This window comes from Pipra filicauda, unplaced genomic scaffold, assembly GCF_003945595.2.
Source record: "Pipra filicauda isolate LSUMZ 115617 unplaced genomic scaffold, ASM394559v2 scaffold524_size386432_pilon, whole genome shotgun sequence".
NCBI classification, from domain to species: Eukaryota; Metazoa; Chordata; class Aves; order Passeriformes; family Pipridae; genus Pipra; species Pipra filicauda.
The window spans coordinates 156,728-214,226 of NW_024104670.1; the positions used below are offsets into that span (position 1 = coordinate 156,728).

The 57,499-nt window shown below is 53.9% G+C and overlaps 5 protein-coding genes and 1 long non-coding RNA gene across 6 annotated transcripts in view; 3 read left to right on the plus strand and 3 right to left on the minus strand.

Moving 5' to 3' along the window:
• Positions 1 to 17,518: 17,518 nt before the first annotated feature.
• On the minus strand, positions 17,519 to 29,892 carry CALCOCO2 (calcium binding and coiled-coil domain 2). Its single transcript, XM_027737650.2, has 13 exons — positions 29,847 to 29,892; positions 28,894 to 29,013; positions 26,026 to 26,214; positions 25,296 to 25,398; positions 24,825 to 24,958; positions 23,808 to 23,933; positions 23,212 to 23,339; positions 23,028 to 23,118; positions 22,348 to 22,470; positions 20,800 to 20,889; positions 19,817 to 19,958; positions 19,403 to 19,434; positions 17,519 to 18,869 (listed from the first exon to the last, which is right to left on the minus strand). Exons 3-13 carry the CDS (start codon positions 26,203 to 26,205, stop codon positions 18,699 to 18,701), a joined length of 1,320 nt encoding a protein of 439 aa, XP_027593451.2. The 5' UTR covers positions 26,206 to 26,214; positions 28,894 to 29,013; positions 29,847 to 29,892; the 3' UTR covers positions 17,519 to 18,698.
• On the plus strand, positions 20,428 to 22,584 carry LOC120324419. Its single transcript, XR_005565718.1, has 3 exons — positions 20,428 to 20,628; positions 21,088 to 21,359; positions 22,394 to 22,584. It is a non-coding gene; the product is annotated as an uncharacterized LOC120324419 (long non-coding RNA).
• A 1,245-nt stretch (positions 29,893 to 31,137) lies between the features above and the next one.
• ATP5MC1 (ATP synthase membrane subunit c locus 1) lies at positions 31,138 to 34,842 on the plus strand. Its single transcript, XM_027737629.2, has 5 exons — positions 31,138 to 31,211; positions 32,224 to 32,271; positions 33,082 to 33,159; positions 33,307 to 33,482; positions 34,610 to 34,842. The coding sequence occupies exons 2-5, from the start codon at positions 32,233 to 32,235 to the stop codon at positions 34,722 to 34,724; spliced, it is 408 nt and encodes a 135-aa protein (XP_027593430.1). The 5' UTR covers positions 31,138 to 31,211; positions 32,224 to 32,232; the 3' UTR covers positions 34,725 to 34,842.
• Positions 34,843 to 37,293: 2,451 nt separating this feature from the next.
• UBE2Z (ubiquitin conjugating enzyme E2 Z) lies at positions 37,294 to 47,315 on the plus strand. The gene is made up of 7 exons (XM_027737625.2): positions 37,294 to 37,628; positions 39,458 to 39,530; positions 42,009 to 42,196; positions 44,012 to 44,123; positions 44,654 to 44,766; positions 45,214 to 45,304; positions 46,826 to 47,315. The coding sequence occupies exons 1-7, from the start codon at positions 37,294 to 37,296 to the stop codon at positions 46,994 to 46,996; spliced, it is 1,083 nt and encodes a 360-aa protein (XP_027593426.1). The 3' UTR covers positions 46,997 to 47,315.
• Positions 47,316 to 49,365: 2,050 nt separating this feature from the next.
• SNF8 (SNF8 subunit of ESCRT-II) lies at positions 49,366 to 52,978 on the minus strand. The gene is made up of 8 exons (XM_027737627.2): positions 52,911 to 52,978; positions 52,209 to 52,259; positions 51,916 to 52,054; positions 51,555 to 51,659; positions 50,871 to 50,943; positions 50,455 to 50,596; positions 50,232 to 50,306; positions 49,366 to 49,607 (listed from the first exon to the last, which is right to left on the minus strand). The coding sequence occupies exons 1-8, from the start codon at positions 52,962 to 52,964 to the stop codon at positions 49,470 to 49,472; spliced, it is 777 nt and encodes a 258-aa protein (XP_027593428.1). The 5' UTR covers positions 52,965 to 52,978; the 3' UTR covers positions 49,366 to 49,469.
• Positions 52,979 to 54,948: 1,970 nt separating this feature from the next.
• LOC113996520 (gastric inhibitory polypeptide) overlaps positions 54,949 to 57,499 on the minus strand; it is a 4,334-nt gene continuing 1,783 nt past the window's right edge. Inside the window, exons 3-4 of the mRNA XM_027737628.2 lie at positions 57,195 to 57,326; positions 54,949 to 55,045 (exon numbers count right to left, since the gene is read on the minus strand). Coding sequence (XP_027593429.2) covers positions 54,949 to 55,045; positions 57,195 to 57,326 — 229 coding nt within the window. The remainder of the gene's footprint in view (positions 55,046 to 57,194; positions 57,327 to 57,499) is intronic.

Below are 57,499 nucleotides of genomic sequence, written 5' to 3' on the forward strand. Positions count from 1 at the left end.
TTTTCCCTTAGCCCCTGCGATGCCCGAATTCCCGAAGGGAGAGGAGATTTTTCCTTCCTCCCTGTAATAACCCAGCGTTACCTGGTTTTTTTTTAGCTGTCCCGGGAAAAGGGATGATTTTTCCTCTCCCGTTTTGCTGTCACCGATTTCGAGGCTCCCCTCGGCAGCCCCCGCGGGGCTCTGGGGGTGCCCCGGCCCCCCAAAAAGCCTCCCCGGGGCGGGAAGGTGCCGCCGATAACCGGCTCCTCTCCTCCCCCCCGCGCTGACAAAGGCATCGAGTTCCCACCCGCGGAGGAACTGCTCCTTTTTACCTCCATTATCCCATTTATTAATGTCGAGCCAAGGCTGGAGGAGCCCCCAAAATGCCCCAGATCGGTTGTAGCCGCCGATTTAAGAGGAGGTTTGTCGGCGAACACCTCCACGGCTGAATCGTGTCTTATTTCGCTTTCGTTTTCTTCTCTTTTTCTTCTTCCCGGCAGATTTATCCCGTGGGGTCCGGGGGGTCCTTGAGATCCCGGCGAGGAACGGGACAGACCCTCGGCTCTGCTTGGAAAAACGCCAAATTTTCCCTCTGGAATCCCTCCTGAAAGGGAATAACGCGGCTTTCAGCAACCTCTCCCAAACCCATTTACACCTTTTCACACCCCGATTTCCAGGCGACCTCCGCGGCTTCTTGTCCTCCAGCGAGGAGAATCCATTTTCTTCCTTAATAATCAAATGATAGGGAGGGAAAAAAATGACTCAGGTTCCAACACAATCACCAACTGGAAATTAAATCACACCTGCAGAGAGCTGGGAAAGTTATACACAAACCAGGTATTTGTTTTCCTAGCGTTTATCCCTGTCTGCACCGGGGTTATTTTTCCTTGTTCCCACTGTCAGGAATATTTCTCCTGCCCAGAATTCCACCAGAGGCAGCTCCCTGCGCCTTCACACCGGGTGGTTTTGCTCTGTTTGGGGTCTGCAGACCGTTATTTCCACTCGAAAAATGTCCATTTTCAGAATTCTGATTTTTTTTTTAAGTTTTAAGGCGTTCTCAGAAGTCCGGATATTGAACCCCCGGTGCCAACGTTTCCAGAGGAGCCGCAGGTTTGGTGTGTCCGGGCACAACCCCCCCGAGCTGGTCCCATCTCCCCGCAGGGACATCGCTCGGGGGAGCCCGAGGAACCCCTCCGGAGCGTTTGGGTGCTCTCAGACTGTATTTTGCCTTCTTATTTTAGTCCAATCCTTGCTGCTGATTGGGGAATAACTCAGATTTCCAAAGCCTGATCCAGGGAAAGGAAAGATTCCCCGTGCCAGGGTTCCTCACTGCCCCAGTGGGAAGCCCTCCAGGAGTCCCCCTCGGTCATTCCCGGTGACAAATGTCCTTCCAGCGGTGACAAATGTCCTTCCAGCGTCGCCCGCCCCGCTTTGCTTGGGGCACAAACAGACTCCTGCCCACCCCCCCAGCAGGAGGCCGTACCTGGCTGGCCCTTCCCTTCCCATTTCCCAGATAATCCACGTTTCCCAACTGCCTTCACACCCCCCGGCAGAGGCAGACGCGGGTTCTCCCCCCTCGTGCAGCGTCGTGGTGGTTTGAGACCCCTAAAAATCCAATTTCCGAGTCCAAGCCCCCCTCCCACAACCCCAGTGTGAGAGGGGTTTTCCAAACACAACACAAGACTCAATGTGGGGGGGAAGGGAATTATATTACAATTATTACAGAAATAAATATTGCAATACATTATATACACAATCTTAACTATCTCTCCTATGATAAAGCAATATTTACATTGGATCAAATCTCTTCTCCCTCCAATAAAAGTCCAGAAGGGAAGAAGGAAAGGTCCTTTCCACTCTCAGGGCAGCAGTGTCTCTGTTTCCATGCAGCAATCGTGGTTGGATTGTTGGAGCTGGAATCTCTCTCTCTGTTACACACAAGGGGGTCTCCTCTCACCCCTCTTTCCCCCCCCCCAGCGTGTTCCCCACACCAGAGCCCTCTCCAGGCACGGCTGGTTCCCAAGGAACGTTCCCTTCCCTCCCTCGTCCTGTACAACCCTCCTGCTGCCTCTGCTGTCCCACAGCCCCCGGGCAGGGCTGGAGCCCCTGAGCAGTGCCAGGGCCCACAAACGCTGTTGGGAGCAGTGGTTCCAGCCGTGGGATTTCCTGGAATCCCCTGTTTCTGCCCCCCTGTTCACACAGGGGGTGTGACTCTGCCATCAGCACCTTCATGTCTTCCATTCCTCACCCAGCACGGGGCAGAAATGCCACCAGTTGTTGTTTAAGGGGAGAGATGAAGAAGTAAATATTGCTTCCTCCTGGCTGGCTTTATTTCCTTTATATATATATATATATACTTTAATTATCTCTTTGCTTGAGTTCCTTCTTTTTCACTCAGATGTTTTCCTCAGACCGTCTCCTGAAGGTAAAGGGATTTTATCTTGGATGTTCTAAAAAACATCTCTACTGTCTCCTCCTCATCCCTACACCTCTTGGATTTAACAGCCCGGGATTTCAGCCCCAGGGGCTCTCCTGGCTCTGCTGTGTGGAGGGAAATGCAGAATAATTCCAGCAGAAAGGAGTCAGAGCACTGCACCAGCTCCAGCCCTCCCCGGCTCTGCCAGGACATAAATCTTCAGATATATGTTGTAGTGAAAGATGCTGCCCCAGAGGCACTGGAACTAATTAAGATCCCAATCCCACGTTCCCAACGGAGGGGATGTGCCCTGGGAGCAGCACCAGCTCCTCCACACAGCCCAGCAGGGACTTGCACCTTTATCCCAGTTGGAATTACAGCCCCTGAAAGGTGCTGAGCGAATGTTTTGGCTCCCGAGCCGTGTCCAGCCACTGTTATCCTGGCTTTGTTCCTGCTGTTCCCTGTCCCGAGCTGGGGGTGGGAGTGGGGGGGTGTTTCCTGCTGCCACACTCGTGTTTTCATTTGTTCTGTGGGTGTTTATCCCGAGAATTCCACCCTGATCCTGCAGCAGGTGACCCACAAGCTTGTGCTGGCCCACAGCTGCTCCTGGCTGTGACAGAACTGTGTGAAAATGGTGTTAATTCACGACTATTTGGAGGATGGAGGAGGACTGACCACCAGCAGCTCTGCCCTGGCAGCTCAGCTGGGTCAGAAGGGCTTCTCTGCACCCCCAAGGCACCAAAACTCTCCCGTTTCTTCCAGGGAAGCAGCAAAAATGGAAGCTGAGGCTCGCTGTCCCACCAGCCCTTGAAATGAAGCTTTCAGAGGGTGAATATTATCCACAGCAGCTGGAGAGCAGTCTGAGTGGGAAGTGATGCAGTTTTCACCTGCAGACAAACCCTTTAATCTCATTTTGCACAATTGTGTTGTCGCAGAGGGGATTGGGCACCTCTGAAACCCCAAATACCCCCCAGCCTGCCCCTTTCTCAGGCCCTTCAGCCGACTGTGCTGCTGCACAGACCAGTTCTGGCTCGGGATCCCCTGGCTCTGCCCAGCTGGTATTGATAGAACTCGTCAGCCAGATGTTGTTCTAAAAACACCCCAGCAATAAATGCCAGCGGGAGCTGCGAGAGCACGAAATACGAGGAGGGAACAATAATAATAAACCTGCTCCAGAGAGGAGCAGAACAAAGCAACACTCAGACCTGAGAGCCTTCCAGGCAGAGGCATTTGCTGCAACTGCTTCCAAAACATTCCAGTTAGAAGTGGGTGGAATGAAGGAGGTTTGGGGGTTTCTCCTCCAGGAGGTAATTTAGGAGATGATCAGGGGAATCAAGGTGTTTGGTGTTTGGACACAAAGGAGGTTTGGGGGTTCTTCTCCAGGAGGTAATTTAGGAGATGATCAGAGGAATCAAGGTGATGGTGTTTGGTGTTTGGACACAAAGGAGGTTTGGGGGTTTGTCCTCCAGGAGGTAATTTAGGAGATGATCAGGGGAATCAGGTGTTGGTGTTTGGTGTTTGGACACAAAGGAGGTTTGGGTTTTCTCCTCCAGGAGATAATTTAGGAGATGATCAGGGGAATCAAGGTGATGGTGTTTGGTGTTTGGACACAAAGGTGTCTCTGAGCTGTTTGCAGCTCCTCAACTCCCGGGCTTGAGCAGCACCGAGGTGGGGGAGGATGTCTCAGTGCTTTATAATAGATGAATTAATATAATAATTAATAATAATGAGTGATTGAACGTCCTGTTCTTCAGGACCTCCTCCATGGAAACACCCTTTCCCCTCCCTTTCCTGCAGCTCCTCTTTCCCAGCTCCTGTTTCACAATGAAAAAACGGGTTCAGCCTCCTCCTGCCAGTTGGATTTTGAAGTGGGAAGGGCTGGAAAAGCTCTGCCCGCCCTGCTCTGCCCCCCGGGGTGAGCAGCAGGGACAGGAGCAGAGCCTGTCAAACATTCCTGCCCGGCCCAGGGAAGGGAGGACACACGAACCTGGGCCTGCCCTCAGCTGAAGGGCAGCGCCAAAACTTCATTTTCTTTTTGATTAACTCCCAGACGAAGTAATTTAAAAAGGGAAGGCGAGTGATTCTGCTGAGTGACACTAATTTCAGTCGGATTCATTTTACGGTGCTGTAAAAACAATTACGTGCCTGGCACCCTCCAGACCCCTCACGCTGCTCAGTGACCAGCACAGCCACTGAGACGAGGCTGAGCCAGCTTGTTAGAGCAGAAACTCATCGAAAATGGGCTTTGCAGCCAGGCCAGGAGGACAGCAGCTTTTTTTTTATTAATTTAATGTAAGCTTGGCTGCTTTCCCTCGGCTCAAAGAAGAAGGTGAGGTCGCTCTAATCATTTTTTTCGCAGCTTTTTCAGGAGTCTGATTCTCATCCGGGCACTTCATGGCATTAATCTGGTTTTTCAGAGGTATTAACAGTCTCTAGGATTATGTTTTAGGGGCTTTTGAAGAGCTAAACTTTTGGAACAGCTCGGGGGGGGGGGGGGGGTTTTTAAGCGTAATTATGGGGCAGTCAGAAATGTCCGGCTTTGTTTTGAGATGTTAAATAAAAGTGAATTCCCGGTGCAGTTACTCCCAGGGATTCCCCTCCTGTCCTTACTCACCGGTCAGGGCTGCACAGGCCACGCTGAAGAACTTCCAAAAATCCAGTTATTTGGAAAGCAGCCGCTCTGATTTGCTGTTTCCTGCCCACATTTACAAATCCAACCATTTTAACACCTGCTCTGATCTCGCTGTTCAACACCCAAATACATCAATTCTTTAGTTTAATATCCTTTCCCTTATCCCACGGTGACACAGGACAAGGGAGAACTGCCCAGCTCAGCAACTTCCCTTTGCAGCCACAGATCCTCCTTTACTGAGGTTTCCCTTTGCAGCCACAGATCCTCCTTTGTCGAGGTTCTGCTCTTGGAACAAACGACTCAGGAAAATAATGGCTCTGTGGAAATCACTTTTCCAGAGTGGGGAGGTGAGAGGTGATGGATTCACCCCCACAGCACCACGAAGGTTCCCCATCCACGCTGGGATAAGCAGGGAAAGGCTGGAGAAACGAATATTCCGGGATGTCCCCCTTGATGCAGAGCCAGGAGGAGCTATATACATTTATTATTTTTATTATGTTATTACTATTAATAACATTTATAATATATATTTGTTATAAAAGCAGCATTTTTAAACTGTGATTCCCCAGAAGGAATTCCAAGTGCTGGACTCCCAGCTGGCACAACCAGCACCCAAACCCGAGGGGGGAGTCGGGCAGGACGAGGCCCTGGGTTCTGTTGCTTCTGTTTGAGAGCAGCTGCTTCTTCCACCACCCTCAGGCTGCAGAACAGACTCTTTGGAAGAGGCTGAAACCACGGGATGAAGGAAAGCAGGACCTTCCCCGGGACTCTCCTCCCATCAAACCTGTGCTGGGACCACGGAACAACTCCCAAAACAACTCCCAGAACATCCTGACCATCCTCTGCCTGGCAGGAGATTTGTCCTGCAGTGCCCCCAGGTAAGGACACGATGGTCACAGCAAAGGCAGCCCAAGGCAGGGCCCTCCTTGCCAAGGCTCTCCCTGACAAACGTGGCTCTTCTTCAGCCCATAAATCACCCGGGAGGCAGATTTCATACGCTGGATATTGCTGATGGATCGTCTCACCCGCCAGCAAATCGATTCCCCTCTGGGCAGCCTTCAATCCCTCGCTCCTAAATCACCTCCGAGTGAAAATGAGGAGCATTTGGATGCCTTTCCTTCACATCTGTGACCAGCCCACAGTGCTGAGTCAGAAAATCAGCTGCTGAGGAACTCCCATCGCTGCTTCCTGCGGGGTGGAGTCAGCCCTGGCAATGCCCCATTTTTCATGGAGTGCAGGCCACTGTTCCCAGGGGAATTGTGGAAGGTGAGAGTTCTTGGGCAGATGGATGTTTCCTCCCAGTTTTGCCTCCTCCTCTTACTTTGTCTGCAGATTTATTTGCAGCTTCAGCTGTTTGTGACCAAGGCCACGCTGGGCTGTTTGTATTTGATATTCAGCCACTGCTGCCACCAGCCAGTTCACACTTCCACGAGGAGATTGAGGTTTTAGAGGACAGGAATTAGGAAACAGGAAAATAAAATACTATAAATACAGTCCTCTGAGTGTTTTTCACTTGCTGACCTGCTGCAGGGGATGACCAAGTGCTCACAATGTCCTGGGCCTGGATTAGAGTTGTAGCCCCTCCTGAGAGATCCCTCCCTGTTTGCCTTAAACTGCTCAGAAACCGAATTTCGGGGCAATTTGGCTGCCCAGAAGGGTGTGTGTCGTTTATTAGGGTGTTAAATCCCTCTTACAGGAGGCAGAGGGGTGTGGAGCCGGGTCAGGGGGTGCACTGAGCTTGATCCCAGCACCTGAGGTCGGAGGGAACGGGAAACCTGGAGTTTTGCTGCTGGTTCCAACGAGGATCTGTGAGCGAGTCCCTCAAGCTGGAAAAAACACCTTCTTACCCAGCCTGTCGTTGGGAGAGCGACGCCAGATGGCTTTTATGTTTATTGTAAATAAAGACACAAATAGCTAACACAGTCTGGAATCACAGCCTGAGGCTGAACACGGAGTCAACCCCAACCTCGGATGTGCTGGGAGCGGGGAAAGAAGTGGAATTTGTGCCCTGAGAACCACCCAAAACCTCCCCCGGGGCGTAAGGGATGAGCCTGAAACCTTCTGTGAGCAGGGAAGCGGCCGCAGGGGTGCGGGTTCCTGCGGGCAGGCGGTGCCGGGAGCAGCATTCCCGTTTTCCCACCGATTCCGTGTGGTTCGATCCCCCTCTGCCGGCCGCCAGCCCGCCTCCGGCTCCGGGAACACCGGGAAAAAACTGTCCCCGTGGGTCGGGAGAGAGAGGGGGATGGCAGCCGGCAGGCTGAAAATCAAAGAAAATAAATAATTAAAAAAATTAAACATTCAGTAGTATATTAATACAATAATATTAATGGTATCAATAATGATAATGATAATAATTATGATAATAATAATAATGATAACAACAATGCTTACAAAACCCCCAGTTAATACGTGATCATGTGGCAGGATCAAGGAGAGACTTTTATCAGGGTCCTCAAGCAGCTGGGGCTTGGATTTGTGAGTCGAGATAACCTAAAATCCGTGTATTTTAAGGAGAGCTCTCCCTGGTGTGATGGGGGAGCAGAGCTGGTGGTTGTGTTGGATAAAAACGTGGGATGCAATCCCTATTTTAGCAGCAACAGCTGATTTATGCAGCCACATCTGGCTGCTGTCAGAGCTGCCTTTCTCCGGGCTGTCATTAAAAGGGGAAAGGGTGGAATATTGGAAATTTTGGTGACGAACCCGGGCTGAACAGGTGTGTTTCTGCACTATTTCCTTACATCATCGTTGTGTTCATGCCTGGAGACTTCCATTGCTCAAACTATTCCAAATCCGTAGGAAAGGGTTTAGGAAGCAAAACGTAAAAGCAGAAACTTATAGAACTGTGGAATCATTGAGGCTGGAAAAGATCTTTAAGGCCACCGAGTCCCTCGTTCCCCCGGCACTGCCAAGGCCCCCCCCGGCCCCAAGTGCCACATCCACGTGGCTTTTAAACCCCTCCAGGGATGGGACCCCACTGCTTCCCCGGGCAGCCCCTTCCAATTTAACTCCTGGATCTCGTCAGGGCTGTGCTGCACAATCCCAGCACTGCAGCTGATTTATTCCCAAAGACAGGACACGAGGAAAATGGCAAGAGAAGTGCTTGGAATGGGGAGAAAATATCCAAAGTGAGCTGAAATAAAGCTGCCTGTGCCAGGGGGTGGGGATAACAAACACTGGGAAGGTGGAGAGTTGTTCTGTCAGGATTATATAAGATTACAAGGAAAATTTGGAGAATGGGAGCATCTTATCAGACAAAATTATATGTGGGAAAAGCAGACAAGGTCTTCATCTGGAGACAGAAAGTGAAACAAATACAATGTCAAAGGAAATAATCCAGCTGTCCAGCTGGAGAACAAACTCCCCTCTCTGGAGTTTTCTTCCCAGTTTTGGTGTCTGTTACTCACCTGAGTCCCTTCCCTTGATTTTTCCAACAGCAAAACACGCAGGGAATTGTGGAACCACAGAGGGATGTTTGAGAACTTAGTCAAGCAAATGAAGATGCCCAGGGACAGGCAAACACCACCCCCTCTGGGAGCACCTCAGGGATGTTCTTTCTTTTTTCCCCTCTCCCCTCCCAGAGTCTTTTTGCCTGGCAGAATGAACTCTGGTCTTGGCTAATGGAATAATTTGTCAGCTGCAGGAATACATTACCCTGCAGATGAAGGAACAAGCTGCAGGGCTGGGAAGGTATCACCCCCCTCCCCTCCTGCCCCCACCACCCCGGTCACACTGCACCATGTACAGAGCATCTTAATTAAGCACAGGAGATTTAATGGCACTAAATATGATCAGCCCTGTACTGATCCCATTACTCTAAAGAACCCAATAAATGAGGCTCAACAGTTTCAATCTCACTCGGCTGCAATCTCATCAGCATTCCAATTCCATCACTGCGGAGGAATCAGCACTTTCAATGGAAGATAACCCTCTTTCCAAGGCGGGTCCCATTCTCCAACCACTTATTAGTTGACTTAATTCTGTGCTGGAATGATCCAGAACTGCCCGGCAGAACCTTTCCCAGCCAGCAGCTGAGCCACGACTGCTTTTCACAAAGAAGTAAAACAGATTATCTCACCATTTAGGACCTTTTCTTTCTTTTTTCTCCCTCCTTCCAAAATTTCTTTTTCTTGTAACTGTCTGTGTGTACTTCACGATAATGCTTCGTGAAAAACAGAACCAGAATAAAATAGAGATTTAGTTAAGTGTGTGTGTGTATATATCTATATATCTATATATGGGGGGGGGAATTCTCCCCTGTGAGGGTGGGGAGGGGCTGGAGTGGATTTCCCAGGGAAGCTGTGCCTGCCTCATCCCTGGAAGTGTCCAAGGCCAGGCTGGAGCAACCTGGGATAGTGGGAGGTGTCCCTGCCCATGGCAGGGGGTGGCACTGGATGGGCTTTAAGGTCCTTTCCATCTCAGTGCAAACAAATTTAGCCCATAAAATACAGCGTGTCCAACAATAAATCAAAGTAACTTAAGGTTTTGCCCCTCAATATATAGAATTATAACTTAAAGCTGGGCCAGGGGAGGGTCAGGTTGGACATCAGGAGGGATTTCTCCATGGAAAGGGCTGTCAGGCACTGGAAGGGGCTGCCCAGGGAGGTGGGGGAGTCACATCCCTGGGGGTGTCCCAGGAAGGCCTGGATGTGTCACTCAGAGCTCTGGGCTGGGGCACAGGGGGGGCATCGGGCACAGGGGGGGCTCCATGATCCTGGAGGGCTTTTCCAACACAAATGATCCCTGGATTCCGTGATTTGCAATCTGCTTTCCATGATCATCTGGGCAGCTACTGGCAAGGCCAAGCACACCCAGCCCCAGCCCCTCTCTGCTCGGGGAGCTCTGCAGCACAACCATCCCGTCGATATTTCCAACGAGCGGCGAAGAACGAGGATTCCTGGAACAGAGCTCTGAATAATGCTTTGTTTGGGTTGGGAACAGAGCCACTCACACTGGTTCTGCATGTTCTTCTCTCAAGGCACGGCTCCAGAAAACACTGGCAAGAGCTCACAGGCATTAAATTTTGACTCCTTGCCTGACTTCAGTCATTATGAGAGAAATGTGTGTAATGAGCACGAGCCGGCGCTTCAGCAGGATTGAACTTCGGGGAGAGTGGAGACTCTCAAGGAGCAAGTGTTAGAACAACAGGGGCCACTCCGGGGCCAATAAAGGCTCTGATTGATGGCTGGTGGCACGTCCCAGCTCCACGGGATCCGTGGGGGAATTCCAGGACCAGGATCCGTGGGGGAACTCCAGGAGCAGCTGCCAAACTCTGCAGAAGGAGCCCCACGGACACCAAAGCTTTTGTTTGCCAAGCGATGGGTTAAGATAATGCTGTGACCCCCCCGTGCAAGTGGGAGTCCGGTGGTTCTTTAGGAGGGTCAGGGTGGGTGCCAGGGAGGAATTCCTGGCTCTGAGGGTGCTGGCACAGGGTGCCCAGAGAAGCTGGGGCTGCCCCTGGATCCCTGTAAGTGTCCAAGGCCAGGTTGGACGGGGCTTGGAGCACCCTGGGCTGGTGGAAGGTGCCCCTGCCCTTGGCAGGGGTGGCACTGATTGATCTCTAAGGTCCCTTCCCACCCAGCCCAGCCTGAGGTGCCATAAATTCGTCCACACCCCAATCATTTTGCCTCCCCCATCCAAGAGGGAACAGAAACTCCTTCCCAGCGCTCCATCCCTGTGCCAGGAGCAGATCCCACACCCTCCCAGCCCCACCTGGAGCTGCAGCTCAGCTCCCGAGGGGCTTTTCCCCAAGGTTTCGTCCCCGCACTTCACCCCCGGGACTCGCCACCGACCCCAAAACCGCCGGACCAGCGACCCCCACCCCCTCAGCCCCGCCCCCTCATTAACATACCGCGGCCTCATTGGGCCGCGCGCGGGGCGGGGACGTGTTGTCATGGCAACCAGAGGATGCTCTGACGTCACGTAGGACCACCCATAGCCCGGGGAGGCGTGGCCTCGTTTGAACGCCGCAGCCAATCACAGAGCGGAGATTTGAATATTCATGAGGAGCTCCCCGGGGGTTCTGATCGGGATCTGTGTCGGGAGGAACCTTTCCCAAAATCCGCCTTAAACCCGCCCTGGCACAGCTCCAGCCGTTCCCTGGCTCCTGGCACCGAGGAGGAGAGATCAGTGCCTGCCCCTTCACTTCCCCTCACCTTATTATATATATTATATATATACAATATATTATAGATATAATATATATAATATATATAATATATAATATATATACTATATATAATATTTATATAATATGTATTATATATATTATATATTATATGTATTATATATATTATATATGTTATATATATTATATATATTATATATATTCCTTCCTTGTTTGTGAGCCCCCACACACCTACTTGGATGGGATTTCTGGGCTTGGTTTTAATGAGTTTTAAGCATCCCAAAGTCTGCAGGTTGCTCTGCACTGGATCTGCCCACACTGCCTAACTCTGGGTGATGGCAGGGCACAGACCCCAGAGCCACCTTGTCTTCAGTCGTTAAAAAGGCACAAAAGTCACCCCAATTAAATAATAACGCACCAAAACTCCCGGGTCTGATACTCCGACACCACGGGCGGCACCACCCACATCCAGGGTTTGCAACAGCTGTAGGAATTCAGATCCTGCTGCCATGGAAACAGCCTGGGATGGCTGAAAACGAGCAGGTTGTTGTGAGCTAATTGTTGTGAGCTAATTGTTGTGAGCTAATTGTTGTGAGCTGACTGTTGTGAGCTAACTGTTGTGAGCTAATTGTTGTGAGCTAATTGTTGTGAGCTGACTGTTGTGAGCTGACTGTTGTGAGCTGACTGTTGTGAGCTAATTGTTGTGAGCTGACTGTTGTGAGCTAATTGCTGTGAGCTGACTGTTGTGAGCTGACTGTTGTGAGTCAATTGTTGTGAGCTGACTGTTGTGAGCTGACTGTTGTGAGCTGACTGTTGTGAGCTGACTGTCCCACACGGACACAGCAAAGCTTTGGAGTCCCTGGGTGTGGGGCTGGTTCCTCCAACCCAACCTGCTCCGTTTTCCCCCAGCCCAACCCACTCCATCTCCGCGGCAGCAGCGCCGGATTTCACAGAACTCATTTCCAGTTTTACAACCCCGATGTGTGTCGTAAGGTTGAGGCTTTTCCAACGTTTTCTGCGGAATTAAATTAAAGATCCAGAGAACTGCTCAGATTTGTCTGTAGCACGATGCATTCGAGTGATCTCTACGTGTATATAAATTTTATATTAAACCACAATGTTTTCCTTTCCTGCTGCTTGTAAATACAAGGATTGGAGCCTTTTCTGGGACTAAAGAAAATTTCCATGCAGGATCCTGCAGGGATGAATCTTGTGTCTCCTTGTTTTAGGATAAAGCTCAACAATCTCATGTTTAGGGGTTGTCTTAGAAGAATTCACTGAGAAATATGCTTTAATATCTCTTTCAGAGTTATTGTCTCTTCCCAAATGTGTGTTGAGATCGTGACTCTGAGTATTTTTATAGGATTTCTTCATTTAAGAGCAGGGGAAAATTTGTGTCCCCATTTTGTCTGATTTGGTAAAAATCCCACTGGTGTAAAGCAACAATAATACCTCAAAACATATTTTCTTCTTATAGTTCTGAAAGGACAGAAAACGGGTAATTAAAATTAACTTATACTAACAGAGGATGAACTTCCTGAAGGTGTAAAAACCCCCTGAGCTGCCTAAAAAAAAATAATTAAAAAATGGAACATCTATTCTCTGTTTCATATAATGAAGTGTCCAGCCTGTTTCCCAGACCTTCCCTGGGTTTGGGATCAGATCTCTCCCAACAATGGCCCTCTTTAAGGAAGGCTTGTCAAGCCTAATGACTCCATTAAGGCAGGCTTGGGTTCGCACACGCGGCTCCCACCAAGTAATAACTCCCAGGAATTAAAAATCCATATGGCCCTCTCAGCTGTGCAGCAGAACCTGTGCAGCAGCTGCTCTCAAAACCACCATAACTGTCATCAAAAAACGGAATTAGGATCACTGCACGGCTTAGAAATCAGCGAATTGTTATCAAACAGAAGCAAATTTAGTGTAAAAACGCCTCCAAACCTCCACGTCCTTTGTCTGCCCGTTCCCATGTTTGGTTCAGGTTGCATTCAGACGCCGTAATCAGGGCCAGGGCCCCTCGGGAACGGCCTCAGGAGAGCCCAGGCAACATTCCAGGCTCAGCCCGGGAAGCAGGGAAGGGACCGGGGGACGGGAGGTGCAGATGCAGGAGCCTCAGGGCCCGAGTTCTCCGAGTTCCCCGAGTTATCAGCTCCCCCCGAGCAGCTGCTCCCGCTGGCCAGTCCCTCCCGGCTCAGCAGAGCACAGGCACAGCCCCATGAACCCCCTCTCAGCCTCTGCAGGCTGGGAAACCTTTGGGAAGGGTTAAAAACCCCCCGGGGTCCCGAGGCATCAATCCCTTCTGGCAGCCGGCCCTTCGCTCTCCATCCTGGCTCTCTGGCTTCTCCCAAAACGAAGGTTAAACCCGGCGAGGGGGGATTGGATCACAGCACAGATTTTCTGAGTGGCTTTGGCTGAATTCCTCCATGTCTGTTCATAAGTGTTTCCCTGCAATATTTAATTAGGGCAGAACCTCGCGAGGCCAAGTTCTTCAGAGCCGGTCATGTGAGGCTGTGGTGTGAAGGGAGCTATATTTAATGTCATTAATTTGGGATCTGTGTGGCTGTGGTGTGAAGGGAGCTATATTTAATGCCATTAATTTGGGATCTGTGTGGCTGATGGCTTTGCTGTAGTTCAGACTCTCAGTGCCAGACTGGTAATTATACAAAACCCTGAGCCCCGGGCACTCTGCAGCAGGAAGAAGCTTTGTCACTGATGTAATTTTTAATTCATATTGACATACGTACAAATACATAAATGTATGTGCTAAGGCAGGGTGCAAGCCTATGTTTAAGCCTAAACTGACTCTGCACACGAATTTTAATGGGCTCTGGTGCCTCAGAAGGCAGAGGGTCCACACGGCCTCTGACACGGCCCCATCTGCTTCGGGAGCGGGGTGGGCACAAGCTGGGCTGTGCCAGTCATCCCCTATCCCAAAATATCATTTAGCTGATGGAGAACTGGTGGGTGAGAGAGCTCCAGCTCATTCCTAGAAGGCCTTAGCGCTGTTGGCAGCCCGATCCCAGCAGGCTGCAGATATCTGGGAGATGACTAAGGAGTGTGCTTTGTAATGACCCAATTTCTGGCCGGATTCGGTGGAGAACAGAATCGCTGCTGTTTGCATCGGGACACGGCGTCACATTTTCCCCGGAGGTGGTTTGGGTTGGCTGGGAAGGTTAAAAAATGCAGCTTGCAGAGGAAAGCCCCCTTCCCTGTGCAGGGCCACTCTGCCACTTAAAACCTAAGGAAGCCCCTCCACTTGGCGACATTTACGGCTGCCCAGCCCGGGATGGCAACCGCAGCACCCCCCTCTTTATTCCACGGGCATCCCCGGCTCTGTTCTCCCCCCCTGGATGGGCAGAGCAGGTGACTCCCAAATCCCAGCACCCGGCAGATGCTTCCGCAGCACCAACTGTTCCGAGCCCCCCCGGCCCGTCCCCGGCTTTCTTCTCCCCCCTCCTTCCCCCGCGTCCCACCAATCTCGGCTGCCTGGCACATGCTGCCAGCCCCGCTCCCACCGGAGCGATATTGTGATGGAAATGAGGGAGGGGACGCGGGGAGAGCCGCGCAGATTTACGGCACTCCCAGGGTTTCCATTAAAATCCTTGACAACTCCTTATTTACGAGCGGCCCGACAGCTCCTCCAATATCCAGGGCCCGGACCCCATTCACTCCAATAATGCCGCTGCGGAATAAATGAGGCAGAGGATGGAAACCAGCCCTGTTAGGATAATGGAGGGGGGTAATGGCTGTTTAGAGAAAACAACTGCTGTAATTCTGGGACCCGATCCTGCCGCCGCCGGAACAACAACGCTTCGATTCTTCGCTGGGATTTAATTCAGCGCTAAGAGGGTGATAAACGGCAGCGATCGGGTTTCGGGCCGTTCTAGCCCACCAAGCACCCTCTGGCTGCACAAGGGCAGGGAGAGAAAGGCACTCCCGGACTCCTGGGCCGGCAGGAATGGGTCAGGCTGGATCTCCAGAAACAGTGTGCTCATAAAATAATCCAAAAGACCAGCCCTCCCCTCGTGCTTGAGTGCAATATCTGCATTTTCAGACCAAACCTCCCCCCTGCACAACTGGAATATCCCCGTTTTTAAGTTTCCTGTCAGTGTGTCCTTCCCCGGGTTTTCCTGAGCTGCCCCACCAAACCAGGCTGGAATTCTGTCCAACTGCAGTTTTGGAACGTTTTCTCCACCATTCCCTTCTCTGCTCTCTCCCCCCTCCCATCATTCCCCTGCCAAACAGGAGCACCTCCACTTGGTAAACACAGGACTGATCCCCAAAATGAGGATTCGGATGATTTTAAACCCCAGATGTGTGTTGTGCTGCCCTGTAGGATTATTGATTCTGCTGTGCCTTAAAATCCAACTGACCCATTGAGTGTTGAGGACAACCACCCCACCTGTGTTCTCCTGTCCCTCCTTTGTTCACCTCAGGGTGGTTTATTCCCTGGGAATCACTCCTGAAGGAAGCTGAGCCACCACAGGCTGTTCCAGCATCCCTTCAGACCCTCTGGCTGTCAGGGCTGAAACAGTTTGTGTTTTACACCCACAGAAACGGATTCATTGGGAGTGACGTGCCCTGGACAGGGACAGATGGATTTAAAATATCCTCTGGGTGACTGGGAGAGAAAACCCAAGGGAAGAACCAACTTCTTGGAAAGGGAAGGAGGAGCAGAAGGAGCTCTCTCAGGCCCAGTGTGTTTTCCTGGATCATAAAATCCCTGAATCATGGAATGGTTTGGCTTGGAAGGGGCTTTAAAATCATCCAGTTCCACCCCCTGCCACGGGCAGGGACACCTTCCACTAGCCCAGGTTGCTCCAAGTCCCTTCCAACCTGGGATATTCCATGAAAATGATGTACATTCCAGGGATTTTGCCCACAGAGTGTGAGATCTTCCTTTGAGATCCATTCCTGATGAATTCACTGCTCAGATGTTCCCTGGCTTGGGGTATAAATGGTGCCAAACCCCCACTGCCCCTCCTGAAAATTTATCTCCAGGTCCTTGTCCAGCACATACCAATGTAATCCTGGATCTCATCCAAAATATAACTATATCTAATTATCAGCCATTCCAGCTACTTCTGTATTAAGCCATAAAACCGAGAGAGGATTGAAACCTCTCCTGATTCCAAAGGCTAAATGCAGTGGTAACATAAATAATGCCGTAAATCGCAGGCAAAATGAAAACTTGCTCAGGAAATATATGATGTAATTTGTGCTCGGGGGTAAACTGGTCCCTGGCTGCCCGGGGTGGGGAAGGTGTGACCCGGCTCAGGCCAGAGGGGATGGCTGGGAGTGGGAAATCTGGGTCATTATTGCAGAAAAATTAATGGTAGGGCTTAAAATGCTTCAAAACCCGGCGTCTCTGTGAGATTTATGGCGGTCTGACCCCCTCTGCCGGTCACCGGCCTCTGTCCCAGCGCCGGCAGCTCAGCCCGGGCACCGGAATCCGCATAAATGACGGGAAAAGGCCGCTGGGAAACCCAGGGAGCGGCGGGAAAGGGCTGGGGAGGCAATTCCAGGGCACGGACAGTGGAACCGCTGGCTCGGGGACACGGAGAGCGGGGAAGGAAGGGAAGAGGGCTCAGAACTGGGCTGAACCAGCAGGGTTTCAGTAAAAACTGCTTTTGTGTCTCTCCAGGTTCGCCCTGTCCCGCTGCAAAGCGGTGAAAGAAGGAAAATGGAATTTAGGGTGAGGATGTGCAGGAAAATGTTGGGGGGGGGGGAAGTGTTCTCTTGGCAAAATATGGGACAAATGACCCTCATTTTGATTGTTTAATTGTCAAAACTGGGAAAGAGCTATGCCAGGAATATTGAGATTTAGTATAGTAGTAATAATAATAACAATAATAACAATAACAATAATAATAATGGCAAAACATGCACAATAGCAAGTATTTTTAAAATAATATTTTATCATCCCAAGGAGGTTTTCAGGTCTTTCCTCCTGGTCTAGAGAAAGAGGTGTTGACGTGCTGGACATTCCTCTGATGGTTGGACTTGATGACCTTAAAGGTCTTTTCCAACCTTAACAATCCCACGGTTCTGAGGGAGGAGTTCATCCAGCTCCAGGTTTTTACATCAGCACCACTGGAAAGGATATAAATAAATAGATCCCAAAGAGCTCATTTCACTCTCCTGGTTTGTTATCCCACACCCTTCCTTGGCCTTCCTGATACATTCCCAAGTTGTGAGGATCAACCAGCGCCCTCAGGGGACACCACCAAGTTATTCACAAGTGCTTTTAAGTACTTTGTTATCCAGAAGCTTCAGCAGGTAATTGAAAGGCTGCAAAGAGCTCCCCGAAGAGCCCAGCAATTCCTCCAATTTAATTTATTCCTTCAAGGATGAACAGACACCGACATCTTTTTCAAAGGTTATTTTTTCATACAGCTTTTATTTTTCTTCCTGGTTATTTCCTGTTACAGGCTGTTAAATAAAGAAAGCTCACCAGCATCAGACATCTCAAGGCAGAAATACTCTGTTTAAATCCAGCCTGATAAAAAGGTTGTGTAGAATTGAAGCAAGAAAACATTGTTGTTACTCTAAATATTTTTAAGCCTCTATGTAAACTCCTTAGGATTTTTCTATTGCTTCGGATACCCAGCAGGAAGCACAGTGTGATACAGCTGGATAATAAACCTTTACCCATCTGTGTTTGCATGGAAAAAAAGGGCTGTTAATCATAAACTGAAAATGCTGAAGCAGAAATAAAAACAGTCACTGGCTGAGGTGTGCACAAAGCATTGGAACGTCCCAAGGCACTTAGCTGTGATTCCCAACGGTTTGGTTTAAGAACAGGCTCTTCTTGGTAAATCAAGAAGGCTCAGAAATACATAAAAATCATCCAGAATCAATGAGGTTCTGCTGAGAGGTCATTTATCCTCAGCCACTGCTCCCCTGTGGGTTCCACGCCACACTGACCTTCCCTGGCCAGAAATTCCAGGTTTTCCTCATCCTGGAGTGGTGAGGGCAGGATTCTCACCCTCCAACGAGTCATTCTGTCCCCTCTGCTGGAAGAGCAGCCCCAGACTTTGAGTGCAAACAGAAATTCCACCTCTTTATAAATATCTCTCACCTGCTTTGCAGGGTGAAAGAAGATGTATTTTTATTCAGATTTTCCCTTGTTAATTCTGCATTCCAGAAGCTGGAAGTGTGATCCTGAGAGGTTCTATAAAATGCTTCTGGTCTTTGGTTACCCATCAGAATGCTAAAATAAAGAATAATTACATGGGAGGTGTATCAGCCAAGCACAGAAAACTGCAGTTCTATGTCCCATCACCTGGGTCCCCGTTACTTAGTCAACTAAATTACTAATTGTAGGAGTTGTAAGTTGTTTAACAAGCAGACAGACTTTGCCCAAGGCAGGGGTTGAGTTTGCTGAGGGTGACCCAGCTGCAGGATGTGGGTGTTTGCCCTGATTCATGTGCTGGCTGGACCAGGGAGCTCAGAGTGACAGTCCCGGGGGAGCTCAGCACGAGTGGAGCCTGCACAGGGATTTTGGGCTGTTCTCCCCTCTTCTGCAGAGAGGCAGGAACTCAGATTTATTCCAGCCTGTGGCAGAGCAGGTGGTCCTCAAAGACCTGCTTGTTCTCGAAGCTCTCTGTGCACATGGGACAGTCGAGGAGGTGACTCTGCACGTGGGCCTCGTACTGGCTGCTCTCCACGTCCCGAGGGAACAGCTCCCCACACAGGGGGCACACCCTCAGAGAGGCCTGACGGGGAAAAAAACCAGAGAAACTCAGTTTAAAAGTTATATCCGAAGGGAAGCAGCAGGAGGGCTCCTCAGACAGGTACCATCACTTTGGGACGAGTGTTTTTTCCGGCCTGTGACGCTCTCGGGTTTTCAAATGTCTCCTTCTCTAAATAGCACTTAAAAGTCAAGAGCCCCTGAGAGGTGCCCTAACTTTCCATCCCACAGAGCACATGGCCCTGTCTCAATGTGAAATCAGGTATTTAGCAGCTGCAAGCTGCTCATTCTGCCCTTAGGAGCTGCCAAGAGCCAGCCCTTACAAATTAAGGTCAAGGGAGTTTCTTTTCCATAAGACACAGAAATCTCATTATTCTGATGTAATATTACACATATTCATATTCTTCTCATATTATTAATTCTCCATTTTGTTGTCTCCTGCCTTCCCAGGACCAAACCAGTGAGTAGATAATTGGCCACAGAGCTGAGCTTGGAGCTCTTCATTTCCAACCACCGATTCCTGTCCACCAACCACTAATTCCTGTCCACTTTACTTACTTCAGCTCCTGCCCCCAGGTTTCCTCCTGCAGCTGGAAAAAAGAAAAAGCCCATTTAAGCCACAGCAAAATGATTACCAGTGTAATGTGCTGGTAACCAGTAATTCCTGAAACACGAGGATGTGGCTCTGGATCCAAACCTCGATATTTAGGACTCTGGAATCTGGAGAGAAGCCACTGGCTGTCTCCCAGCTGAATAAACCAGCTAATAGCTGTCTGTCTTGGCAGAAAAGGCACAGCCTGATCGCTTAAGCCCACTTTTAACACCTGGCAGCATTTTCCAGCTGCCAAGTCCTCTGCACACAGCAGAGGTGCTGCTGGAAATGGCTTTTCTGCAGCCCTCAGCCGGACAGGGAGGGCTGGGGTTTAACTGCCACAGGTCCGTGGTTTCAGCCAGAATGCCAAGGAATCTCACCACTGTATGGATTTCCAAAGAGAAGGTCTCCTGCTCCAGGAGCTGGAGCTGCAGCTGGAGCTCGGGGAAGGGCAGAGAGGGGGGAGAGCTCGGTGGCCTGCGAGAGGTGCCTGAGGAGAGCGCTGTTCTCAGCCCGCAGCTTCTGCACAGGGACACGGGGACACTGTTAGTTCTCGGGGAAAAAAGGCCTGTTTTGCCCCAGCACAGCCCCTCTGACATGAGAACCTCAGTTCCCTGAAGTGTGAGGGAGCTCAGTGTGGGTCCTGCTGAGCAAAGGGGAGGTGAGGAGGGGAAGGGTCACCAGGGACAGGACACAGGGAACGGCTCCACTCCTGAGGGCAGGGTCAGCTGGGATACTGGGGGGAAATTCCACCCTGGGAGGGTGGGCAGGGGCTGGGATGCATTTCCCAGGGAAGCTGTGGTTGCCCCTGGATCCCTGGAAGTGTCCAAGGCCAGGCTGGACAGGGCTTGGAGCAACCTGGGAGAGTGGAAGGTGTCCCTGCCAAGGCAGGGGGTGGCACTGGCTGAGTTTAAAGTCCCTTCCAACCCAAACCATTCCATAATTCCACCTATTCTGTGGCCTCACAAAGGCAGATGGGATGATCACAGCAGAGCAACACACTTTAAAAGACAGAAGACTGTCCTGAAGTCACTCAGAGTGAGGAACAAAACTGGGCAGCCCTTGCTTAGCCTGGACCAAAGGCCATGTCCCTTTAAAGGAGCAACTCCACTCACTCCAGAGGCATCAGAACTCAACAAACATCAGGAGATTTTAAACATCCCACGTTATTGGGGCTGAAGCAGCCTATGGGGTGGGGAGGAGGAGTGTGGGCACACAGGCAGCTGGGGGTGCCTGCAGCAGCCTGGCTGGGGGTGATGGGCACAGTGTTTGAGGGAGGGTTAATGGAACTGGACACCAGACTGGGAGAGCAGTGTCACCTTCCCCTCAGGAGGAAGGTGAGGGAGCTGTGCCAAGGTCTCACCTGACTTTCCTCATCAGCTTCATCCTTCTCTGCCTGCAGGACCTGAAACAAATGTTTCTGCTCCTCCAGCTCTTTCATCAGGTCGTGTTGCTGGGGAAGGGAAGGGGTTGGTAAATCAGGGGCAAATGGCAAATCCAAGGGTGGCAGCCCCAAGCTGGAGCTGTCACACACTTGCTGCCTCAGGCTGCATTTATTACCCACAAATAACCTTCCCCCTTCAGTGGGAGTGTTTCCATCCCAGAGTTTGTCCCTCGGGATATCTCCATGTCACCACTCACTTGTTCTCAGGTGACACAGGAAGGGGAAGCAGACAGGTCAGACAGAGAGGGGAGGATGAAGAAAAGGAACCCAAACTGCTGAGAAATCCACCCTGGCAGGCGGGATCTACCCCAGCCTGCAGGATTCCTGGAGCTGTGAGACCTCCACGGACAGCCAGGACATCCTGAGGAATTCTCTTCAGCTGACTCTTGAATTAAACCAGCAAACGAGTATTCAGGGACTCTGCAGTCACTCCCAAAGCATCCCTGTGAGAATCCCAGGCATTTGGCATCCCAGCAGAGGTAATCACATCACCTATTTTAGGCATCTGGTTCTCGGTGCCAAAATTGGAGGGGAGCCTCCAAAACTTCCTGAGGAGCACAGGGGGAGAGAGAAGCACCTCGGGAAGGTCACTCGGGACACCGGGCTGGAGGGGATGTGCTGGCCTCAGGCTTTGCAAAGGTGGGTTTTTTTGGGAAAGAAATGCCAGGCATGGGTTTTTCTTTGGGAAAGAAATGCCACAGGACGCTGCCCTTTGCCTTTGGATCCTTCCCATTCCTTCCAGGAGTGTCAGGGGGGCCCGGAGGGGCAGAGCCTCAAACTGCACAGCAGGAACTTCGTGTTCTTTGTGGCTCATTCTGGTGCCCTCTGAGCACGTGGCATCTGTTTTGGTGATTATTAAATGGCAATTTTGGGATGTTAGAGGTGAGAAAGAGACAAAAAGAAAAGGGTAAAAGTAAGGGGAAGGGGACAGAAGGAGAGAAATTACTGGCCAGCCTCCTGTGGGAGGCAAAAGGCACAGAATCTGGGGCAGATTTAGGGTAACTTCTTTCATTTACCCCTAAATCCGAGTCCTGAAACAATTTTGCTTTGTTGCAACAATTCTGCAACACTCTATCCAGCAAATATCAACCCCAAGGTGCCCCGGATTCCCCTCACCCCTGGAGCTGGCTCAGGATGCACCGAGGCAGAGGACCAGAATCACAGTGCCTGCTTGGAGAAGGGGTTTCTGCCAAAACTAAACCCTGTGTGGGTGGTATTCTTATGTATCATCAAAGCACCTGTGGACTGTGAGGATCTGAGGGATTGTGTGTGCACAGAACACGCCCACGGGCACTTTTAATCCTGGAATTCCTCGGATTCTCCTCAGGCTGAGCAATATTTACACCTGCTCCCTGCCACAGCCCCTCCACCTGTGCTCCCTGGGGCACTGAGATGGTCAGGAAAGGCTTTACCTGCTGGGCTGGGCTTTACCTTTGAGCTGGGCTTTACCTTTGAGCTGGGCTTTACCTGCTGGGCCGTGCTCAAGCGTAGCTGCTGATTCTCCTCCTTTAAGGTTTCCAGCTGCTCTGTCTTCTCCTGGTCCATGTGAGACAAGTTTTCCACTTCTTTCTCATAGTTCAACACTTGGGACTGAGGAAAAAAGAAGATTTGTTTGCTCACCTGATCTCTGAGGAGCTTTCTAAGCTTCGACACGACATTTTTAGTTGGGGAGTTGGGGAACAAATTAAAAACAGAGACTCCACAGCCAGAGGGTTTATCCCGTTGTTCTGGTCTCCCATGTCCCAGTCCAAACTATTTTTAGAATACATTTTAGAATACATTCTCCCAGTCTTGTTTTCACCCAAGACCTGAACACAATTTCAGGCTGTTTTTCCAAACAGGAGTGTTTTCTGCCTGGATCCTCGGCTGGCAGGAGGGAAACAACACTCTGGGCTTGGTCACTTGATGAACACAGAAAGGGGGTGTTTTTAGGGAATAAAATCCCTACAGCTTCTCTCAGCACATCCCCCTCCATGGTCCCTTAGAAGAGACTTCTGGAGGTTCAGTCACATCGAGGGTTGACATTTTCCTCAGGAACTCGTGTCAGCAAAAAGGAACCTCCTGCCCTGGCTCGGGAGCCCTCAGCTGTGGCAGGAGGGAAGGGACTCCAGCAGGAACAGCCCAGAGGAGCAGAGGAGGGTTGGTACCTGCAGCTGGTCCATGTGATCCAGGGCAGTTCTCAGCCTGGTTTCCAGGCGCTCCTTCTCCGAGGTCACGCTCTGGATCTGCTCTTTGAGTCTGCCCAGGACAGAGCAAAACACACCACAGGCTTTCACAGGAGGGAACTGAGCTGGGAAATCCTGCCTGGGAACGAGCTGTAAATGCACTTACTGCTGCAGCTCTGCCCCTGTGCAGTCACCCTGCTCCTTCAGGTGCTTATTCTCCATTTTCAGGGAGTTCAGCTCCAGCTCCAGTTTCTCTGTGTTGCTCCTTAAAGACTCCAAACTTTTCTGCAGCTCCTGAAAAATCCCAGGGAGGTTGACAGGAGGGAAAGGGGACCCAAGCAACAATCCTGCTCTGCATTGGCCCTGTAAAGCCCCTCCAGTGCAGCAGTGCCAGGCAGCTCATGTAAGGAGGAAAATCCCTCCTTTGCATCCTCTTTCAGACCCTTTTCATTTGTATTAAGCCCTGAGCAAAAGTGAAGGAGGAAAAGATAATTGCCACGTGATTTTTCAGCCTATAAAGCATTGTTGAACACTCCCCTTCCTTCCCATATGTTCCCAGCTCCTGGGTGTGCAGATGCCTCTTTTCACCATCATTGTTTTTATCACAGTTGTGTGATTTGGTAAAGGATTAAACAGATCACATGGGGACAAAACCCTTCCAGTTTTCTCCTGGAAGCACTCAGTGGGACAAGACTTCACTCGGTTCCTCGTCATCTTTCAGACTTAAAGCTTCTGCCCTAATACATGAACTTTTTGGTTCACCTGTGTCTTCTTGAGCTCCTCCTGCAGCTCCAGGTTCTGCTGCTGGAGGTTTGCACAACTCGCCTTCAGCTCCTCGTTTTCCTGACGCAGGTTTTTGTTCTGCAGTTCGATCTCTTCCACCTCCCCCTGGCAGGAGACACAGTTGTTTGGTCACAGCAGAAAAGCCACACGTTCCAGAGGGTACAGCAGGGAGTGGAGAGCAGGGAAAGCTGAGCTGGGCAGAGGGAACGGCGTGTGCTGCCCTGACCTGAGCTCTCCTCACCCCCAGCCGGTGCCCAGAGCTGCCCATGGCCCAGTTCCTGGACACTGAGCACACCCTGAGCTCTGGGGATGCTCAGAGCCTCCTGTGGCTGCAGAGGGCAGAGCTTTGGGGCTGTTTGGCTGGGTCAGGGCTCTGTGTGCAGTCAGGAACCAAAGGGCTGCACACAAGACACTGAAATATAAGAGTGATTGGCTTCACAGCCCCTCAGTCATCAGAGTCGTGGAATCAGGAGGAGCTGGGCTGGAAGCACCTTAAAGCCCATCCAGTCCCACCCCCTGGTTGCTCCAAGCCCCGTCCAACCTGGCCTTGGACACTTCCAGGGCTGGGGCAGCCCCAGCTGCTCTGGGTAAGCTGTGCCAGGGCCCCCTCACAGCGAAGAATTTCTCCCTCACAACTCATCCAAACCCCCCCTCTGCCAGTTTGAAGCTGTTCCTGCCTGTCCACGTCCCATTCTTGTCCACATGCAGGCCCTTTACTCCCCTCTGTTGGCAGGCTGGTCCCATGCAAACCCCATTTTCATTCCAAAACACCCAAAATGCCCCGAAATGCTCAGTACTGAGTCCCTGGAGCTCAGGATTCAGGTGGCAAACGGTAGGAGGAGAAACAAAGGCTCAGATCTGTGTGACTGCTGAGCAGCAAAGCCAAGAATAGAATCCAAGTCTGCTGAGCTGCAGCTTGGCATGGGAGCTGTGGGATGTTAAGCATGGGTCAATAAAAGCTGAGGCAGTGAAAAGCAGGGGAGAGAGGACACAGACCTGTGTGGTGACCACCAGGATGTCATCCTCAGCCTCTGCCCGGAACTGGAAAGGGACACTGGCCCCCCTGACCATCCCATCCTGGTCCACGTAGCAGAACTGGTAGTACTCATCATCTTTGGGCAGGTAGTAAGCTTCAGACAAACACAACAGCCTCGTCACACACAGCTTTTAATTGTTCAGGCCTCTTAATTACAGCACAGACAGTGAGAAGCTTGGGAAGCTCCCACATGCCAGCTCAGTAATTCCTGCAGTGTCAGCAATTCCTTGTGCCAGGGGCAACAGCACAAACATCACCCAGCCAGGAGGGTGGAATTCAGCAGATTCAAGGTCTTATGATTTATGAGGGGATTTGAAAGAAGGCTCCCAAACCACAGTCCCCCAGCTATCCTGGAATTCCAAATGCTGTGTTTATTGGTGACAGCAAAGGGCACACACACATTCCCAGAGGGATCCAAGCTCCCAGCTCACCTTTGAACTGGATCTTCTGCTGCACAGCAGTGTCCCCGTGGCCAGCAGCAGGCAGGGGGGCCCACATGAAGGTGTAATATTCCCGGGTTGTCTTCCACCCCACCTGCAACAGGAAAATTGTCACGTGGCATCCCTCGGGTTTATCCCACGGAAACGGGGCTTTACTTCCACCTGGATCAGTTACTGGGAGGTTTTTTGCCTGGATATCCTGATTTTTAAGGGTCGTGGTCTGTGCATGAAAGGATAATTATGGAATCACAGAACAGTTTGGGTTGGGAGGACCTTAAAGATCATCTTGTTCCAAACAGGAATGAATTCCATGGGCAGGGACACCTTCCACTGCCCCACGTTGCTCCAAGCCCCGTCCAACCTGGCCTTGGACACTTGATCTGAGTGGCTGATTAGCCCTGAACCTGTTCAGGTCACACTTTGTCCCTTGGCACGGGGGGACATCACACAGAGTTATTACTGAAAAAAATCCCCCACCCTTGTTGTGACAAAGTCCCCATTACACAAAGTTATTAATGAAAAAAATTCCCCACCCTCGTCGTGACAAAGTCCAAGCTCTTTGTTCCTGCCTCCTGCTCCTTCCCCATGCCCAGCACACCCCTTCTCCCAGCACACCCCTTCTCCCAGCACACCCCATGCCCAGCACACCCCTTCTCCCAGCACACCCCTTCTCCCAGCACACCCCATGCCCAGCACATCCCTTCTCCCAGCACCCACTCACCCTGAAGATGCCCACCCAGTCCTTGCCACGGGCAGTGATGTTCTGGGTGAGGGTGTAGTGACAGGTCACGTCTCCTCCAGGGACATAAAACTTCTGCACGTCGTTGAAAAGCACGTGGGAGAAGTGGCAGCTGTCCAGGAGCACGGCAGAGGTGGGAGGGTCGTCACAGGAATCCTCCATGGTGGGAGGCTGGGAGAGGGAAGGATGGGGGGTTATTTCACCCCTCTGGCTGTGCCCATGGAGGGAGCGAGGAGGTGTGGGATGGGAATGACCCAGCTGAGCTCCAAACCCCCTCAGCACACACAGGGGTTGCTCAGCAAGGCACACGAGCTGGGTGGTGTCCCTGCCACCCTGGGACACCCGGGGCAGCTGGCAGGTCCCTCAGCAGACATGGGGAGGACTCTTTCTCCTGCTCACTGCTCCCAGGCTGCCAGAGTGGCACAGCAGCCCCTCTGCTGCGTGGGAGCCCAGGGAGCAGAGCCCAGGAGTGTCCCACAGACCTTCTGACTGTCCTACAGACCCCCTGAGTGTCCCACAGACCCCCTGAGTGTCCCACAGACCCCCTGAGTGTCCCACAGACCCCCTGAGTGTCCCACAGACCCCCTGAGTGTCTCACAGACCCCCTGAGTGTCCCACAGACCCCCTGAGTGTCCTACAGACCCCCTGAGTGTCCTACAGACCCCCTGAGTGTTTCACAGAACTCCTGAGTGTCCTACAGACCCCCTGACTGCCCTACAGACCCCCTGAGTGTCCTACAGACCCCCTGAGTGTTTCACAGAACTCCTGAGTGTCCTACAGACCCCCTGACTGCCCTACAGACCCCCTGAGTGTCCTACAGACCCCCTGAGTGTTCTACAGACACACTGAGTGTCCCACAGATCCTCTGAGTGTCCCACAGACCTCCTGACTGTCCTACAGACCCCTTGACTGTCCTACAGACACACTGAGTGTCCTACAGACCCCCCAATCACCCTAAAGAACCACTGAGTGTCCTACAGACCCAAAGAGTGTCCTACAGACCTCTGACCATCTTACAGACCCATGGACTGTCCTACAGACCCACAGTGTCCTACAGAACCCCTGAGTGTCCCACAGACCCCCTGAGTGTCCCACAGACCCCCTGAGCTTCCTACAGATTACAATATTTCATCCTCCTGCAGTCCCAGCCCCACCACACTCCACCTTCACCTCCACTCAGCAACCTCCCCATCTTCTGCACTCAAATCCATAGAATCATAGAATAAAATATCCTGAGTGGGAAGGGACTCACCAGGATCATCCAGCCCAACCCCTGGCCCTGCCCAGGACACCCAAAATCCCTCCCTGTCCCTCAGAGCATTGTCCAAACCCTCCTGGAGCTCTGGCAGCCTTGGGGCCGTGCCCACTGCCCTGGGGAGCCTGGGCAGTGCCAACCACCCTCTGGGGGAAGAACCTTTCCCAATATCCATCCCAACTCTCCCCTGGCACAGCTCCAGCCATTCCCTGGGTGCTGTCCCTGCTCACACAGAGCAGAGGTCGGAGCTGCCCTCCCTGAGGAAGCTGCAGACCCTGAGGAGCCTCCCCTCAGTCTCTTCTCCAGCTGCACAAACCAAGTGCCCTCAGCCTCAGCTCCCCCTCCAGACCCTTCCCCACCCTTTGGATGCTCTCCAACGGGACGACTCGACCTCCCAACGCCCCACCTTCCACCTTCAGCATCCTGGCTCCGAGGGGAAAGAGGTACCTGGCTGAGCTCTGCTCCCATGGGAGGAGGTGCTGGCTGGGCAGGCCCTGGGGGCTGTGTGTCCTCAGGGCTGTGTGTCCCCAGCCCGTGTCCCAGGGCTGTGTGTCCCAGGGCTCTGTGTCCCAGGGCTCTGTGTCCCAGGGCTGTTATAGCCTCCCTGCACGTGACAGCAGAGCTGGAGCTGCAAGATGACTCCAGCACTGAGAGGGACCCGCTGTGTGACAGCAGGGTCAGCAAACAGCAGGAGAGCTCCTGGAGTTCCCCACGTGGAAAATTTCCCGGCCTGTCCTGACCTGACGAACCCCCCGATGCAAATGTGACGTGGGGGCATCGATCCAAGGGGGATCCGAGCTGCCAGGGCTGGGAACAGGCTCTAAATCACCCTCCTTCTGCCCTGGCAGCCCGTCAAGGGGCTGGGAAAACCCTGCCGCCAATCCCGGAAAATGCCATCCCAGGAATCCAAAGCAGGAGCTCCTGAGCTGATCTCAGGGATAAGGAATGACCTCAGAACAGAGGGAAAGTTCATTGTGAGCAACCATCCCACCGGTCAGGGACGGTCAGCCCACTGCAGCACACAGAACAAAATATCCTGAGCTGGGAGGGACTCACCAGGACCATCAGCCCAACCCCTGGCCCTGCCCAGGACACCCCAACAATCCCTCCCTGTCCCTCAGAGCATTGTCCAAACCCTCCTGGAGCTCTGGCAGCCTTGGGGCCGTGCCCAGTGCCCTGGGGAGCCTGGGCAGTGCCAACCACCCTCTGGGGGAAGAACCTTTCCCTGAGATCCAACCTGACCCTGCCCTGGCACAGCTCCAGCTGGGTTTCAGGTCACCTCCAATCCAGAAATTTCCCATGGAAATGAACTCCCTGGAACCCTGCTGGGTTTCTTATGGCATCACCCAGGAGATTGTCTCTATTCTGTGCCAAATACCCTGAAAAACAGGCCGAAGTTTAGGTTGGGATTGCAGGGATGTGCTCGGAAATGAAAATGTACCCACAGCTGGGAGGAGCAGCAAACACTGCACTGACACAGGCTGCCCCAAGGATGGGAATTCCTCCTGCTGGGAGCAGAGGGCAGGGCAGATCCTGGCCAGGGATGTGGCAGGATCCCCTGGGCCATCCGGGGCTGCACTTTCACTTTGAGTTACCTCAGGAAAGGGTAGGACAGGGCTTGTGATTCGTCCAAGTCTCAGCTTTATCCGGCTGATGTCAACCTTCCCTGCCCTGCTGTGCCTTGTGACCCGCAGTTCCTGAACACCTTGAACTTCCTGAGAGCCGCCAGAGAGAAAAAAAACAAAAATAAAACCGAAAATAAATGTCAGAACGGCACCTTAATGGTGTTATTGCATCGCTCTGGGACGGCACGGGAGCCCTCCCTGCCAAAAGCAACTCGCAAAGAAAACAGGAGACTCGCTGTTTGGATGCAGCAAAACGATTCTAATGCGAAAAAAAAAAAAGTTGGTTTTGGTGCAAACAGTTGTGATCCTGAAGGAAACAAAGGCAGAGGCCGCGCGGAATGTGCTGCTGGCAGCTCATTCCCAGGAAAAGCCGGCAGGAAACGGAGCAGGGAGGGCTTTTAATCGTCGTTCCCACTGTTGTTACGGAACAGCTCGGGGGTTATCGGGGGGGCAGGAGACGCCCCGGGGGACCGGGACACAGCTCGGGGGCAGCGCCGGTCCCACCCCGGGGACGAGGCACCGCCGCATCTCACCGGAGAGGAGAAACGCCGCCTTCCCCGGTCCAGCCTCCCCCCGGGGGCTCCCCGGGCTGGTTTTATTATCCTGCAGCGTCCCCAGGACGTGGAAAACCGGGGGATTTCCCCTTCTCAACGGGACCGACTTCCAGCCGCGCTTGGGCACCGGGACAGCGGCTCCGGTCCCCGCTGACATCGCCGGGGGGTCCCGCTGGATGGGGGGGAGCGAACCGGGGATCTTCCCCCCGCCCCCGGCCCGGACCCCCCCCGGGAAACGAAAGCGAAAGTGTCGCTGTCCCCTCGCCGCGGGGCAGCCCCGGCCAGCCCCGACATCCCGAGGGACATCCCGAGGGACATCCCGCGATGGGGACACGGGACCCCGCCGCCTCCTCCCCCCGCCCCACTCACCGGCGGCGCGGCTGGAAAACGGGAACCGAGCGGGGCTCGAGGAGCAGGCGGAAGATCGGGAATAGGTGGAGCCCCCGGGATACCCCGCCCGGGATACCCGGGCCGGTACCACCCCTGGGCGGTCCCGCCGCGCTGCTGGGACTCGTAGTTCGGAGCGAGGGACCGGGACATCCCGGGAACCGGCACACCTCGGGGAAGGGATGCTCCGGTGACCAGGACATCCCTGGGACCGGGACATCCTGGGGACCGGGACACCCCCAGGATGGAGAAACCCGGGGGCCGGGATGCTCTGGTGATCAGGACATCCCTGGAAGCGGGACACCCCAGAGACCAAGACATCCCGGTAACGGGACACCCCTGGGATCGGGACACTCTGGTGCCCAGGGACACCCCTGGGACTGGGACATCCTGGTGATCAGGACACCCCGGGGGCAGAATCATAGAATGTTAAGGCGTTGGAAGGACCTTGAAGACAATCTCGTCCCACCAGAGCAGAGTAGAGGGGGAGAATCCCCTCCTTGGACCAGCTGGCCACGCTCCTTTGGATGCAGCCCAGGATTCAGTTGGTCTCCGGGCTGTGAGCTGGGTCATGGAATCACAGAATCACTCAGGTTGGAAAAGCCCTCTGAGATCATCGAGGCCACCCTGTGCCCGATCCCCACCTTGTTCTCCAGCCAATATTGTCCTCAGACAATATTTTATGATTCTGATGATTATTTTTTTTTTTGGCGCCTCATGGCTGGGGTTTCGCTTACTTGTTATACAGCGACCAGCTGTGTCTTCAGTATCAATGTATGGAGGGGTTTGTTGGAAACGCAATTACACCGCGAAGAGTAACTGAATAACATTAAAAAATAAGGAAAAACCTCTATTTTTTTTTCCCCTTAGTGTTGATGGATAACCAATGGGTCGAAGACGGGCAAATTTGCTCTCGCGGGGAGAAACTATCTGCAAACGGGACTGTTTCTTCGGGTTCTGTGATGTAAAGGTGTTCGGAGGGGGGGGGTGTCAAACTCCCCGATATTTGGAAGGCTCGGCTCCTTTTCCCGGGATCGCTCCCCACCCCTGCCCCTCCCGACCCCCAGCGTGATTGACACCCGCGCCGCCCAATCAGCGAGCGCGCCACCGCCTGAGCCAACCAATCGCGTCCCGCGCGGCCCCCCCGCCCTCCCGCATCCGGGCACGGAGGGAAGAGGGGAGGGGAGGGCGGGGCCCGCCTGGGGCCCGGCCAATGAGAGGCGCGGGCGCGGGCGCGCGCGCGCGGCGGCAGCCAATGGGCGCGGAGGACGCCCGGGGGGACACGGCCAAGGTGACGCTCCCCCCTCAGAGCCGCCGCCGCCGCCGCCCCGAGCGGACCCCGCGCAGGTGGGACCCGCTCCCGGGCCCGACCCCGGCCCCGCCGCCACCGGGGCAGCCTCGGAGGGTTCTGGGGCAGCTCGGGGCGCGGCCGGTGCTCGCTGGGGTCGTGCCCTTCGCTGCGCGGAGGGCGCGGTGGCGCCTTCGCCCTTGCCCTCATGAGGGGTTCGGGGGGTTCGGGTGTGGAGAGGAGGGCGCGATGAGCAGCTCTGAGCCGGCCCGGGGAGGGCACCGAGCGGGGATTAACGGGGAGGGAGGGGAACGGGGAGCTGGGGGGGGCAGGGCCGAGGGGACAAAGGGGGGGACAGATCCTCGGGGACAGCCGGGGGACACACAAGGGCCGAGGGGACAAAGCCTCGGGGACACGTATCGGCGGTGGGGACAAAGCTTTGGTGACAGCCAGGGGACACAGGGGTCGGTGGGGCAGAGCCTGGGGGACAGCGAGGGCACACGGAGCTGTAGTGGGGTCACAACCTTTGGGGACACAGAGCCGTGGTGGGGACACAATCTTTGGGGACATGGAGCTGTGGTGGGGACACAGCCTTGGGGACACAACCTTTGGGGACACGGAGCTGTGGTGGGGACACAGCCTTGGGGACACGGAGCTGTGGTGGGGACACAACCTTTGGGGACATGGAGCTGTGGTGGGGACACAGCCTTGGGGACACAGCCTTGGGGACACGGAGCTGTGGTGGGGACACAACCTTTGGGGACATGGAGCTGTGGTGGGGACACAACCTTGGGGACACAGAGCTGTGGTGGGGACACAACCTTGGGGACACAGAGCTGTGGTGGGGACACAACCTTGGGGACACAGAGCTGTGGTGGGGACACAACCTTGGGGACACAGAGCTGTGGTGGGGACACAACCTTGGGGACGTGGAAGTGGGGGCAGAGCCTCGGGGACAGGGCAGCAGATGAACCCGAGGTCAGATGTGGGTCTGAGCCCGCAGGGGGTTGGCACGTGACAACAGTGCCAGGAGTCCCAACTCCTTGTGTTTATTTTGTTTATTTACCTTAGATTAACAAAATGCAGGCTCCCGTGGCACTTCTCAGCTCCCCGGCACTGGTGAGTCGCCTTTCCTTGCAGGGGGATGATAATTCTCAGTGGGGATACAGGATGGGCAGGGATTTCTCCAAAGTGCTACCCTGGACACCCTCAGCTGAGGTGGGATCATGTGGGTCTGTTCTGGATTTAAGGAGGAAGGGAAACAAGGTGACCTCTGGTGACACCATGTAAATAGATGGGAGTGAGCTGCCAGGGCCTTCTCCCAAGATAAACTAAACTGATTTCCACAGAGATACTCGATCACCCCTCTCCTTAAAGGGATGTATTAGAAAGGAAAGGTGTGGAAATGTGACAGTAATTAAATTGCTGTGGCAGATGTGACACTGTGCTGCAGCCTGTGGTGTGTGGAATTGCTTAATCCAACTGGCTGAAATGGGAATATCATATGCCTTTATATTTGAGTCTTGTGTCACAGTTGATGTTTTCAGAAAATCTTCATACTTTTCTTCATAAAGCATTCTTCTGAGGGTTAGTGCAGATACATCAAGTTATGGGAGCAGTGATCTCTGCTCTGTGTGACCAGTGACAGGAGCCAGGGAACGGCTGGAGCTGTGTCAGGGAGGGTTGGGCTGGATTTTGGGAAAGTTCTTCCCCCAGAGGCTGGTTGGGCACTGACCAGGCCCCCCAGGGCAGTGGGCACGGCCCCAAGGCTGCCAGAGCTCAGGGAGCATTTGGACAACTCTGAGGGACAGGGTGGGATTGTTGGGGTGTCTGTGCAGGGCCAGGAGTTGGGCTGGATGGTCCTGGTGTGTCCCTGCCAGCTCAGGAGATCCCAGAATTCTGACTGTGCTCCTTCTGTGTTTGCTGCAGTTCCGATGCTGCTCCAGGGCTCTGGCCAGGCCCGTTTCAGTGGCTGTTTTCAGCAGGCCTGAGGCTCAGACTGCACAGGTGAGACTCGAGTGGGAACCGCCTCGGGATGTCTTTGCTCTCCCTGAAGATTTCGGGGGCGGCAAATGCGGGGCCGTGGCTTCGCTCCCAGCCCTCCCCTGCAGAGCCCCGCGCTCTCTCACTCCCGCCCCCTTGCCTGTCCCGCAGGGAGCCGCCGCCTCCTCCCCACAGCTGCTGCGGCGGCAGTTCCGGAGCAGCGCCGTGTCCCGGGACATCGACACGGCCGCCAAGTTCATCGGGGCCGGGGCTGCCACGGTGGGGGTGGCGGGGTCGGGAGCGGGCATCGGGACCGTCTTCGGCAGCCTCATCATCGGCTACGCCAGGTGAGCAGCGCGGCCCTTCCCGGCACCAGCCCAGGGACGGGGGTTGGGCTGGGGGGGGAGTCGTGTGGGACTGAAACGGCCCCTGGGATGGAAAATGGTTGTTATAACCCATGGATCTATAAAAGAATTCCATGATCTGTTAAAGAAATCCATGAGTCTGTTAAAGAAATCCATGAGTCTGTTAAAGAAATCCATGAGTCTGTTAAAAAATCCATGAGTCTGTTAAAGAAATCCATGAGTCTGTTAAAGAAATCCATGAGTCTATTAAAGAAATCCATGAGTCTATTAAAAAATCCATGAGTCTATGAAATCCATGAATTTGTTAAAAAATCCATGAATCTATTAAAAAATCCATGAATCTATTAAAAAATCCATGAATCTATTAAGAAATTTCCACCAATCTATTGAAAAAGCCCATAAATCTAATAAGAAATTTCCATGAATCTATTTAAATAATCCCATGAATCTATTAAATAAGATCCACTAATTCATTAAAACCCCTCGTCATTTTATTAAAATAGTGTTAATTTATTAAAAAAGGAATCCATTATTCTCTTAAAATTACCCGTTGTTCTCTTAAATAACAAAGTTCCTCAGTTGTTTGAATCCACCCTGTAATTAATTCCAAAGGATCCCGCTGCCTCTGGAAGAAAGGGAGCCCTGATTGTGAGCGGGAATTGTAGCTCAGTGCCACCAGCTGAGAGTCTCCCTCAGGGTTCAGCACCCCTGAAAGCAGGGATGTGCCATTCCAGCTGCTGGCTGTGCCATTCCAGCTGCTGGCTGTGCCGTTCCAGCTGCTGGCTGTGCCGTTCCAGCTGCTGGCTGTGCCGTTCCAGCTGCTGGCTGTGCCATTCCAGCTGCTGGCTGTGCCATCCTAGCTGCTGGCTGTGCCGTTCCAGCTGCTGGCTGTGCCGTTCCAGCTGCTGGCTGTGCCATTCCAGCTGCTGGCTGTGCCATTCCAGCTGCTGGCTGTGCCATTCCAGCTGCTGGCTGCCTGCCCCGCCACTGCTCTGTGCTCTGCCTGTGGGACACAATCCCGGGAATTCCGGGCTCCGCTTTGCCCGTTCCCTTCTCGCCGCGGCTCTTCCTCACTGTGCTTCCTTCCTGCTTTTCCTCCCGCCCCGCAGGAATCCCTCCCTCAAGCAGCAGCTCTTCTCCTATGCCATCCTGGGCTTTGCCCTGTCCGAGGCCATGGGGCTCTTCTGTCTGATGGTGGCATTCCTGATCCTCTTCGCCATGTGACGGCTCCGGCCGCGGCTCCCGGCGCTCCGGCCTGGCCACTGGAGCCTCCTCCCATCGCAGCGTTCCAGACTGACCATTGAAGAAAGGATTTCTCTAAATAAACTGGTGGCTTGGTTTTTGGGTTGGTTTCTTTCCTTTGTTTTTTAGCATTCCGGTCCGGTGGCGGGGGAGTTTTCGGGGCTTGGTCGAAGGGTGTGATATCCCAGGGGTGGGATGAAGCAAACAGGGAGTGTGGAATGGCGTGGGAGGGGACAAAAACTGAGGGGAAGTCAACTAAAACAAATCTATTAAAAGTCCCCGAAAGTGTTGCCCTTTTAAAGCAAATCTTGGTGAGAGTAGGTTGGGATTGGATAACAGGGAGAAATTCTGTGAGGGGCTGGAGTGGATTCCCAGAGAAGCTGTGGCTGCCCCATCCCTGGAAGTGTCCAAGGCCAGGCTGGACGGGGCTGGGAGCACCCTGGGATAGTGGGAGGTGTCCCTGGGTGAAACTGGGTGAGCTTTAAGGTCCTTCCAACCCAAACCATTCCATGATTCCATATTTTCACCAGTCTGTTGTTGGAAATGCTCCCTTTCTTTCAGCTGAGAGCACCTGGAAAAGGTGCTGGGTGTGAGGTGAGGGTGCTCACAGGTGTGTTAATGGTGTTTGCAGGGCTGAATTCCCAGGAAGTGCCCCCACATCGTGGGAATTTCCTTCCTTTTCCAGGAAGAGCCGGTTTCAAGGTCACGCTGTTCACTGTTCACGTGCCTCTTCAAAGCAAAGTTTACCCAAGGAATCACAGCTGATTGTGATAATCCACTAATCTATTAAAAAAAATCCATTGCTCCATTAAAACAATGCACTAAACTGGTAGAATAAGCCATTATTCTGTTAAAATGAAAGTAAATTGATAAAATAAAGAGCTGAGGGGGCTTTGTTGTTTTTTTTTTTTGCCCCCCCCTCCCCACAGCTCCGTGCTCCATCTGTTTTAGAGACTGGAGTATATCAGGGAGGAGAAATGCCCAAATCCACCCCAAAATCTGGGCCTGGGGGGGAGGCAGCTGTGCCTTTAAGGAAGGGGAGCCTGGAGGGAGCTTGTCTCCTTATCTGCTTTAAGTAATTGAATTAATGCAGCTACTCCTTGTCCTTAAAGCCTCTGCGGAGGGGTGGTGACCTCCCTGGGCACGGGAATGGGGTGCAGGAATATGAAATTCTGTTTGGAATTGCTGCTGGGAGGAATTCCCTGTGAGGGGAAGGGGGTGAGGAGAATTCGAGTCAAAAAACCTCCGAGACTTGGAGAAACGTGGCTCTGAAAGCAGAAAGAACTCGAGGGAAACTCGGCTGAATTAGAGAGGAAAAGTTCTCTGGATCCTGGGAATAAATGTGTAACCCTAAAGCAGGGATCCCGTGCCTTGGGAATCTTCCCAGGGTGTCCATAGGTTGTAGCTGGCACCCAAAACTTGCTGCCCTGGGAAAACAACACTGTTGCTGGGGCTGCCTTAGTTACATTTAAACTCCCTTGCACGTATGGAACTGGATAAACAACTCCTTGGATCCCTGTAAAGCAAAAAGTGACCTTGGAGCTGGAATTGCTCCCCCAGCACATCGTTGCTGTTCATCCCAGGGTGGTTCTGGGCAGCTCTGGGGGGGGTTGGAGGAGTGGGATGGTCCTGCAGGGACCACGGGCACAGCTGCTGGGTTCCTATGAGCTGGAAAAACAGCTTTCCCCGCTCTCCTAGCCCTTTGATCCAGCTGTTTTCCAGCCCTGAGGCTGCTGGGTTGGGGATCTGAACCCTTGGGAGCTGCCTGATCCCAGGGCTGCTCCTTGCCCGGAGCTCAGACCCTTCCCTGAGGTGTTTTCCCAGCCCGTCTGTCACAGCAGCCGCTTCCCTAAAGGGTCTCAATCTCTTCTCCCGAGTAACAGGATGAGAGGAAACATCCAGGGGAGGTTTGGATTGGATATTGGAAAAAAATTCTTCATGGAAAGGGTGTCCAGGCACTGGAACCAAGTGATGGAGTCACCATCGCCGGAGGGATTTAAAAAACCTGTGGATGTGGCACTTGGGGACGTGGGTTAATGGACTCGGCAGTGCTGGGGGAATGGCTGGACACAGTGATCTTAGAATCACGGAATATCCTGTGCTGGGAGGGACCCCCAGGGATCATCCCGTCCAGCTCCTGGCCCTGCCCAGGACCCCCCAAAATCCCACCCTGTGCCTGAGAGTGTTGTCCAAGCACTCCTTGAGCTCTGGCAGCCTTGTGGCCGTGACTACTGCCCTGAGGAGCAGAGACCTTAGAGGTCTTTTCCAACCTGACTGTTTCCATGACTCCAGGATTCCATAAACCCCCCTTCCCACCCCAAAAAACACCCCAAACCCTCCTTTCTCCCTCCACCCCTTGAGACCTCCACTACACCAGGGGGCGCCATGTCAAGGAAATACCAAGGCTCGCAACGAGGCGGCGCTGCGGGAGAGCCGCTCTGTCTCGCTCTCTATGGTCCGCCGGGGGCGTGGGGCGTGGGCGGTGCGGGGCCGCTCTGGCCGCGCGCCTCGGTGGTGCGGAGTCCCGGAAGCGGCGCGGGCCGAGGCCGCAATGGCGGAGAGCCCGGCGGCCGAGGACGCGGCCCCGGCCCCGGCCGCGGTGCTGGGGGCGGGCGGCGGCGGCAGCGCCTCGCCGAGCGCCGCCGGCTCCGCGGGCACCCCCGGCGTCTTCATCCCCGCCGAGCTCTGGGCGGCCGCGGGTTTCGGCGCCGCCGCCGCCGCCGCGCCCGGCACCGGCGTGGCCCCCGCGAGCGGCGGGGCCCCGATGGCGGCGGCGGCGGCGGCGGGGGCCGCGCTCCTCACGCACTCGGCCTTCTGGGACCCCACGGTCAGCGGGGACTGGGACAGCGAGAGGCCCAGCCCGGCCTGCCTGCTGCGGATCAAACGGTGAGCGGGGCCCGGCACCGGGGGGCTCCGGGGATCGGACCCGCCGGGCACGGAGCGAGGCTCGCGTGTGGAGGAGACGTTCGGCTCGTCCCCTCGGGGGGGTAACGGTCCCCTTGGGCCGCACCGGACCGTCACCGGCCGGCCTGGAGAGCCGGGATCGGCTCCCGGTGTCCCCGGGCCTCCCTAGGAACAGACCCCGGTCCCTCCCTGTGTCCCGGGGCTCTCCTGGAGACAAGCCCTGGTTCTTTCCCTCTGTCCCAGGGTTATCCTGAGGACAAGTCCCGGTCCCTCCTTGTGTCCCAAGGTTTCCCTGGGAACAGACCGCGGTCCATCCCTGTGTCCCAGGGCTCTCCAGGGCACACACTCCAGTCCCCACCATGCCCTGGAATCACAGAATCCCACACGGGTTTGGGCTGGAAGGGACCTTAAAACCCATCCAGTGCCACCCCCTGCCATGGGCAGGGACACCTTCCACTCTCCCAGGTTGCTCCAAGCCCTGTCCAACTTGGCCTTGGACCTCCCGGGATTCCTGGCCTGGAATCTCCTCTCCCGGGTGTTTGGGATTGTGTGGGTCTCACCCCTGCCAGCCCGGGGGTCCCTCTGTGCCACCCCTTGGGGTCTCTGTCAGGTGCCCTGGGGGGTTTGGCAGCAGAGCTCCTAATCCTGCCCTCGGGATCCCTGGCGGCTCCTGGGAGGTGCCGTTACATTTGGGAGGGGAACAGATTTTTTGGTTCCCTGGCAGCCAAGTTAAAATATTCACAGCAAACCTGCCCTTCACCCTCCTCCTTCCTGCCAGTGCCCACCCGTGGGGCTGCCCTGACCCTCCCAGGGATCCCCTGGATCAACCTGTGGATCCCCTTTGCCAGAAGGAGCAGGAAGGTCTGGTGTTGTTGGAAACGCTGGCGCTGATTCAACAAGTCCTTCCTCTTCCCTCAGAGCAGGAATTGCTGCCTGCCAGGCTCTTGCTCATCCTTGTTCTGGAGCTTGGAGAATGTCTCCCAAAGATGGCTCCAGATTTTTGGGCAGTTTCCAACCCAGAGCAGGCAGGGAGGGGAGAGGCTTCTCCTGCTGCTCTCACCCTCCTCACCTTGAAACCTCCCCGAGCTCTGGTCCCTTCCCAAATGGGAAGGAAGGTCGAGTGGGAGCTTGTCCTGAAGCTCAGCACAGCTCTGATTACAGGAGAGAGGGTTTGGGTGATGGAATTCAGCAGTTTGTCTGTCAGCTGCACGGGGTTGTAGGGGATTTGTTGGGGTTTGGTTCATTTTGGGCTGAGTTCTTGGAGAAGGGAGGCTGTTGGGATCAGCTTGGGGGGGTGTTGCACCCTCACTGCTCTGGGACCTTCTGTCTGATCCATTAACCCCAAATGGCTCAGAGCAAAACATTCCCAGAAGTGGTTGAGTCATGGTTTGGGAAAACAAATGAGTGAGCACAGAAAGGGATCCTGTAAATGGTCTGGGTGTGAAGAGGGAAAACCTCAGGAGGGAGAGGTTATCCCTTAAATAACAAACCTCACCTCACAGGACTTGAAAACAGCTCCCTGGGGGGGATTTCTGGCTGGAGTTTGACGTGCTGGAGGTGATCTGTGGTAAAACACAAGTTAATCAAGGTGTGCTGGTTCATTGACTGCTGCTCCTGAAATGCCTCAGTGATTTTGGGGGATAAATCGAAGGAACTCATCCAGAAAACTGTCAGAGCCAAGGGAAAACCGTCTGTCTCCTTACAAATGACAAGTTTCCACCTTCAAAGTCTGTCCCTTGGCACCCGTGCAGGGGTTTGTCACCCAGACCCACCGAGGGACACCTTGACTAATTCCTCTTTCCTTTCCTCAGGGATATCATGTCCATTTACAAGGAACCACCCCCAGGAATGTTTGTTGTGCCTGATCCCCACGACATGACCAAGGTGAGAGCTTTGGAGCTGGTTCAGCTCCCTGCTGCTCTGTGTGTTGTGTCCATGGCTGCTGGGAGGGTTTCCCCAGTGGAATATTCCCTTGGTGTTCTGAGAGGAGTGGGGGTGAGCCTTGCAAGAGCACAGGGCTCCAGTTTTCCTGGTGCCACTGGGATGGGATGCATTCAAATGGGAGGAGGCTCCCAAGGAGGCTGGCTCTGTGCAGAGGTACCATCCTGGTGGGCTGAGGAGATTCCATGGATAACCCAGCTCTGGTTTGGTGGACACTGGGGGTGCTGATCCAGCTTGTTTCATCCCACTGATGCTTGAAAACAATGAGTGGAACATCCCAAAGAAGGGAGAGCTCTGTGGAAAACCGGTGGCTCTGGGGGGGCTTCTCAGAGCAGCTGGAAATCAGAGTGTCCATTGGTGGCAGAAAGGGCTGGAGTGGCTGTGATCTGCCTCTGGAGCCTGGAAATGGGAATTGCTGGGAGCTGGCAGGGAAATGTGGATTGCTGGGATAGACTCTGGAGCTGCCTGCCAGGGTCCCACAGGCTCCTCTGGGGACAGGCCTGGCCACAGCCTCCCTCTCCTGCCCTCCTTCTTCCCCTCCAGGCTCTCAGGGTTTTCCAGAACTGGGAATTCCTGGAATTCCTGGAATTCCCAGTCAGCTGGGAGGCAGGAGTTGCTCCAACCTCTTGATCCAGTGTGGTTTTGGTGGTGCTGCCCTTTCTCCAGCCAGTGTTCCCTGGGCTGGGCTCTGGGGGCTGGGAGAGGCTCCTTTGGTTTACCCTGTCCTGCACTTCTCCCACCCCCAGCAAACGTGGCATCCCCAAATTCCCCCCCTGGAGAATTAGAGCCCCTGGGATTTTGGAGGGAGCAGAGAGGGAGTGTCTGGGTACAGGCAGCTCCCCCCTGGGGCACTTCCCTGCAGGGAGTGCCAAAATACCCCAGCACAGAAAGGTGGGTTGGTAGAATTCCAGCCTCGGGGCCTTGAACCAAAATCCTGGGGAGGGAAGAGGATCATTAACTTGGATCACTGGGGGAGTAAAGCTTCCTTAATAGCCCAAGGGGAATAGATTTCCTGGTATGCAATCTGGGATCTCGAGGGTAATTAGCAGAGGCAGAATAGGGTCTTGATTTCAGATCCTGGCAGAGGAAGTGATTGGTTTTAACAAGACCAAATCAGCAGGAGAACAGAAAGCTGAGGAATGTTCCAGTTTTGGCAGAAATTCTGAATTTATTTTTTTTCTTTCTAAAATTAGATTTTTTTTTTTCATATTTGAAATATTTCTGGTGGGGTTTTTTTTAAGCCCAGCTCAGCACCTGAGCTGTGGTTCTGTGTGGTTTGGGATGGAGAGGCCTGGGCTCATCCTCCCACTCTGGGCAGCAGGGGGAGGGGGGGATTCCACCTTTCTGCTCTGCTCTGGTGAGGCCCCACCTGGAGTTCTGCACCCAGCTCTGGGCTCCCAACACAAGAAAGAACTTGGACCTGTTGGAGCAAGTCCAGAGGATCCCTGGGCTGGAGCCCCCCTGCTCTGGAGCAGGGCTGAGAGAGCTGAGGGTGTTCAGTCTGGAGAAGAGAAGGCTCTGGGGAGACCTGAGAGCCCCTTCCAGGGCCTAAAGCAGCTCCAGGAGAGCTGGAGAGGGACTGGGGATAGAGGGACAGGACAAGGGGGAATGGGTTTAAACCGAGAGAGAGTTGGTTTAGATGGGATATTGGGAAGGAATTCTCCTCTGGGAGGGTGGGGAGGGGCTGGAACAGGTTTCCCAGAGAAGCTGTGGCTGCCCCTGGATCCCTGGAAGTGTCCAAGGCTGGGTTGGATGGGGCTTGGAGCAACCTGGGCTGGTGGAAGGTGTGGATGAGTCTGAGGGAAGGGGGGGTGGGACAATGTGGTGTGGGACAGTGTGGAAGTGGTTGGGACAGTGTGGAAGTGGTTGGGACAGTGTGGAAGTGGTTGGGATAGTGTGGAAGTGGTTGGGACAGTGTGGAAGTGGTTGGGACAGTGTGGAAGTGGTCGGGACAGTGTGGAAGTGGTCGGGACAGTGTGGAAGTGGTCGGGACACGTGGAAGTGGTCGGGACACCATGGAAGTGGTCGGGACACGTGGAAGTGGTCGGGACACGTGGAAATGGTTGGGACAGTGTGGAAGTGGTCGGGACACGTGGAAGTGGTCGGGACACGTGGAAGTGGTCGGGACACGTGGAAGTGGTCGGGACGCGTGGAAGTGGTCGGGACACGTGGAAGTGGTCGGGACGCGTGGAAGTGGTCGGGACGCGTGGAAGTGGTCGGGACACGTGGAAGTGGTCGGGACACATGGAAGTGGTCGGGACACATGGAAGTGGTCGGGACGCGTGGAAGTGGTCGGGACACATGGAAGTGGTCGGGACACGTGGAAGTGGTCGGGACGCGTGGAAGTGGTCGGGACACATGGAAGTGGTCGGGCCGCGGTGGCAGCGGACGTGGAGCGCAAGCCGGGCTTTTGTTTTGCAGATTCATGCATTGATCACAGGCCCATTTGACACGCCTTATGAAGGGGGTTTCTTCTTGTTCCTGTTTCGCTGTCCTCCAGATTATCCCATCCACCCACCCCGGGTCAAACTGATGACAACGGGAAATAACACAGTGAGGTTTAACCCCAACTTCTACCGCAATGGGAAAGTCTGCCTGAGTATTCTGGGGTAAGAGGAGACTTTGGCTCTTTTCCTGGCAATCAGGAGGTGGCTGCGGGCCCTCTTCTGCCTCGTGCTCCCTCTCTGCCCGTCGGGCCCCGGTCCTGCCCCCACACTTGTGCTTGGGTGCATCTTTATGCTTCTGTGGAGTCGTGTGCAGAGTCAGAGCCATAAAGCAGCACAAATCCCTCTCCTGAAATAAGGGTTTCACTTGCCTTTAAAAGCACCTGAGAATGGAGAGAGCCAAGCACAAAATTCAGGGGATTTTGCTGCTTTTTCTCCTGCTTCCCCTTGCAAACCCTCTGACCAAGCACTGCACTTCCTCTGCTTTTGCACTTTCCAGCCTGGTCCTTAATGTTGTTTAAATGTAGGTTTTTGTGGGTTTAATTTCCTCTCTCCATATGGGCTTAAAAATAAATAAATAAAACAAATTGGAAAAATAAAAGCTGCTAAGAACTTCCTTGAGAGCCATTTGACTGCTCTGGGCTTCCACCTCCACTGAGGCTGTGGGGCTGAGCTGTGGGTGGGATGAGTTAAAAGCACAGCTCCTGTGCTGCCTGTTCCAACAGGCTCCACTGCTGCAAATCCTTGTTCCTCCCCTGCTGGAGTTTTAAACACGGGAAAGTCCTGGTTGAATGAAGAGTTTCCCAGAGAAACTGTGGCTGCCCCATCCCTGGAAGTGTCCAAGGCTGGGTTGGGTGGAACTTGGAGCAACCTGGGCTGGTGGGAGGTGTCCCTGCCCATGGCAGGGGGTGGGATGAGACGGAGCTTGAAGGTCTCTTCCCACCCAAGCCATTCCAAGAGAAGGGGCAGCAACAGCTGGATGTGATCACCCCCCAGGAAGCTGAGTCCTGGTGTGGCTGTAAAACTGCCTTTCCTGGGATGGTTCCAGCAGTGCTGTGGCTGTGCCCCAGAGCTGGTCCCAGCAGCTGATGGGTCCTGGCAGGGAGATGGATCCTGCTGGGAAACACCTTCTTGATCCACGAGCTGGATGCCAACACCTGCCAGTGGCCAGGACATGCAGGGCATGCCCCTGTTTGAGGGGCCTGGATGCCCAGCAGCTCCCCCAGCAGCTCCCCCAGCAGCTGCCCTGTGGCTCCTGCAATCGGAGCTGCAGCAGGGAAGGTGAATTATTGAAGAGTGAACAAAGAGCCTGGGCCTGAGCAGGGATGGGAAGCGCAGAGGGAGCCACGAATAAAAGGATTTGGGAAGAGGATATGTGGGTCAGCACATCCTCCCTGAGCTCACAGGGAGGCAGGGCTGGAGCTGGAGCTGGGATATTGAGGGCAAGCAGCAGAACAGCTTTTTCTGCTGATGCTGTTCAGTGCAAAGGGTTTTGCTGCCCCGTGTGTGAGACGAGCACCTCACTCCCGTGAGCTCATGCTTTTGGGGCAGTGCTTGTGCTGGGGGGCTGCAGGGCTGCAGGAGTGATGGGCCTGTTCGAGTCTGGAAGATCAGATTTCAGTTCTTAGGAGTTATTCCTGACCTCAGACAGTGCTGGTAGCTTGGGTTGCTCCAGGCTGCTGGGTGGGGTGACAGCCAGAGCTTCAGAATTCCCTGTTACTTCCCTGTGATTCCTGTGTCTGTTAGTGGAGTGAGGTTTGTCAGCCTTGTGGTGCTCATTTAGCTGAGAGAACAAGCTACTTTGACCCTGAAAACTTTCTCAATGCCCAGTGCTGTTCTACCTGTGGCAGCTCTTTCTCCTCCTGTGCCTTTCTCTGGGGTCCAGGTGTGGTTTGTGAGCGTTGCTGGTGCAGGGATGGTGCTCCCTGATCCAATCCTGCCTGGTTCATTAATTGCTGCTTTTCTGTTTTGCTGTCCCAGCACCTGGACCGGGCCTGCCTGGAGCCCAGCTCAGAGTATCTCCTCAGTCCTCATCTCCATCCAGTCCCTGATGACTGAGAACCCTTATCACAACGAGCCCGGCTTCGAGCAGGTGAGACTTGGAGCTGGAGCTTCCCTCCACACCTCGCTCCTGGTGGCAAATCCCATGCTGGAACTGGGATCAGAAGGAGGTGAGGTGGCTTGGCTCTTTCCCAGCTCGAGCTGGAGGGGGAGTACAAGCCAGCTCTGTAGCAGAGGCTGCTGAGCTCACCTGAGTGTGAGGGAAGAACATGAGTTGCTGGGGACATGGGATGGCTCTTCCTTTCCCTGCTACACCACTCCTGGAATGGCTTCCCTGGGCCTTATTGTCCTGCAGGAACCAAACTGCTCAGGTTTTCCTGGTCTCCTGGAGGGGGGCAGCTTTCTGTGCCAACTTTTTCACTGCATTTGTCTCCACCCCGTGCGAGTCCAGGGCTCTGGGGGCACATCAGACCCTGCCGGCTCTTCCTGTGCTGTGTGAATCAGCTCAGCAGCACAGAGCTGTTGGGGGTCCATGCACCAGTGCAGCTTGGCAGGCCCAGGAGGGAGAGATGAAGAGCCACTGCAGAGGTTTGGACTCACTGGCCCGAACTGTGTTGGCAGGAGAGGCACCCTGGGGACAGCAAGAACTACAACGAGTGCATTCGGCACGAGACCATCCGGGTGGCAGTGTGTGACATGCTGGAAGGGAAGTGTCCCTGTCCCGAGCCTTTAAGGTATGGAAAAGAGCAGAAGGGGGTGGGGGAAGCAGGATAAACTGTTCCTGAGATCCTGGGAGCTGCTCTGCCTGGCCCAGCCAAGGTTTTGCCCCCCTGCAGTGGGTGGCTGGTCCGGGTGGTGCCCAGGAGCTGTGCCAGGACAAAGGCCTGTTACTGAGCACAATGGCTGCATCCTCTGGCTTGGGTTTGGGAATAAATGGGCCTTGTCCTCTGGGGAAAAAAAATCCTGGAGGGAGGAGGGCACAGCTGTTGTGGAAACACGTGCAGCATCCCTTCAGCTGCAGGGCTCTGCAGTTCCTTGGCTCTGTCCTGCCTGTCTGTGCCCTCTGAGGGACACACACAGGGTGTCCCAGACAGCTCCAGGAACTGGAACCAGTGGGATGGGGTGACCCTGGGTGATGTGACTGTTGTTGTGTTGATTGTTTGCCCTCTGCTTGCGTTCAGGGGTGTCATGGAGAAGTCCTTCATGGAATACTACGACTTCTACGAAGGGGTGTGTAAAGAGAGGCTGTATCTCCAAGGACAAACCATGCAGGTGAGTGCCAGCCAGTTCCCCTGGTGACAAGGGGCTGGGGTTGGTGACAGACCACAGTGTGCAGCACCAGAGGTGGATCTGGGAGATCTGTACTCCAGCTTTGAACCAGCCACGGAACTGAGACCTGAGGGGCTCCTGTGGGTGCAGCACTGCCATCCCCAAATGCAGAGGGCACACACAAAATATCTCCCAGGCTGTCAGATTTCTGAGGGCTGGGCCTGAGGTGCTCTCCAGGCAAGCAGGTGCTGCTTTCAGCCCTGGCAGTGGCACAGTTTGCTCTCCCCTGGTGCAGTTTGCTTTCACATCCAGGTGATCCAGTGCTGGTGGCAGCTGAACTCCAGTGCAGCCTTTTCCTGCTGGGTCACTGGTAGAGTTTCTCTTTTTCTGAGGCTCCTTTGCTCAGACAGCAGATGAGACCTTCTCTCTGCCACTCCTTGTTCTGTCAGAGGAGGTGCAGAGTGGCTGAGGGAGGAACAGGGACGGTACAACAGACACATCCAGACAGGTGGAATCCAGGAGCTCCTTTCTGCAGGGAAGGAGACTTTACAGACCACATTGCCAAGCTGTTTGCATATGAACAGATGTGTCTTCCTCCCTCATCCACCACCTCTCCTCTGACTCATTGAGAAATCCCACTGCTAGGGAAAGATGGAGGTGGTTGATTTAATGATCTCGTGTCTCCGAGCCCTTTTTTTCCCTCTCAGTGCTGTGTAATTCATAAACTGGAAGCACTCCTGAAGCAGGAGAGTTATGTTTGGAGTGAGAAATTCCCCTGATGAGTGCCTGTGCTCGACTTAGAGCTGCAGGGAGTAGTGAACTGAGGCTGTGGTGCAGTTTGGTGACATGAGGGTTGTCTGGTGTGGCCCCCTCTGGTTTCTCCTTGCAGGAGCTCAGTGCTCTCCCCAGGCTCTGGGAGGATCACTGAGTCGTGCTCAGTTCCCAGAGGGGATGGTGCCATGCCTGGTTTTCTGCTCACTTGTAAACAGTAGCACAGGAAGCCTGAAAACAAGGTGCTGGAGAGATGATATCATTGTTTTCATGAGTATTTCAAATGAAGTCACCCCAGGCTCAGTATCAGTTGAGTCCTTGCCAGATGTGCTGTTTTGTTAATTCTGGGGCCACATGTTGGCTTGTACCAAAGATTCCCATCAGATAGGACAGCACAAACCCCACCAGCACCTCATCTAACCCTGGCAACGTGTCTTTGACCTGGGATGGGCATAAAAGCAGCAAATATTAAATAACCTTCAAAGACTTTGTGCCCCTGACTTGGCTCATCCCTGCTTTTCTTTCAGGATCCTTTCGGTGAAAAGGACAATTTTTATGCACAGTTATTACACAGCTGGAATATCCCTTGCCAGAGGGCTGATGGGCTGTGTTAACAGGTTCATCCCTGCTTTTCTTTCAGGATCCTTTTGGTGAAAAGGACAGTTTTTGTGCACAGTTATTACACAGCTGGAATAGCCCTTGCCAGAGGGACGATGGGCTGTGTTCACTGGCTCACCCCCGCTTTTCTTTCAGGATCCCTTCGGTGAGAAGCGAGGCCACTTTGACTACCAGTCGCTGCTGGTGCGTTTGCAGGGGATCCGGCAGAGGGTGCAGGAGAAGCACCAGCAGGAGCCCCCGGAGATGGACTCAGAGAGCAGCTCCTCCGAGACAGAGACGGACCCGCAGGGCTGCTCCAAAGCTTAGAGGGGGCTGCTCTGCCCACAGCCCCGACAGACTCCACCACCCACCCACTGCCAGAGCAGGAACACGGGGGCCCCCCTGCCCCCCTCACTGCTCTGGGAAACGCTGACTGAGGAGGCTCCAGGCTCGCCAAGCCCCGCTGGTGCCAGGCTGCTCCCGAAGGTACTCCCTGTGCTAGCAAAGCCGCAGCACGTGGCGCCAGGTTATTTTGGTTTGGAAACACCTACACTGGTTGTTTGAGGTTTTTTTTTTTTGTTTTGTTTTGTTTTTTGTTTTTTTTTTTCCCCTCCATTTGATTAAAGAATGAGATCTAGACTGCAAACCCTTGGCAGCTTCTCTGTTCCTAGACAGTGAGCCCTTCCCCCGGGGCTGAACGTGGAGCTGTGGCTGTGGAGGCGCTTCCACGAGTCCAGGGTGTGGCCAGGGGAAACCTGGGGCAGGTGGAGCCTCTCTGCTCCGTGGAGCCCAGCTACCTTGATGTCTCTCTCCTAGGCAGACCAAAGATAAAGAGCAGTGGTGGAGTTTGGGCTCCTTTCTGAAAGCTTTACTCAAGCCCTGGGTGGCTTTTGAAACTCCGGGTGCAAAGGGGCAGGTGGGAAGTGGAAGCTGCAGGGATCTGTGAGTGGAGTGCAGGATTGGCCATCCTGGCATTTTTGGGGAAGGGAGGATGAGAAACTTGTTGGTCAGAGATGGGGGGGAAGCACTTACAAACCAGTCTAGTTTGTGTATTATTTTTTTAAGGTGTTGATTTGAATTTAGCATTCTGGAAGTATTTCATTCGTGTTTCCTCACCTGAAGTTCTCTGCTTTCCACCTCTCCAGTGGGTGTCACATTTTATTTTCCTCCCATCTTCCTCCTGCCACCTCCCTCCCTGCTGCTCCCTTGGTCCATCAGGTGGAACTGCTGGAAGTGGAATAAGGGGCGACTCCTGGCTGGAGTTTTGTGGAGGTGGATGCCTTGTTACGGACAAATTCCTTTGCCAAACTTGGCTGAGTGTTGGAAACCTTTGACGCTCGAGTGTATGTGAGTGTTTCAGAGAGCAGGTTTTTCCTGTGAGTGAAGGCCACCCTCTTGGAGAGGTGTCTGCTGGCTGTGCCATTCCCTCCAACGTGTTCAGTGGGTGCAGGTGAGAAACCCACTTTCTCCAGGTAGTGGAGCCTGGGGAGGATTGATTGGAGCAGAGTTTTGTTGATAAGGAGCTTATGATATTTTTTTTTTAATTATTTGTATGGGAGCTTTGATAGAAAGCTAAGCACGAAGTTGCACATTGTCCTGGGCCCTCTCCCAGTTTCCTTAAACACCTTCCCACCAGTTTGGCCCCGTTGCAGATTCCTGGTGGTGGTGGGAGAACTTCAGCACCAGCACAGCGAGGCGATGCCCCGTGTGCCACGGGATCATTCCCAGCCTTTGTGACTGATCCCAACTCTCACGGCCCTCAGAGCCCTGCACTCTGCAGAGCTGAAGGGTGGAAACGTTTCTGAATTAAGGTGTTGTTTAACAACCGGAGAAATTTGGGTTTCCCCCTTTAGCAAACCCCCCTGGGGCGTGATTTAGACTGAAAATGTTCCCTGGAGGGAAAGCTGAGCTGACATAGGACTCGCTGAGCGGGGGGTGAAGGAGTGGGGTTCACCCTGGGGTGAGTTTTGGGTCTCCTGAGAGGTCTGGCAGCACCTCCCACTGTAAATGTGACGTTGTTTGTCCCCTCAGTCCGTGGTGGGGGGAGCTGTGGCTCTGCTGCCTGCCCGGGGCAGGGCTGGCTCTGCCCCTGTGTGGTGCATGTGGTGTGACCATCACCCCTCCAAGGAACGAGAAAATGCCTTACTGTGGACACTGCTCACCCACCTCGCATGTGGCTCTAAGAGAAGTATTAGTTTTCTAGCTCTGATGTTCTGTCCTGCCATTTCTGAATGTCTCCATTTCCAAGTGACAATCCTCAATGACTGCTCTAGGCAGAGATGTTTTAGCAACAGATTTTTAGACCTAACTGAGTTGAAAATATATGCACAAGAGTCACTCTAAGATACCTTGTTTATATACTATTGTACATAAGATTCTTTTCTTTTTTTTTCTTTTTTTTTTTTTTTTTTTTTTTTTTTTGTGCAATAAAGTTTGTTTTGGCAGAATGGAGCCTGTGGTGATTCCTTAGAGGAACAACAACCAACCAACCAACAACTCCTTCCCAGAGCAGAGCTACACAAGAGCTTCCCCACTTCTTTAGCCAGAATCCCATTTGCATCCTTTAAGACTCCAGATAATTTTCCTCTTGCTGTGACATTTAGTCTCCAGTAGCAAGTGGCATTTCCACCCCCAGCCAGGGAGCAAATCCAGAGGTAAGCCAGCAGGAGCGAATCCTAGAAGATTTTCAAGGTAGACACTTTTTACAAACCCCTTTTATTTCAAGTCCACTGTCCCTGTGTTTCAGGTGATATGCAAAGAACCTCCCGAGGATTCTAGACAGGCACAGAACAGGGAGCAGTCAAGGAATTGCCTCCTTGGCTTCCTCTGGAGTGATTTCCTGAGAGTACAGCTCTGTAAAGAGAGCAGGGAGCCAGTACTGAGGCTCTTCTGGTGCCTGCTCATCCAGCCAGGCCATTCCTTCCTTCAGCAAGTGTTCCTGTGCAAACAGAGCAGAAACTGTGAGTGACACTTCAGTGGCTCAGGGGGCATTGCCAGGAGAGCCCAACCCCACATTTATCTCAGGGAAGGGAGGGGGTAGAACTTGGGATAATTTTTACTCGACCGGGAGAAATATAGTCCAGACATCTTCCTGTGTTCATGAGCTCACAAAATTCTACTGACTTCAAAGATTCCAAGAGGGCAGGGTTAGGTGGGATACTGGGAAGGAGGGTGGGGAGGCCCTGGCACAGGTTGCCCAGAGAAGCTGTGGCTGCCCCATCCCTGGGAGTGTCCAAGGCCAGGTTGGATGGAACCTGGAGAACTTGGGGTAGTGGAAGGTGTCCCTGCCCATGGCAGGGGGTGGCACTGGATGGGCTTTGAGGTCCCTCCCAACCCAACCCATGCCATGAAATCAATGAAGCCACAGGAATATCTGCAGCTTCTGGGATTCTGCTTTCCCCAGTCTGTGTTTACACGGGGTGTGCTCTGCCTTTGGAATTCCAGCAGCTCAGGATCCCTGGGCATCCCTGGTGCTGCATTCCCACCCAGTGTGTGCCCCAGGGCTGCAGGAACAGCCCCTCTGGCCCTGAGCTCCCCTGGCACACGAGGCCTCCCCACGTACCAGCACTTGCTTTGCACGTTCCGTCTCCCACTTCAGGCTGGACTTGATCTCACTGACTGTCACAAAGCCCTTTTTCTGGGAAAAAAAAAGAGTTAAAACACTGTCAGCTTCGAGCCAAGACTTAAATCCTTAGTTTAGCAGAGTGGGGACAGTTTTGCCTGCAGGTCTAACCCCAGTTCCCTGCCAGGGAAGCCCCAAGGGGTGTGTAAAGCTGGCCTGGTACCTCTGCCAGCTGCAGGACAACCGTGTGATCCATGTTCAGCTCCGCTGGCACAGACTGGATCAGAAACGTTCCACCAACAGGGATAATCCCAAAGCCATTCCCCAAGACCTTCAGCTTCTTGATGGCCCGGAGGAGATCGTCCCTGAGGAGCAGAGGTCAGTTAGAGCCCCTGGACCTGCCCCCACAGACCTGGAAATGAGGGAGACTCCAGCAGAAGCCAGGAGCTGTCAGCTCAAGGCAACAGTCCTTGAAGCCTCAGGGCTCCCAGAGAAAACCATTTCAGGCAGCAGCAGGGTGCTAAAAGTCATTAACTGTGAATCACATGGAAGTCAAATTTGGAGTCCCCAAACCAGTCACCCCCTTTTCTTCCCCAAACCCTGCTTGATCCCCCTTCCCTGTGACATGCAGACACTCACTGGCTGACATCCTGAGCAAACTTCCCTCTCCCCTTCAGCACTTGCTGGTGAAGTTCTTCCAGTGTTATCAGCCCTGGGAGACAACAGGAGGGGACAGGAAAACATCACTCATGGCAACAAAACTACTGCAGAGAGAGCAGCCAGGGCTCCTTGTGCTTTGCCAGAGCCCCCCAGTGTCTGTTCATTGTTCCCACTGGGAAGCCCTGGGGGGGACAATGACCCAGCCTTGTTCCCAGGCAGCTGCTTCCTCCTCCCACAAAATGTGGGAGTTCCACTGGCTCTGCTTCAGCCCATCCCTGGTCTCAGATTGCCCTTTTGGAGTGAAGAATACCTACTGTCTTTTAATTAAGCACTTCTATCTGGTATTCCAACCTCCTGGACACTGCTGGGATCCTTCAGAGCCAATCTCAGGCTCCAGGCAGGCTCATACTCCTTCAGGATTGCCACTGAGCCCTGCTCCTTTCCATGCTCCTGAGTTATATTTTAGTTCCCTAGACAGGAGCAGAGCTGGTGATTTCTGGATCAGTAGAGTGGTGGAGCCACAACAGGTTGTAGAAGCAGAACAAGGACAAAATGATCACCCACCCCAGTGATTAGTGAAATCTGAGAGACACAACCCATTTTCCACAGGGAAAAGTGCTCCTGGTTAGTGGTATCTCCCAGGAAGCAGAGTGGGATCCTCACCTCCATTCCTGTGTTTCAGAGCCAAACAAACTTCAATGATCTGCACTCCCAGCTCGTAGTAAAAGTCTCCAACTCCCAACATCTCCGACCAGAATCCTTTACCAGCTGGGAAGGGAGAGAGGGAAAAGGGGCTGGAACACTGGGAAAAACATCCTTCTCATTGTGAAGCAGGCAGCTCACAAACCCCACTGGGAGGACTGGGATTTTTGTTATCTCCACCCCTTTTCCCAGCAATTCCCAAGCCCCAGGAATCAAAGCACTGGCAGTTTTCCTCAAGGACAAACTTTCCCCCAGCTGCACCACGAGCTGTTTGGGAAGAGTGAGATGAATCCTGCCCTTCAGCCCAGGGCCTGCTGCTCACATGCCAAGGGATCCACCCCGATGGTGGCACACATGTCCTGGAACTGCACCCGGAACTCGGGGTTCTTCCGGATCTCCTGCTTGTGTTTGCTGGCAAACTCCTCCAGGTTGGTCTTAAACATGTCCAGCTGCTTGGACATCTGCAAGGGAGGCGAGGAGAGCACTGAGAACAAACCAGGAGCAGAGAGCACTGGGGATAAGACGAGGCACTGGGCACTGGGCACGGAAAATGCCCTGGGCACGGATGGAGAAGGGGACGGGGGGGACAAGCCCAGGGCAGGGGGGATCTCCCACCTGGGCCAGCTGGTCTTCGGCCAGGACCGTCCCTCGCTCCTTGTACTTGGCCTGCAGAGGGAGAACAGGGGGAGGGACACGGTGCTGAGGGTGGGGAGGGAGCTGGTCCTGAGGGATGGAGGAACCAGGAGGATACAGGGCCCAGGGGAGGCTCAGGGCACCCTGTCAGAGCAGGGATGGGGTGCCCTGTGAGGATGGGGGTGGCCCCACACAGGGCTGGGGGGGGCTGGACCCCCTCACATGGCCCCAGTGGAGCCTGGCAGAGCCCCCACCCGAGACCGGGGGTCCTGAACCTCCTCCCACGGTACCAGAAGAGCCTGGCAGCTCCTGACCCCCCTCACGGGGCACCAGTGGATCCTGGCAGCTCCCCCTACCCCAAATTAGGAGCTCTGGCTGCTCCCCCCATCCCAAATAAGGGACTCTGGCAGTTCCTTACCCCAACCCCAAATGAGGGGCTCTGGCTGCTCCCCCAGCCCGGACTGTGACCCCTGACCCCCCTCCCACGGCCCCAGTGGACCCCGGCAGTTCCCCTTCCCCCGGCCCAGGGGCTCTGACAGCTCCCCCGATACCGGGGTCCCTGACCCCCCTCCCACGGCCCCGGTGTGTCTCGGTGCCCCCGCCCCGCTCCGCGCCTGTCCCGCCGCCCCCGGGCCCGACACCCCCTCGCCACCGCTGTGCCCCCGTCCCGTGTCCCGCCCTGACCTCGGCGAGTTTCCTCTTGGCGATCGCCCCCGCGCCCACCCCCCGCCGGTGCATGGCGGCCCCGCGCCCGTGACGGCATCGCCCCGCGACAGTGACGTCACCGCAGCGCGACAGTGACGGCACCGCGGGGAGGGACAGGGCGGGGCACGCCCCGGACACACCCCCGGACACACCCCCGGACACACCCCCGGACACACCCCCCGGACACACCCCGGACACACCCCCGGGGACCGGCGGGGCTGGGGGGCTGCGGGGGCTGCGCGGGGCGGGCGTGAGGGGGACGATGAGGGGCTCGGGGGGCTGAGGGGGTCTGAGCTGGGTCTGAGGGACTCAGGGAGGGTCTGAAGGGCTCAAGGGAGGGCACTCTGAGGGGATCAGGAGGGGTCTGAAGGACTTGGGGGGATTCTGAGGGGCCCAAGGGGTCTGGGTGAGGTCTGAGGGGCTCAGCCAGAATCTGATGGGGGGGTCTGAGGGGCTCAGGGGGGGCTCTGAGGGGCTCAAGGAGGGGCTCTGAGGGGCTCAGGGGGGGCTCTGAGGGGCTCAGGGGGGGCTCTGAGGGGCTCAGGGGGGCTCTGAGGGGCTCAGGGGGGGCTCTGAGGGGCTCAAGGGGGGCTCTGAGGGGCTCAGCCGTGTGTGGTGAGCCCCTGGCACAGGTTGCCCAGAGAAGCTGTGGCTGCCCCATCCCTGGGATGGGTTGGACAGGGCTGGACGGGGCTCGGGGCAGCCTGGGCTGGTGGAAGGTGTCCCTGCCCATGGATGAGCTTTAAGGTCCCTTCCAACCAAACTGATCTGTGATTCTGTGACATTTATTGAGCAATTCAGTGATATTTTATAGCCCGTCCCCACATCAAGTGTCTCCAAATCTCATTTCAGCTCCAAATTAAAAACTCTTTGTTGCATGAATAAAAATAAAACCACGTTCACAGAGCAGGGTGGGTGCAAGAAATCCTCCTCCTCTTCCTCCTCCTCCTCCTCCTCCTCCTCCTCCTCCTCCTCGTGTGTCTGACGGGATGAAAAGGGAATTCCTGGGGAGAGCCCTGGAGTTATGCAGCTCTAACAAAGCAGAAATGGGAAAGAAAAGCGTCAATTCCTGTGGAACTGCACCTGATTTCTTTTGCTTCCTGCAGGAAACGAGGCATCACTGACTCCCTCCTGAACCAGGCAGCCCCCTCTGCAGATCCATTCTGACAGCAAGATGGGTGTCCAGATTAGTACCTAACAGTAAATTTGGGGGGAAATCGGGGACTGGGCAGGGGAGAGAGATGTAAATAAGTGTTTGTTTTCCTGCAGGACTCAGCAGTGCCTTGTTTGCCCTGGGAGCTGCTGCCCCTCAGCTCCCGCTGGCTGGGATTGTCCATAGCCCAGAGCTGCCCCTTATTCCCAACCTACCTTATCCAGGGCCAGTTCAGCCCTTTTTGTCCCTGTGCCACCTTTCACCATCGGCACAAACAGCTCTTCCCTCACCCTGTTTTCGGGGATGGTGCCTTTTTCTCTCCCATCTTATCCCTCCCCAGTCCCTCGAGCCTCCTTGTCCCTGCACCTTCTGCACCCCAATTCCTTGTGTTTCTCTCAGAATTCCCTTCCCAGGGACGTGAAATGCACGGGAAAAATATTTCCCATGAGTTGCCTGACGAACACCTCCCCTTTTTCCATTAAAAAGCAGGGAAGAGGCTTTTCTATCCCTCTTTCCCTGGGCAGGAACGGCTGGAAATTTGCCTTCCCCCAGTTTTGTGGTGGGAGTTGCCTGAAGATGCTTTTGCAGAACAAAATTCTGGCCAGAGCTGTAAAACCTCCATCAAATCACAGAATCCCAGGATGGTTTGGGCTGGGAGGGATCTTAAAGCTCCTCCACCTCCCACCATCCCAGGTTGCTCCAAACCCCGTCCAGCCTGGCCTTGGGCACTTCCAGGGCTGGGGCAGCCAAACTGTGCCATGTGAGCACTCTGGCTATCCAAAGAAACCCTGAATTCATGGATTGGGTTAGGGTTAGGGTATTTCTGGGGACAGGGGATCCGTTGGGAACGTGTGGAAGAGCCACTCACGTGGCCCTGCAGGGCTCAGTCGCCATCAGCCACGTCAGGAACTCGCGGTTCAAAACGTCCCTCAGCCCTTCCGAGTCCTCCAGAGAAGTGAAGCTGCAAAAACATCCACGAAAACCACAGATGAGGGGCAAAACCAAAGAACAAATCCTGTGCTGGGCATCCCTTTCTCCCAATCCCCGCAAGTTCACAGGGGATTTTATCGTCTTATCTCTCCCACCGGGATAACCCCCCCCAAAAAAAGCTTTAACCCCGCCTTGACACGGGGACATCCCTTGGTCTTGGAGGGTTTTGGCTGCTCAGCAGAGCCTCTCGGGCTCGGGCTCGGGGCAGGAACCACCTGGTGACCCCTCCCCGCATCCCAAATCCTCCCCCAAAAGCGGCAGCGGCGCTCCCGGCTCCCAACAAAACATCTTTGTTTCCAGAGGGACTTTCCCCCGCCACTCGCATTTCTGTTTACAACGCAGCACATTAAGGAACGCGCCAAAAATTACTTTTTTTTTTAATGAAACTAATCAAGCTGATTAATCTCGAGCACCAAAGCTTTCCCTTCCCCCTCCTGCCCCCCTGCCCCGGAACAGGTTGGACAAACATCTGTCAGGACCAGTTTGATCCTGCTTGGGAGCAGGGGTCAGACCGAGCGACCTCCCCAGATCCCTCAAAGCCCTCCTTCCTTTGATTTGGGATTTTCAGGACGGCTGGCAGCTCCGGGTGTCGGATTTTCCAAGTGCTTGGCCCCAGACACCCCCGTGAACCGCAGCTCTGCTCCTTTCCCCCACCCCGCCGCCCCCAAACCCTCTTTTCTGACACCGTTTTCATGCAAAGGCTGCAAAAAAAACAACAAACACCCCCAGATTCTTGTTCTGGGCGACTGTCCCATGGCTCCCTGTAGTTAAAAATCCCATTTTTTTCCCCAGAAAACACCAGGATTGTGCCTGAAAAAGTGGGCTGTGTGTTTTAAGTGCTTCCCCCCCCCCTTCCTTGCCACCATTTCAGGACTCAGCAGCCTCAGCCTGTTGGCTTTTATAAAACCCCTCCACGCTGAAGAAATTCCGTGTCCCCTCAGCCATTTATTGGTGGATTTTTAAAACACAGAAACTGCCCAAGAGCAGATTTTTTCCCCCCCAGGCTCAGGTCTAATTTGCTTTTTGAACATTTGTGGCACGAGCCGGGCTCGGAGGGGTGTGAGCCAGCCCAGTGCCAGGCTGTGGATCTGCTGACACAGCCCAGAGCTGCTGAGACCCACCAGCCCCGAGCCAGAGGCTTGGGAAAACACGGGATGAGCTGCAGAGCACCCAGAGCTCCACCTGGGCTCCCTCACCTCGCCCAGAGGTACCTGTTTGCAGGCAGCTCATCCCCAATCCTGCACCGGGATCGTCACCACTGGAAGATTTGAGATTAAATCTTTGAGAACGTTGGAGGAGGATTAAAAACATTGTTAATAACGTAATAGTGATGGTGTGCGTGTAACCATTAAGGTGATTACATCTTGGAAGTATTTTAAGATGATTACAGCTTAAAAAAACCCAAATAAAATCCGTGCCCTTTATGGGTTCGCTCGGATCAGGAATAAGCTGGGAAATTCCTCCTGGAATATCTCCTGCCTGGTTTCATGTTTAGCTGGTAGATTTTTTTTCCCTCTAAATGCAGCAATAGAAGGACAAAAATAATTTGTTTTCTCTTTTTAAACGAACTTGATCAACACTCTGAGAGTGTGAACGAGTGGGGTTGGTTTTGTTTGTTTGGGTTTTTTTCTCCTTTGGGGCGATTGGATCAAATCAAAACATTTGGGAGAAATGTACCAGTTTCACCCCATTTTAATCGAGAAATTTGCTTTCCAGAGGGCTTTGTTTTGAGCAGGTCAAAGCCCTTTGTTTTTGCTTCTCCACCCCCTCGGAGTTGGGATGTTCGAGGGGTGGATTTTTGCCCCAGCCCTGCCAAAAATCCCTGCTCTGACCTCTGACGAGCCTGTGCTGACATTTGCAGAACAAGACAACCCCAATCCTCCACATAACGTTTTTCCTTTTGTATTTTGTGAGAAATTTCAAAATCAGGCTTTTTTTTTTTTTTCCTTTTTTGCTCTGCTCTTTTCCTCAGGAGATGGAGCAGCAAAATATGGAATTTCCTTTCCAGACCAAAATCCTCCCATTTCCCCGCGTGTCACCGTCATTCCCAAACCTCTGAACACCCGGAGACCTCATCCCTCCCTGCATCCCGACTTTTCCTCTCTGCTCCCCGCCCTCACCTCTGGTTTCCCTTGGCTTTCAGAATCCAGGTGAGGAAATCTTTGGCTTCGTGGGTGCCCAGGTCCATCCTTTGCCCGCCCGCAGCTGGTACCTGGGGCTCGGCTTCCCTCTTGTACTGCTCCACGATGTTGCTGCGGAGTCCGAACGGGAACAAATCAGCCCGAAATGCCACAAGAGGGTGCCAAAATGTCGCTTTTCCACAAATCCCAGCTCCCTCCCACCCCATCTGCCAGGCGGGTTGGGACAGGGAGGGAGACACCGACAGATCAGAAACGTTCCTGCCGCTTCGGAGGGACAAAAAGAA

Excerpts from the sequence above, each read along its gene's own strand:
- SNF8 (XM_027737627.2), bottom strand. The coding sequence starts at position 52,964 with ATGCACCGGCGGGGGGTGGGCGCGGGGGCGATCGCCAAGAGGAAACTC. Across the intron at positions 50,307-50,454 it reads TTGTCCTGCAGCTGGCAGAG|AAAAAGGGCTTTGTGACAGT; the intron begins GTACCAGGCCAG and ends TTTTTTTCCCAG. Across the intron at positions 49,608-50,231 it reads AACGTGCAAAGCAAGTGCTG|GAACACTTGCTGAAGGAAGG; the intron begins GTACGTGGGGAG and ends CTGTTTGCACAG.
- ATP5MC1 (XM_027737629.2), top strand. The coding sequence starts at position 32,233 with ATGCAGGCTCCCGTGGCACTTCTCAGCTCCCCGGCACTG. Across the intron at positions 33,160-33,306 it reads CTGAGGCTCAGACTGCACAG|GGAGCCGCCGCCTCCTCCCC; the intron begins GTGAGACTCGAG and ends CCTGTCCCGCAG. Across the intron at positions 33,483-34,609 it reads CTCATCATCGGCTACGCCAG|GAATCCCTCCCTCAAGCAGC; the intron begins GTGAGCAGCGCG and ends CCCGCCCCGCAG.
- UBE2Z (XM_027737625.2), top strand. The coding sequence starts at position 37,294 with ATGGCGGAGAGCCCGGCGGCCGAGGACGCGGCCCCGGCCCCGGCCGCG. Across the intron at positions 37,629-39,457 it reads TGCCTGCTGCGGATCAAACG|GGATATCATGTCCATTTACA; the intron begins GTGAGCGGGGCC and ends TCCTTTCCTCAG. Across the intron at positions 45,305-46,825 it reads TCCAAGGACAAACCATGCAG|GATCCCTTCGGTGAGAAGCG; the intron begins GTGAGTGCCAGC and ends CTTTTCTTTCAG.
- CALCOCO2 (XM_027737650.2), bottom strand. The coding sequence starts at position 26,205 with ATGGAGGATTCCTGTGACGACCCTCCCACCTCTGCCGTGCTCCTGGAC. Across the intron at positions 24,959-25,295 it reads GCAGAAGATCCAGTTCAAAG|CTTACTACCTGCCCAAAGAT; the intron begins GTGAGCTGGGAG and ends GTTTGTCTGAAG. Across the intron at positions 18,870-19,402 it reads ACCTGGGGGCAGGAGCTGAA|GCCTCTCTGAGGGTGTGCCC; the intron begins GTAAGTAAAGTG and ends TTTCCCCGTCAG.